Source organism: Paroedura picta, chromosome 9 (assembly GCF_049243985.1).
Source record: "Paroedura picta isolate Pp20150507F chromosome 9, Ppicta_v3.0, whole genome shotgun sequence".
NCBI lineage: Eukaryota > Metazoa > Chordata > Lepidosauria > Squamata > Gekkonidae > Paroedura > Paroedura picta.
Genome location: NC_135377.1, coordinates 45,345,665 through 45,417,753, shown reverse-complemented (window position 1 = coordinate 45,417,753; position 72,089 = coordinate 45,345,665). Strand labels below are relative to the sequence as shown.

General features: G+C 41.6%; 1 protein-coding gene across 8 annotated transcripts; it reads left to right on the top strand.

Annotated features, from left to right (window-relative positions):
• Window positions 1–21,652: 21,652 nt before the first annotated feature.
• Window positions 21,653–63,420, top strand: RBBP8 (RB binding protein 8, endonuclease). Of its 8 annotated transcripts, none has more exons than XM_077352610.1 (20): window positions 21,653–21,819; window positions 27,341–27,464; window positions 30,046–30,250; window positions 34,616–34,658; window positions 38,103–38,198; window positions 39,621–39,733; window positions 40,841–40,916; window positions 41,414–41,577; window positions 44,640–44,741; window positions 45,952–46,037; window positions 46,827–46,903; window positions 48,145–49,027; window positions 49,635–49,761; window positions 50,496–50,587; window positions 51,235–51,346; window positions 53,200–53,373; window positions 53,609–53,678; window positions 54,101–54,197; window positions 60,076–60,217; window positions 62,804–63,420. In XM_077352610.1, exons 3-20 carry the CDS (start codon window positions 30,139–30,141, stop codon window positions 62,899–62,901), a joined length of 2,664 nt encoding a protein of 887 aa, XP_077208725.1. In that variant the 5' UTR covers window positions 21,653–21,819; window positions 27,341–27,464; window positions 30,046–30,138; the 3' UTR covers window positions 62,902–63,420. The 8 variants fall into 8 exon arrangements, with proteins under 8 accessions (XP_077208725.1, XP_077208730.1, XP_077208727.1 ...); XM_077352612.1 differs by lacking the exon at window positions 21,653–21,819 and adding an exon at window positions 26,997–27,015; XM_077352615.1 differs by lacking the exon at window positions 27,341–27,464.
• The last annotated feature ends 8,669 nt before the right edge of the window (window positions 63,421–72,089 follow it).

Here is a 72,089-nt window from a genome sequence, read left to right as displayed (position 1 = left end):
TGGGTTCAAAGCCCACCTGTAAGGTTCTTAAGGGAATCTGTCAGAGTGAGCACATCAAACAAGTGTTGTTGCAATTATACCATTTTCCAATAGATTCTGGGCTGCTTTTTACCTTTAAGGTTCAGCCTGCCAAAGATTTAAGATCCATGCACGGTGCCTTCCTCTAAACACAAGCCAGATTGGTTTGGACCCACATTAGAGAAATTTTGTCTGCTGCCCTTGGTTTTCCCCAAGAGATGTAATAGATGGTATCTCTATAGACTTTCCTAGCTAGATTAAAACGTTTTCTTTTCTGGAAGACCTTCATATTGGATGAACTACTGGAGATAGCACTTGCCATTAGATCCTTACCAGTTGTGATTTTGGAGGATTCTGTGTGTATTTATATTTATGTTTATCTCTGTGCTTGCTACTTTTAGGATCCTGTAGATAGAAAGATTGCTTTAAAATTGCCTAAATAAATAAAAATGGAGGGGAATGGCCACAATAAATGGTTTTACAATAGTACTCAAGAATGGTCAGCCTTCTCTTTAGCCAGGATCCCAAAGGAAGAAAAAAGATCAAAATCTGAAGCTATTTTCCTCTACTGGAACAAAGTTGACTTCTCGATAAAAATTGTAATTATTATGGCTCATCTCTGGATCATGCCACTGTAAATATATGAGCTGGAGAGTCAAATGTGCATGATTTTAACTTTCAGCATCCCATAGCAATGATCCCAAGGCATGGAGCCTACACACAAAAGACTTTCTGGTGCTACCTGAATGCCTGAGTTTGGCTTGCTCTCCTGGGCAGAAAAAATGTGATATGATAGCTATCTTCAAGTACTTGAAGGGCTGTCAGAAAGGACGGAGCAGAGATGTTTTCTGTTGCCCCAGAGGGTAGGACCAGAACCAATAGGTTGAAATTAATTCAAAAGAATTTTTGGCTAAACATTAGGAAGAAGTTCCTGATAGAGCAGCTCCTCAGTAGAACAGGCTTCCTCTGAAGGTGGTGGGTTCTCCTTCTCTGGAAGTTTTTAATCAGAGGCTAGATAGTCATCTGACATAAATGTTGATTCTGTGAATTTAGGCAGATTCTGAGTAATTATATTAAGCAGAATATATATTATTATTATATGGGTGGGCAGAAGAAATTGTGTCGGTGTTTGGATCTTGAGGCTCTTACTTGCAAGCCCAGGGAAATGCCAATTGCCACTTTGGGGTTGGGATGGGGTTGGTTTGGTGGGGGCATCATCTGGGCATGGAATTGGAGTCACTGTGGGTGGGCATGTAGTTATGAATTTCCTGCATTCTAGACTAGATGGCCCTGGAGTCCCTCCCAACTCTATGATTCTGAAGAGTTTACATCCCTTGGCATACCTGCTTCCAAAAGAACCTGACCAATCTTGAATCTCACTTGGTAAATTGCTAGTTATCAGAGAGATAACTTTTGGGTGTATTATTTTATCTGTTCAGACCTTTTCCTGTCTGTTTACTTGGTACCAATTATGTTCCTATAACTACTGAGAATATTTTTAAATATAGCACCTTTAATAGCTGGAAATTTCCTGTGCGAGGCAAAGGGCAGCCGTTACATGTGTACAACACACATATATCTATACAGTATCACTAATGCTGAAAGGTAAGTCTGGTGGCAAGTGCCGTGACTAGTCACTGCAACCCATATTATGGCTACTGAAGAATGTTTGGACAGACTCCAAATCAGAAATAGTTACAAGTGAAGAAATTCTGAGGACACTTATTAATGGTTTCTGTGGCACTTATTGCATAGTACATTGCCTTATTCATTTTCAGAAGAAGGCTATGAGGCAGGGATCTACTTATTCTTTTATCACTAGGAAAACAACAAGGAAAGTTAACCTAGGACATCTAATGAGCTAGTGGTTGAGACCAGAACCTTGTGAGACCTATGACAGTTCCACAGGGCTTATAAGGCAGAGCTGTTTTACCAGGCCTATGATGGAGACCTAATAAGAGCTTACAGTCTCTCGGACCTCCCACCAGCACCTGCAGCTGCATCAGCCAGATGATTGACCACCAGGGAAAGTACGTAATCCCCACCCCCAATACCAGATTAGGATTTTGTGGGCAAATATTAGGGATAATTTATTCTGTAGTTGTAATGTGAATTAGAGTCTAGAGTGAACTATATATTTTAATGGGATTTTAAATATGCTGTTATCAGCCCTGAGTCACCCAATATAGGGAGGAATAGAATTTTAATAATAATAATAATAGAACAATGACTTGTTTCCACTTCTCATAGAGCTAGCTCTTCATTGCATACCTTTAAAACAAGCTTTCTCAGCCAGGGTGTCATGAAACCCTGGGGTTTCTTGATGGTCTGGAAGAGTTTTGCAAGTGGATGGGAGTTTATTTATATTTATATATATATATATAATTTGTTAAACATTTATTGGGTGATATGACCATATATGGCCATGTCAACCTCCCCTCCCCTGAAAACAGGCAATGATGGCCCTGGAGGGGGTGGGAAGGGGAGGGAACCAAGGTGGGCATGTACACAGCTCTGCTTCCCAACCATATTCTGAATGATCGCGCCACTTCTGGAGTTTCTCAAAGCCTGAAGAATGTTTCTTGCTTAGTTGATTATCCCTTTGTATCACCATGGGCAAGAAATAATTCTAGATCATAGGCATGTACAGTTGGTGTAAATTACTCATTACTCTTTACTCATTACTCTTTTATTTGTTTTATCTTAGTCTATGTATTTCTCATTAATTATTAATTAATTATTAATTATTTCTATTTGATTTAGATGCTGTCATTATATGCCATTAAAGGTTTTTGAATTTGAAGAATGTTGAGGTTTTTCAATGGCAGAAAAGTTGAAAAAGGCTGTTCTAAAATAAGGCAACACTGAAAATGCTTAAATCATAATTTATGCCCATCTGTCCACAGGTTCCTATATTTCTTCCTTACAAAGTGCAAATTATCCTGGGTGGAGTAAAATACATTACGATTATAACAGTTAAACATTACTTCAGAGCTATGTTATCCTCCCGTTTTGCCCTTAGGGACTTCATTAAACACTTGATGCCACCTCCAAGCAAGAAGTTATTAAAAGACACCTCTCTTTTAGAATTTCATTACTAATGTCTGTGTCAGTTTTCTGTTAGGAAGTTCCGCCAAAGGCTTAAGAATCTGCTACACAGTGTTCTCCACAGACCTATTTGCTTTGGAATTAAGTAGAATACCCACAATAGAATTACAGAATGGCTTCACAGTTCCATATTTATGAAGTAAAATTTTGTGTCAGCCCCTGAGAAGAATACAACAGGAACATGGTACATAAAGAATACAATACCTTCAAGTCTTATATGAACAAGAGTTTGCTGGAGCATGACTGGTGATAAAGGCAGAAATAGCCAATGAAAAACTAATGGTTGGGAGGTGGGCAGAGGTCTCTTTTTGTGCTTCCTTTCCTGGAACCCTTTGTGGGTGACTTGGATAAAAGACTACCCCCCCACACACACACACAGCTGCCACCAGCATAGTAATATGAACAATGGACAAAGAGAGTTCTTACAGATCCCAGTTTTCCACCTCACTCACATATATTACAACTGTGAATGAAGAACTCCAGAGAGGAAGCTGTGGAATGGAAGCTGTGAATGAAGAACTCCATTTCCACATTAAGAATCTGCCCCTGGACAACTTCTAGTTGCTAGTGGGTTTTAGAGCCCTCTCCACATGACATTGCCTGCATCCCGTGGCTGTCCAGGCACTGACTCAATTTTGCCCAGATTTGCCTCAGGATGAGGGAAATAGCAAAAAGTAGATTTGCCATTTTTTGTCTCACTTCCCATTGGTGAGCAACCAGTAAGCAACCAGAGGCAAGCCCGTATGGAGGGGGAAAGGCACAATAGTTTCTGTAGCATGGTCCCACCCTCACACCCGCCCTCCCTTCTCCATTTGCTGCTCCAAGTTTGTTTGTTTTTAATGGTGTAGTCCACGTTACAGCACGATTGCAAAGCTAAACTGTCAATGGTAAAATCTTTAAAGTGTCCATGGTATTTTTGCAATCAGGCAGGCAAAACACAGTCCCATTTGTGTTGTCTGGAGGTGGGGAATGAAAGAGGAAATGGGGAGGCGGGTGATCAAGCAGCCTTTTCTCGATCATCCAGGCATGCATGCTCCTCGTTTTAAAGCCTACCTTACTCTTTGAGCTCCAGTTACCATTTACAACATCTCACAAATTCACCCAGACAGAAATAGAGTCCAAAACAGCACGAATCCCAAAAAGGGGAGGGGGAATGCTGTATTGTTCTGTCGTTTCTCCATAGCAACACGGAAGTGTTACTTTTTTATTAAAAATGCATCTGTGTTGCAGCATTATCACATAGCAACGTGGAAGTGCCTTAAAAAAAAATTCCGGGGCACGGGGGGGGGGGGGAGTTTAAGTCTACAAGAGAACTGCTGTGCTGTGATTGGTGCCTTGCTGGGATTGACAAGCCAAGAAGCAGAGGGAGAAGTTTGTTTTGCTTTCCCTTGCAGCCTTGTGGGAGGCAAAAAGCCACAACGGGGCAGAGGGAAAATGCAGGAGGGGTCTCCCGTGAGGAGGGCTGAAAATGCAAGGTTTATCATCCAACATTTGCAAGCAAGAGGCCACTCATGTTTTAGCCCTCCATGCGGAAATGGTCCTTGTTTATGCATGCAAAGGAATGAAGCGATAGAAACTTGAGGTAGTAGAACAGACTGGAAGTGATGGATTCCAACTTTGAATATTCCTTTGCATAACCAACTGGTGTGAATAGAAGACCAGTGCAGCAGGGGAAGAGCTTCTGTCTTCTCTCTTTGCCTGTTAACCAGTACATTAAGGGCCAGATTGTTGTAATGATTAAGAGCATCAACCTCTAATCTGCATAACCAGGTTTGATTCTGCACTCCTCCACATGAAGCCAGCTGACTTTGGGCTAGTCACAATTCTACTAGAGCTGTTCTTGCAAAGGAGTTCTTCTAGAGCTCTCTCAGCCCCACCTATCTCACAGTGTGTTTCTTATGGGGAGAGAAAGGGGCGGTGATTATAAACCGCTTTGAGACTCCTTTGGGTAGTGAAAAGTGGGGTATAAAAGCCAACTTTTCTTTTACTCTTTTCTATTCTCAGGGAGCTTTTATCATGGGAGAGCATCGCCAAATCTACCTGTACTCCATCCTACTACCTCAGTGTTCATCCACCTCATCAGCATCTCATTCTAACACCTCAGTAGACAGGCCTATACTGCAAAAACAACTGGCCAAATGAACAAGGGATGAGGCAGGTAAGGCGTGACTAAAACAACAAACTGCATTTTATTGCCTTTTATTTACTTTTCCTGCTAAGCCATTTTTCATAGCTGCCATGAATCATAAGTAAACTTAAATCTGTTCCAGTCATATTGAGTGCTAGATCTCTAGTCCAGCCATGAGATACTTTAAACCACTGGCATCTGCAGGCAACTGGAGTACACGTCAAATCCAAAATATTTGTTATTGTGCCGAATTGTTTTTATGTACCTTTATATTTGTGACTCTGAGGCAATTGGGTAGAACTTTTGGTCATTAAATGTTTAAAGAGAGAGGGAGAGAAAGAAAGAGGAACACATACAATAGGCTAGTTTTTAATACCTACCTTAAAGGGGTTCGTGGTTTTTGTCAGGACACAATAACTGGCATGGTTTTTAGCCTCCTGCTGGCCCCTATTTGGATAAAGCATGTTATCCAGGCCTTGCTGGGCATGAGTCAGCCCAGCTATGAAAAAGGAGAGGATTTTGTTTTTATGCCAGTTAAGAAAAATGATTGCTATCAAATTAGTTTTGGCAAAGGATCATCATTCTTTTCTTGTTAAGCAAGATTAATTGTTTTGCTCTGTTGGGTGGTCTGTACTGTGTGAACGAAGGCGAAGCAAACGAGCGGCTCAAGGGAGCGCTGCTTCTCTCAGGCAGTGGCTCTGAACTTAAACTCAAGGGTCGTTTTAAAACAGATTCTGCAGCACTTGACATCTGCATGTAAACTGCAGGCCTGATTCATTTCTCAGAAAGCCTTGTCTCTTCTTGCAACACTGTGCTTCTAAAGCCCACAGAATAAGATACAGAGTTTGGAGCACTGGTGGTGACAGAGGAACGCTGCCTCCATGCTGATGGAGCTGGATCTCAACTAAACATTTGTTTGCTTGTTTATTTTTAAACATTTCCCCCACCTTTTTACTGCTGCACAAATTGGGCCCTGGCAGAAGCTTTCCTACAGAATCACTGAGGGTCAGACACGACTGAACGGATGACATCATCATCATCGCTTCTCAGTTTTGGGGACTAAAAGCTGATGTTCTGCTTCAAGTACCCATGCTGACCACATGGCAGACCTAACACCGCAGAACCGCTGTTGAGCTAAAATAAAGGAAAACACATTTAAGATACGTCACAAGACCCCTCCACCCAAGTCACTATAGGTAAAATTCAGGGGTAACTCTCAATTTGAAATAATGGTTGCTTTCTCTCTGCTAGCTCCTTCCATAGATCAACTGTACCAAGCAAGGTCACTATCTTTCTCTCACTGGAGTGAAACAAAGAATTCCAGCCAGTCACCGAGACAAGGATCATAGGAAAGCTTCTGTCCCACTTTCACAGAGGCAAACCCACCTGTGACTTTTAATTGGTCCAAAAGGGAAACAAGGTAATCAGTTTTCACTCTGATCCTAAATTGCAGGTTAACTGCCGCCAGTTCACTGGGCAAACCCAGTTTAATACCAACAAGACAAACAGATCTAATCTGGGACCAACATAAATCTTAGTGCTTCATTTCCCTTTTAACAATGGGGATCTTTCCTGCTCTTTATTTTTAATCTCCAGTAGCAGCAGCAATGAGGCAAAGTGGGGCAAATTAGTTAATTTAAGACTCAACACAAATATAAAACAAATATATTTAAAAACAAAATGTCTTTTAAGAATTCTAGAAATTCAAGTTTTGGAAAGAAAGTGTTAACATTAGGCTTCTGACTGGTCACATGCTCGATGATATGCAGGTAGACACACTTGTGCAGTTACCACAGTAGGTGTACACATGCTTGAAGCTCAAGGAACAGAATTAAATGGCAAGATCCAATTATAGCATCCTGGTCATTTGAGCAATGAAGCTTATGACTAACAATCTGGCCTTCCATTAGCACTCAGAAACTCTCAACTTTGCCCCCTTTTCTTGTTCAATCCTAGCTTGGCAAGCATCAGCACAAAATCCCCAGCAATTTTTAGGACAATTCCCATATATTTACTAATGTAGGGACACATGGGACTTTAAGTTAATTTCATCCATCCTGTACCAAAGGTTCAGTTTAACATGTAGAGACTTCAGACAATGAACACAATACAGTTAGTCGAATCTTGATTCCAAGAATAAATGCACCACATCTAGTTCTTAGACTCTTAGCTGTAAGAAAGCACAAAAGAAAAGTGTAATGATACTGGAATAATTCCATCACATTATTGACCAAGCAGTTTGGCTACCAGCAAAAAATGGGTCCCTAAGGAAATTAACATCCCTTCTCATATTTTTAGGTCTCAAGCACCACTGCCTCTTAAGGCAATTTTCAATATGGAGCTGCTCAAACTGGGTTAGAAAACAGTGAAGGATTTTGGTGATAACTTCTAACAGCCATAAGCATGGGATGCAGTCTTATGGGACCTTTTACAAGGGCCACTTCCACATAAGTTCTTGAACCTGGGTTTCTAAACCTGAGGCCTGCAGCCCTACGTAAAGTTGGGGTGGACAGAAGGTCACTGGGGAGTGACCAGTCAGTCTCTGAGCAATGACAGGTAGCTCTCTACTCTTCCTTTGATTTATATATGTGGGCTACTTGTTATATATGTGGGCATTTGGCCACTGATGCAAATGGGGGCTTCGGCCAGCCAAGGAACTAATCAATCAAAGGAACCTGATTGTTCTGCTTAGAGCCAATCGGATTGCTCTGCTTAGAGACAATCAGATTGCTCTGCTTAGAGCCAATCAGAGGCAGCAGCTGGCTGCCTGGAAGGTATAAAAGTGCATGAGTTTGCCTGTTTTTCTCTGTCCAGTAGCTGTAGTCTGTTGCTAGAGGTGCTAAATAAAAAGAGCTGTTCCAAAGAATTGGAGTCTGTGATCACAGAACCCGCAGACTTAATACTACAATTGCAGCTTCTTTTTCCCTTTTCATTTAAAGGAGAAGGTACACCAATGCACACACCTTTTGCTGTGGAAGGGACAATATGAGGGCCTGGCAATTAGGGATGGACATGAACCAGGTCACAAACTAAAGTTCACTATGAATTTTGGCCAGTTCATGATCTGCAAACTGAATTTAATGTCAGAAACCTGGCATAAACTTTAACTGAACGTTCAAGCTATTAGTTTGTGAAGGAATACATTTTCAAGCCAACTGTCTCCACTCAATCTAAACATTTACATCTTCTCTGAAAAATTCCTGAAAACGTAGTCGGTCCACACATGGCTTAAAGAACATGCTAAATTGTAGACAATATACCTTCTAATTATCATACATCCTTATCCATGGTTCCTTTATATATTTGTGAAATAGCCTTGAGGGTGGATTGTGTCCAGCTGTCCAAGTTGGAATAGGGCCAATCAGGGTACAGCCACCAAAGCTGGCTACACCCTGATTGGCCCTGCCCCTGCAGCTCCCACCCTCCATCCCTGGACTCTAGCCTCTTTGCTCTCAGATGCCTCAGTGCCTGGACCCAGCAGCAGGTAAGGGGAGAGGGCCCTGGGCAAAGGGTTGTAGTGGAGGGCCTGCTAACAAGGGCCTCCGAGCCTGCTAGGCAGGGCCTGCTAACGAGGGCCTCTTGCCCTTCTTAGGCTGGCCCTGCTAATGAAGGCCTACTGACTGCCTGCTAAGGAGCTCTGTCCCACGCCTGCTAATGAGCTGGCCAGCCCCTGCCTACCCCACTTGATTCTTAGGAACAGGCTTTGAAGCTAGTGTGAAATATTTTGAATATCTTGATCTACTAAGCAAACATTTTTCAAAATCATGACCTTGGTAAGAAACTACAATCATTCAAGAATATGAATATGGTATAGTCAGGTAATATAGTAACTTTATTCTAAACAGTATGAATCAGAAAACAAGAATTAGGCCTAAGAGAGTCCTTCACAGGAGCTTGCTTAGCTCTAGCCTGCACAGGGAGCCATGAGTAAAACCTGACTTGCAGCTGCTCCAGATTCCAGTAGCATATGACAAACTATGGAATGGACTTCTAAAGATTGAATTCTTATCATGTTTAATACCGCCTTGCATTGATCCCCTTCTTTCTAAAACATTGGAGTTGCATGTTCATTGTATGCAGTTCTTTCTACCCTTCGCTGCAATGCATTACTGATGTATCTCTGTCCATCCAGAAGGCTATCAAAGATTTACTCACCTCTGATCTCTACAGAGTGACTTTGCTGGCAGCCTATTAATACCAGAGACAAGTCTGCCATCATGTAATTTTCTCTTTCCTTTTCTTAATTCTGAAAGGGAAAAGAATGCTGTTCAAATGCATCTCTGATCTGCAGAGTAAGTAAACAGCATAAGTATTCTCCAAGGGCACATTAACGATCATGATAAGCATATAGAGCTATAGATGGCAAGCCAAAGTAATAACTGATTCAATGTAGTATCTAGTCAGCCTCTCTAAATAGCTACAGTGGTTGTGCCCTCATCATACCAAATAGGATCTGCAGCTAAGCATAAAGAAATGCATCTGATCTCAGTGTTCTTGTAAAATCTCACACTAAGTATGTCTTCTGCTTTGTCCTGGCAAGCCTGCTTTTCTTGCTGGAAAATAATGTGGCTTGCCCAGTAATTTGAGCAGTGTCACTCCAGAGAAAACAATATCAAATGATGGTTTGCAAGTTCATGAACTTACATTTAACAAAGATAAACTACTGATTCAACACTAAGTGTCAATCTTGTGCTTTTCACAAAAACCAGTGTTCCACATCCTGTGCTCACATTAGAAACACCCAGATGCACATTTTCTATCTGGTTTTATTTAATTACACTGCAGGTAAGGGAATCTAATTTCCTATGAAGCTTTATTGCTGTGTTTCCCAGCTCAAGAGCATTGCAGGTGGCTAACTGAGATGTGAAATCGGGTAGGACAATAATGGGAGATCACTAAGTCAAGGTAAGTGCCAAACAAATAATTTCATGAAACATAGGAAGGATAAAGTAGCTTTGCTATTAAACAATGCTTAAGGCTACAAAATTTCAGGCCAACAGTACTTATCACAGGAAAAAGTAAACAAAGTAGAAGAATAGATCTTAGCTCTTTATAACCATTCACCAGGAATTGTGCCAATACATGCTCCATTTACAGTATAGGAACTATTCAAGACGACAATTCATATTGTATTTATCCTTGTTTTACATCTTTGGTCACTAATAAGATACAAAGAGGCTTATCTAAGCCTAGTGGCTCTGTAAAGATTGACACAATTTTATTGCATCCTAAGCTCTCACCCACTTCTCCAGATGCAACACAGTGGTTCTTCCCTAGGCAGATCTAGAAAGTATAGGGAAGAAACCAGTAGCCATTTATAGCACGTGCTTTGGGCTCTGCAGTTCCAGGTACCCCACATGGTACCATCTCAGAACAACCTCTGAAAGGGCACTTTGGACCTTTATCTGTTTAGTAGCTATCCCCAAATTCTTCCACTTATGAATTAGAGGTCCCCTGGTAATTTGCTAACCCACTGATAAAGGCTACTTTACAATAAAACAAAAGGCAAAAAATTGTTTCTTGTTTACAAGCATAATAACTTCCACTCTCCACCCCATATCCAGTGCCTCAAAAGTAATTTCTGTGTTATGCTATCAGGAAGCATATGTGTTGTGCATTTCATTTAATTTTTTGTAAGCTGTGTGACTTGATTTTGTTGTTTATTGTAAGCTATTTAAATTCTGGAAAAGCGGTATATACAATTTTAAATAGTAAAAATAATCACCATGCTTAGCTGCCCCTTACCAAAAAATTTGCCCCTCTAACAAAGAAATTCTGAATAGGGGCATGCCCCTTCTCCATGCACAGAAGAACACATCAGGTGTGTGTGGGGGGGGGCGTTGAATGCAGGCAGGCAGTTGTACTCTACTGGGGCCCCACAAATCTTCAAACTGGCTCTGGTGTTATGGGCTCTGTGAATCCTTCTACCTGGTTTAGGAGGAACCCAGCATTGTCAAGGGTCACAAAATGCATGGGCGAAAGTATGGGGTAAACCATAATTATATAAAACTCAAATCTAATAAAGAAAAGTACAAGGCCGTTTGTTAGTTTTGCTAAACTAGTTAGCACCTGTAATAGAAGAAGAAGAAGAAGAAGAAGAAGAAGAAGAAGAAGAAGAAGAAGAAGAAGAAGAAGAATTGGTTCTTATATGCCGCTTTTCTCTACCCGAAGGAGGCTCAAAGCAGCTTACAGTCTCCTTCCCTTTCCTCTCCCCACAACAGACATCCTTGAGATAGGTGAGGCTGAGAGAGCCCTGATCTTACTACTCGGTCAGAACAGTTTTATCAGTGCCGTGGCGAGCCCAAGGTCACCCAGCTGGCTGCATGTGGGGGAGCGCAGAATCGAACCGGTATGCCAGATTAGAAGTCCGCACTCCTAACCATTACATCAAACTGGCTCTATGTTTTCCTGAGACAGCTTTTCATGGTGTGGAACCATGGTACTGCATTTGAAGCAGTGGCTACCAATCCACAAAGGTTTGTAGTAGAATAAAACATAACTAGTCTTTAAGGTACTATTAGTGTCACACATGAGACCATTTAAAAACTGAGTAGCATATTTAGGGAACACTCCAGAGCAAGCCTACTCCAAAGTAAATTCAAGGAGGCTTAATCCCATGAAATTGTAATTAGGATTGCAGCCATAGATATATACAAAACTATCCAGCTTCAGTGACTATTATAACAGGGGTATAATCCTTTAAACAATTCTTTAAAATCTTTGAAAATAAAAAAATGTTGCTCATCTTTTAAAAGTTAATCCAAAGCTATTTGTGCATGTTTACATTGCTACTTCCTATACTGAGTAGAACTAACTTATCAAAAGGTGTGGATTTAATCTGCAATAAGTCTAAAGTCCAAATTCCAGGGACATAAATAATGGGAAACAATGCATAGTGTAATCTTTAGTTTTCTTTTGGAGGCAGATCACACTGATCAAGGCTTGGTGAAATGCCTGTAAAGGGCAGCACTTATTGTTTGTTCTTCTGCTAGCTGGTTTCCTAATTTTAGGAGCTTTAATACAAACGTAGTAGGTGTGAAAAGTCAGAGCTGATCAAGACCAAGCTTGCTTCATCATAGTAACAGGAAAGAATATGGATTACCATTTCCTCATAAACCCTGACAATGCAGGTGGCTTGTCTACCACACAGTGAAGAGAATATGTAAAGGATTTCTATACTTTGAGTAGGATTTGTGCTTTCTAGTGATCCCTTTTTTCATGATACTTGAAGCATGTCATGGATCTGAACAGCTGCTACTAACCTGACAAGGACCCCTTTCTGCACAAACTGAAAGCATAGCCTGAGGGGCTCTCTACGCAGTCTAAGGCATGCCATTGCTTTTTACCAAATTTCAGTATGACTTCATACAGGGAACACTGTTGCCCAGGCAAAAAGGCAACAATAAGGAAACTTGCATGCTGCTTCAAACTTTCCTGGCACTCCTCCATCCAAGAAGAGTGCCCTGAAGGCCTCTTTGATGGCACATAGACCTTTTGAGGTGTGCTCCCACTTTGCATGCCACAAACTAGATGTTACATGCCAGGTGTGTATTACTTTTCTCCAGTATGTTTAAAAAAACAACAAAGCAGCCACTGGGCTGAAATTAAAGTGCAGAATTAGCAAGACCAGAGAAGGGATGCTTAACTCTTTCACATATAGCTGCACTTCTGTATTTCACAATAATCACCAAGCTCCTTTTTATCCCACAGGGGGAAGGATTCAGGGATCTGTATCTTTTATCCTGCTTGGTGGGCAAATTGGACCATGGGTCAACCACAAAGCCCATACTTTCCTCAATTCCAAGCAGGGGCCAGGTGTTGGGAAAGGCCTTTAAGAATGTAACCTCAGGATCTGGAAAGCCAAGGTTTTACAGGTCTTCACTGACCACCAAATCCAGGTTAGGAAATTCCAGAAGATCTGGGGGTGGAGATAAAATGCCATAGAGTCCACTTTCCAAAGCATTATTGTCTCCAGGAAAACTGGTTTCTGTAGTCAGGTGACAAGCTGTAATTTGGGGATCTCCCAGTTCTGAGCTTAGGGGGAGTAGCCAGTTCTGAATTTAGTGCTCCGATTTGGTATAATCCTAATTCATATAAAGTTCTAATATAAACATTTCATACAAACTTCTGCATTAATGTTGTGTTAGCAGGCAGGTTTTTCCTCACACTGAGGGGTAGTTTATAGGGAGCCATTTAGAAACAGCCTTCTTTAATATCTTATCAAATATTAATTTGCAACACTCAACACAGGAAGTGACGGAGCATGCTACTCCACCACCGCAACTCACCTGGCCAAAATTAATACTGCAAAAGACATCAGTTGCATTTCAAACACAAATATACACTGTCTGCTCCCAAGCAAGAATAGAAACATGGACACCAGCCGGATGTGAATCCCCAGAACCTACCCAGACACTCAGCTTATATTCTGTGGAAATGTAAGGGCTGTTTCACTAATGGGTTCCTCCCATTGCATACATTTGGGACAATAGGATCTCTAAGAACTGGTAACTAATCTTGTCAATTTCTCAATATCTCCTTCTCTTCACACCCACAGACCTCAATTAGTAATTCCCAACACGTTGTCTCACCCTGGTAGCTTCCTGTCCAGAACTGGAGAGGTTGTCATGAAAACATTAACACCATTAATTCTACTCAAGTAGAGCAATCACCGTTATTGTCTGCCTCCTGGAAACCCCACCATGGTTTCACCCGGAACATTGTCCACACCCAGATAAATCCATCACATGCCTCCTATGGTCATAATCACACTGAAGAAGTGTCATCAACACATTGTTTTAGGGACCAGCATATCAGCATAGCCTGAAGTAACATTTGGTTGAGGCTGATTGGTTCGACAACATCCACTGGATCCCCAGACACCCCTCCCCACTATCTGAACCCAGTCGGGGTTAAAATCATGGTTAGAAAGTTATTATGATTGTTGTTATTATGAATTGTGCTTAGAAATCATGGTTAGAAATGGTTAGAAAGTTATGGAATCATGGTTAGAAAGTTATTGTTATGATTGTTGTTATTATGAATTGTGCTTCACTTCATTTTATGTAAACCACCCTGACCCTCAAGAGAGAGTGTTATAGAAATCAAATATAATAAGAAAGAAAGAAAGAAAGAAAGAAAGAAAGAAAGAAAGAAAGAAAGAAAGAAAGAAAGAAAAGTGTGTGTGTGTGCGTTCTGGGACTCTCTGCAACCCCCTCTCTTGCATATGGACCTGCCTTCCTCTTCTGTGTGTGTATCCAACGTGCATATTCCTACTTGCATGCGGGTCTCAATTTGCTGCTATATCTGCAGATTTTCCTCTTCACATCATGAAAATAAATGTTGCCTCTTTTCCCAAACACTATCCCTCTTTACCTCATTTTTCTCTAACCAATCTTGTGTTTTAATTCTCTCTAACTATAAAATATAATAAAGCAAATTTAAAACTATAAAACTACTATAAAACAGAAGGTCAGTTAAACAGAGCCAGAATAAATCAAACCCTGCAGCAGAACACTTGATGTAAAATAAATAACACTCTGAAAGCAAAGAGGCATTCACTGGTTATGTAGAAGACAGTAAAAAAAATAGAAGACAGTAAAATATGAGCTACTCGCCTCAGGATCTTAAAGGCTGGGCAGAGTGAAACCACAGTTGTTCATAGGCATCAGTACAACCTCTAAAGTACTTGGAACAAGATCTTTTAAACAGATAATGGCTTGGATTCTGCCTAGAATTTCCCATGATTTTAAAAGGAGAGGTAATTTTTGTCTAGAACATCGGGGGGGGGAGAGGAATAGCTGGTAGGGAATCAGAGGTCTACTGTGGGAGGTGGAGCTTACAAAAATCACACACAGCTCTTGCTGCTGTGGAAATTCTAGGTGGAATCCAAGCCATTTAATTAAATTCTCCTCTTATAATTTAGTCCATCAATGTCCAGTTTTAGGTGAAGGGTTGGTTGTTCAAGCCCTACTAGACAAGCAAAAATAGGCTCTGTCCACTGAGAAAATATTCACCTGTTCTTTTTGTAGCCCTTTGAATACAACAGTTCATTGTTCCTTCTCTAGTAAGCTGTATTGCAAAAATAAATGTTTCGATTTTTCTTAGTCTTGGAGATTAATCAATATATTCCCCCCTAAAAGTATTGGACAGTTTTTGATGGTAACTGGAAGTGTGTTGTAAACTTTGTATAATGAGTCATTATAGCCATAATTGTGCATGCCTTCACTATGGCAGCAGGGCTGCACCTATGCCATTTGTTTCTTTTTCTTTTAGAAAGATTGTGAAATTCTAAAGCTTTTCACTGTAGACGTTTTTACATGAAATGGTTAAAAACCAGTTAAAATCAGTTTAAAAACACTGATACACATATTTTCATTGATGGATTTAACAGACATAGAAAAATAGATTGATAAACCTTTAAAAAGACACATGATATGCATTTCTGGTGGGAAAATATGAATGACATCTTGAACTACATTTGAGATACTTTACATAGAGCTGCCCCTTTCAACCATCTACTATTGTTGAGACATGCAAGATCTGTAGCGTGCACAATTCAAAAGGATTTGGAGAATATCACACGGGAGCATCGGAAATGTGTATTTAGCATAGTTAGAATAGGAATCTCCTGATTTTTCTAAACAGTCTCCTCCGGTGTCATGACCAGCATAAGAGGATGCTTCCTGCTTCTTGAACATACATCTCTTCACTTGCCTCCGGAACAAGCTGAGTGAATGCAGAGCAGAGCAGCTAGGCAGTAACAACTCTCTTTTTCCTCTTTCTATAAAAAAGTTGTTTCTCTTCTGATTTAACTATTTTATTCTTTTCAGCAGCTTGGTACCGTGCACTTCTTTGCATATTTAAACTCTGCAAACAATTATCACCATAACAAATATGCTGCCAGCTTGTTTTGGAATGAAAAGTTGTCTGCTTGGTAATCTATATCACTGGATAGATTAATCAGACAGATAAGATAATTTTGTTTTGTTTAAAGCAACTCAATCAAATTCTTTACTTATTTCTTATCCTGTGTCTTCAGGAACCTGCCTGAGATGGCTTACGAAATAAATATAATACAAACAAAATAGAATTATCACTCTCTGGTTTTTAATTTATATAACTGTTACTTAGCTAATTAGCCAAATTAATATCTCTAATCTTCAGTAGATATCTCAGTTACCTAAAAAAATTTAAACACCAAATGACTCAGTTTCTATTTTATAGCTCTCTTAAAACACACATTCCCTGACCCGCTGCCCTCCCCACCCCCAGTGCATTTCAATAAGCAAAGCGCATGAAGGGATTTTAACACTGATCTAAGCCCTGCCTGCTTTGGGTGACAACTAACGTTGATGGCAACATAAAGCTTAAGATATATCAGCTAAGTGGGAAACAAGCCAACATTTGGTAGAAACCACAAACCATTGTAGCATTGGAGGGCATTGCAAGTGTGTAGGGCTTAGCTGGTTTTCCAGCCCGACTCCACACTAGGGTTGTGTGAGGTGGCATCCGAATTGGCCATTTCAGGCCAATGTGGCCAGCGCTGCACCACAGGGGGGCGGGGAGGTGCAGGCACCAGTGCGTAACTCGACACACACACACACATTATGCTGGCAACAACCCTGGTGTCCATCTAAGCAATACAATGGTCACTCTTTCCAACCTTCAATCTGTGGCACAGCTTATGATACTAATGAAGCATTCAGCAAATCAGACCTTTCGAAAAAGAAACACATTGCACAAACAGCCAAGGAAGAGAACAAGCATTATTGTATGTTTCAAACACTGATTTGATTAGAACCCTTTTCATCTTCCGGAGATGTCTCTCCCACACAGTGCAGAGGCCTATGGGTATCATGGTCAGAGTGGCCACATTCCTTCTGGTTGTGGCACCTTTTGAAAGTAGACCTGGTTGTAGGAGGAACACTGAGCTCATGTCTGCAGAGATTCTTGGACTGTGTTCATTCCAGGGATACTAACAGTCCACCTTACAAGAACTTTGTCCCTTCTTCCACCTTGTTATGGTCTGCACATTGATAGGACTGGAGCAGGATGACACCAAAGAGCCATCCTGACATCAGCATGCACCAGTTGGCTACTTCATTCATGGTTGACCTGGCAGCACAGCCAGCCAGCCATGCCATTCAGTGACTGGTGCCCTGCAGGGGTATTGCTATTGATTCCAGTGCAATTGCTACAACTCCTGCAGCTTGGAATCAGACCATTTTGGGGTACATATTTCCTCACTGCTGAGCAAGCAGTATAGAATATCAGTTGATAGTGGTAGTGGCCAGGCCTTGGGCTGCCCAACATATAGGGGTTTTAACTTAAATTGGCATAAATTGTCTTTCTTCTCGAGAATCAGTTCCTCCACAAATCAGTCTCCTTCTTTGTGACAGATGGCATGACTGTAGTCCTACTCACTCTGTCAACAGCACCATCAAAACCATTTCCTGCAGTGCGTTTAACCAGGAATTTTCTGTTCAGATAGTGACCACGCCCAACCCTGTTTAGCTGCAGGAACCAATAGCCTGAGGTGATGCAATTACACTGTGAACATTACACATCTTTTGCACCATCTTAATCTCTCTGATTTCTACTGAGTTTGCTCCTACCTAGACAACTATTGGCAAAGTATAATCTTGCATGCTATTTTTGCACATGCATTTGAGTACATTTTAAATATTTGCAAGTTCTGGTACAGCTGGTACAGTGATGGGGCTAGGAAGCCATGTGTACATCTTCCTCATCTCCAAGGCAAGTCATTTAGCTACAGGTATCAGATTTTATATATTAACTAGAATTTAAGCTCGCTGTAGCCAAAATGCAGCAGATGATAGCAGGCAGTGGGTGAGTGCAGGAGGCCCCCCGCCCCCCCCAGTTAGGGCATCCCCCTCCTCCCAGCCCCCCAAGGCCCATGCTAAAGCCTGCCCCAGCTGCCCCCCTTCCCCACCGAGTCCCTGGGACACAGCGGGCCTGCTCCGAGTCCCGCACTGAAGCCTCCCCTGCCCGGCCACCTCCCCCGCCTGGCCGCCTCTCCCCCCCCCGAGTCCCTGGCCTCATGTTTGCGACGCGGCGGGCCTGCTCCAAGCCCCATGCTGAATCCTCCCCCCAGCTGCCCCCTCCCCCCAGAGTCCGGGATGTCTGGGACGGGCCAAGGGGCCAATTGGGAGCCGCATGCTGCATGGCTCCCGATTGGCCCCTTGGCCCCGGACTGACACTTGGAGTGGACAATTGGCCCCTTCAAGTTTTTATCCTGGACTCACCCCGCCCCTTTCTCCGCCCATTTACCCCTTACTGCTTTATTTTTACAGCTTCCATGGAGCGGTTTACAGATGCTTACAATTTGAAGCTGTAGAAATGTTCCATTTACCACCTTTTCATTTTTAATACATTGTCATCAACATTAATCAATAGAGTTTAGCTAGATTTGACAATTCCAATTTAAAAAAATTACACCATACAATATATACAATTAACCATATAATTTATAAAATAACACTCAACTTAGTATTTTCATTCTCAGTGAGATTCACAGTTGAACAATCTAATTCGGGTCATAATTCTATTACTTCAAGAAAACATAGATCCCTTTTTGCTAAGGATACACATAAGCCAGTCCTGCGTCAGCACCTGCAGTGTAATTCTCTGGTCTCATGGGGGTGAGTAGCTTGTTCTCTAATTCTCTCCTTCATGGGTGACGTGAACTTGAGCTGGAGAAAATTTTAAATCAAATAAGATTTTAAAAACTTCCATAAAGAGTAGTAGGGCGAACAAAGGTGTGCTATTGGCTACTTCTATATTTTCCCTTCTAAAGAGAAACATGAATATTCCTCTGTGAAAATCAGGAGAGCGCTCAGCTTTAAATAAGGAACAAGTTAGAACACATGAGAAATGCTCTTCCATTCTCTCCTGCTATGGGTTCTCCTTTCTCCTGCTTTGCCTTTTTCTTCTTCTTCTTTCTCTTTCAATGCAAGCGTTTTTCTCTTCGTCTAGGCTGGACTTCAAGATTGGGCTTTGGCAGGTATTTCAGATGGCTCTGCCTAAAAGCAATTTTTCCAGAAAGAGCGAACTGACAGTCTTTAATCTACTTTTCCCTAGAAGAGAAGGCAGAGGAACAGTGGGGAGAAGATGTCCCTGGTTAGTAGTTATGTTGTGGGCTTTATTGATTTCATGCCTGTGACCACCACACAGTTCTAAGCCTTGACTTGCAGCATACAAAGCTATCCACATTCTGGAGTGTCATTTGTGAAAATATATATTCTCTGTGAAAACAAAAGAAGATTGTAAAATGGCATTAGCAGGAATGGAAATGTGTGCAATATTGGCTGGGGCAGGAGATAAAACTAACTAAATAAAATTGGTCTGATAAAATGCATTTCTTTCCTCCAGGTAGTTAAAGCTGTTGCAATATTGAATTATCTGTGCAATATGGTTGCCTGAGTGTCTCAGCATATACTGAAGAGAGTGTACACATGGCTAATAACAAGTGATCCTGCTTTCTCCACACACACACACACATAAACTTTGCAATCTTTATATTCTTCCTATATCTGTTTGCAAGTCCCATTTCAGCATGCAGGTAGCACCTTGTGCTGGGAGAAAAACAAAGCTTGAATCCAGTGCCACCTTTAGATATAACCGAAGAAACATGCTTGCCCATGAAAGTTTATTGCTTGAGTAACATGTTTTTGGTCTTAAGCCTCAAACTTTGTTCTGTTGCTTCAACCAACAAAGCTATCCACCTGAATCTGTGTTACAAGAGGTTTCACTCAGGCCGATTCTGCATGGGTGGAAAAGGCTGGGAGGGCACTCATATGGAAGTGGGGCTAATCCCCATTTCCACGTGACATTGCTGCCAGGCCAGACTCCTCCCACACCTGGTGTGGATACGGGCCTTATTTGCCTCTCTTTCACCATGGGGGCCAACGGGGCCTGTCCCACAGCAGGCCCGTGTGGGCATGGAAAAGCCAGGACTACAAGGCCCAGGTTTTCCCTGTCCTACAGAAGTCCTGAGGGGACTGAAAATGCCCCACTCAGCTCCATGGCATTTCATAGCTCTGTGGGGCCAATTGGGGCTTTCTTTTCTTTTTTTGCAGAAAGGTGGGATTGTGTTCTAATGCAATCCCACCTTCCTGTGAAAAAAACCTGCACACACTCTGCAGCAGAACCTTCCCTCCAGGTCTGTGTGCATGGGAATGCAGAAATATGGGGTGGGTAGTGTCCACTGCTGAAATGTGTCCCCCATGGGGACACAGGAAGCAGCGGAGCATGTTGCTCCACCGCAACACATCAGTGGGACCCCAGAATCAGCCTCAGACAACTCAAATGACACAGAAAGAATTTTAAAAGCTTCTTTGAAGCTATTTTTGTGTATAAATAATTTAAAATGTTTGTTTGAAGGAATGTATCTGGGTAGCATATAACAAACAACAGTTGTGGTGCCTTGGTTGCTCAATAAACTGTTAATTTCAAGGGAGCAGCAGGGTGTCCCTGGGATTATTGAAAATCATGTAGCCCATTTTAAAAATTCTGATAATAGGGTATTAAGGAAATAGAGCTTAATGTGGAACTGGATCCTTACCTGCAGCTGGAATTAAAGGGGGTTCCCTATGGATTATCACTAATATCACATGCAGTACACTATAACAAATGACAAGGCAAACTGAACATTTTACAAGTACATGGTATTGTTTCAACATGTTTTGCTACTTTGTTCACAGGCACCAATCCATAAGTAAGAGATATAGATAGATAGACCTTACTTTCCTCTACAGCCTAAACCTTCTGTACCAAACCAGATAATTAGTACTGAGCACAGCTCCAGCCTGCATCTTCTTTGCTATGTAATAGAAAACTGTCTTTAGCACTGCTTTCCAGACCATTCATTACCCACAGTTTAGGATTCAGCTTCAAATGTTGCCTGTAACATTTTAAGAATGTTTAAATGTCATTTCATCACAACTTTTTCTGATTGTTTCAAAGGGCACACTTCCACATCAACCTATTTGTTAATGAAATGTTGGCATTGTCAGCTGCTCCACTTAGATATGCAATAATGAAGTTTTTGAAACAATAGGATATTGCTGTGTTTGATATGGATACAGCCCCTTGGTAAATTATTTTGCTGGAGGCTACAACATTTGATGCTGGGAGTTGGTAGAGGCATGAATAACTCTAACCACTTGTGAAGCTTCAGAGCTGAGCTGAGCCACAGCATGTCGAGTTGCCCTTTGATGCAAACTGGTTGAGCAGGTTCCTGGTCTACTGAGGAACCGGTTTGACAGGCCTGTTATGCCAACAAATTCTGGTATGATTCCATGTTCGAGAGAATGCAGAAACCTGCCCAGCCAGTTAAATGAAAGACATATTAGGTTATCCATTGCACATTGTATATATCTTAGGTGCAGCAGAGCTCCTCTGAGCATTCTCTGGTGTGGTCCACAGAGGCTTCCTCATCCTATACATGCTTGTTGTGTATAGACTTGGGGGGGGGGATCAACAAGCACTAATCACCACTGCTGATCAAGGGCAGACTAACCTTTCATACCTTATATGTAAAGGTAAGATTCTGAAGTCTCCTTTAATATATTATTTACGTTTAAGACTTTATCCCAGACTTTATCTTATCATGCATGCAGCTGTCTCCTTCTGTATTTACTGATGTGTTATCACTGCTCTACCCTATCCTACTGGTGACATCATTGGGCAGTTTCTTTGACTAACTGTTCATCGAGTGCATGGCTAGAAAGACAGCTCAAGTTGGTGTGCCTGGGTTTTAGTCTTTTTATTGTTGACTTGTTCTGTGAATTATGGAGAGTCAGATTGTGTGTGTGGAATAGGTGCTAAAGGCACTGGTCATTGTGACAAAGGAATAGGCTGTGCATAAGGAAAATGATGGGTTTGTTTGGGGTCTTTTTTGCATTGTAACCAATACTCATAAGCAATGTTGCAACATACACATTATTTAAGACAGTAGATTTCATTCACAAGTTTTGATACAGTACATCCATTATTACCATATAAGAAGATGTTAAAAGCTCAATCCATTATTTGCATTATTAAGTAATAAACAATAGTATTAATGAAGAATCCAAAAGCTTGAAGAATCCAGCAAAACTATAAAGCCCATCTTAAATGTGTGAAAAGTTACTCCTTGAGTTATGGATCTTGGTACATTTGGAAGCAGAGTGTCAACTAAGAATTAGAAAACAAAGACTGTGGAATCTGGTAACTGATTAACTACTGAAGCTGAGCAGTGTACTGGCTGAGCTGAACCGAAAGGAATGAAGACAGGTTTTGTCATGCCTGTTAGGACAAAATAACTTTTGTTTAAAATGAATATGACTCTTCGTAGCCTTTATTTAACTATATTAGAATATACATAGGATGGTGGTTTTTATTCCCCATGGAGCTAATTTTAGCAAATTTTAAGCAACCTTTTTTCAAGTCATGACTAAGTAAAATATCAGACCTAGTGAGCTATTTTTGAAACTGTTTAAGAGCTGAGTATGTTAAGTGATATCTTCATCTAATCTGAAAGATGATCTTAGTACAAATATCCAAGCTCGGGGGGGGGGGGGGGAGATTTGAAAAATGAGGCGGACAGGAATAATTCGGTTTTACTTTCTAAAGCATTACGCATACATACTATGTTGAAAGTAAATCCCATTTGAATTCAAAGATTTATTCCCACCTGCAGTCCTATCATCTAATCCCTTTTAAATTAATTCGAATGCAGTTCCAATAAAACAATGGGACTTTAGTTAATCTAACTACAACTAACTTGATCCAGTAGTTTCAACAGGATTTAGTCTCAACTAATCATTGGTAGATTTTTCTCCTATAATTGAAAAATTGGCAGATAGTTCATGAAATTGTCACATATTATTTCTAGGCACGGAGAGTAATACATTCTTGTATGTACCAACAAGTTTTGATATTGAGTTCCATACACATAAATTTTCTACATCTTACAAGGAACAAGTAGTAATAGGCAAGAATGTCAAGCTAAAATGACCCTGTTGTTGAATTGGTCCATACTGGTGCCTAGGTGCAAGCCACCCAGCATGCCATGTTATGATTCACTGTGCTCAGAGCACTATGTGCTGTTAACATGAGCTATAGCCTTAGCCCTTATCTGCAGTCCAATCTCCCCTACATATTAAATGATGACAAAGTAATGGATTTTTAATGCAACATTTAAGTAATTAGCTTTCATTAATAACTGGCCTGAAAGGAATAGTTTTCTTTGAAACAGACAGTGAAACGTTCCTTTTGGGAGGCAAATTTGGGATATTATTAAAGGACAGTGAATCATTAATGTATCTGAATGTATAGATAACAACTGAGTTGTTATTAAAATAATAAAATAGGAATAGGGGCAGGTACTCCAAACCAGAAACTGTTCCAACTGGAATTTCTGCAATCTTCCTTTGTAATGCATAGACAGAGTTGATGCTACCTAAGTCAGTCCTGATAGAACCCTAAACAGTTACACCCTTCTGAGTGCCTTGAAATCAAGGGGCTTAGATGGATTTAGCTCTGCATGGGATTGACACTGTTAATGCTTTGGATTTTGGAGGCTGGCTTAAGGAACAGCACAATGCAAGTGGCAATCATATAACTCCTCTGGTAGTTGCAAAGAACATTTCCTCCTAATATTGTGGGGTAGAGCTATAGTTACCCACTGGTGGGTGCTCTAATCTCACATACACTGTTCAACTCCCCATGAGATTTATCCAATCAAACTACCTAGAGAATCACAGTACAAGCACCTGACAAAGCTAACCTACAAAAATAGCATATTATATACTCTGAAACTGGGAACTGTTAGTTAGCCAGCCTTAGGGATGAAGGCACTTGTTCACTTAGGGTTGGAGACAGAAACATGCACAGATGCATTGTTCATAAGAGTGATGTTTAATTCAGAGTTGCCATAGCCGAGGAACTGGGGAATGCAAAATTCTAAACCGATCATATTTATCCTCTGGCAAAGAGCCACTGCTGTATTCAGCACATGGCCAAGCACGTGTCTCTTTCAAAGTGTGAGTCTCATGGGTGTCTCTTTCTGCTTAGACAGATAAGTGAATATCTTCGAGAAATAGCAATATTTATAATGGCCATCACTTAACACAAAGTTCATAACTAACTGAAGTTTTTGTGATTCCATTGTGAAAGTATTCAATTACATTTAATTATCCATTCAAAGATCTGGTTTGCTGAAGCTCTTATAAGCTATTTGTAAAGTTCAAGGCATTTGGTATTTTCTTTTAAAACCATCTGCAATCTGGGTCCAGTGTATCAAAGTCCCCCCCCCCCCCAACAAGCATTATGCTCAGCCAAGTTCAGCAGGTTCGTGATCCCAGCTTGATGGAATGAGCTCCTTAGCGAGATTCAGTCCTGCCCAAACTCCAGCAGTTCCATAGGGCAGTGATAGTCAACCTGTGGTCCTCCAGATGTCCATGGACTACAATTCCCATAAGCCCCTGCCAGCAAATGCAAATGCTGGCAGGGGCTCATGGGAATTGTAGTCCATGGACATCTGGAGGACCACAGGTTGACTACCCCTGCCATAGGTTCTGTAAAATGGTGCTCTTCCACTAAGCCTTTGGCTGAGGCTAGCACACCTGCTGCATGGTCTACCTTAGCAGACTATTGGGCCTTCCCCTATGTACACCCCACTCTCCCCTGTCCTTGCCCCCCCACCTCTCACTTGCCTGACCCTCCTCCCTGGTCCCCCCTTCTTCCCTCCCACCCCACACCCAGACTTCTTCCTCCCTCCCACTTCCCCCCACCTAGACTCACTGCCAGTGAGCGGGGGCGCAATACCTCCTTAGGCAGCTGATTACACTGCTGAATTACTCTGAGGCCAGGAGAGCACTCATATGGAAGTGGGGCTAATCCCCGCTTCCACATGACATTGCTACCAGTCTGGCCCCCTCTCGGGCCTGGTGTGCATTAGGCTGCCATTGCCCCGCTTTAAGGGAATGTGGATATTTTCCGTGTTCCCTTAAGCATTCCAAGGGCCAATGGGGCCTAGCCCGGCAGAGGCCCTTTTAAGTCTGGCTCCACCCAGTACTACAGAGGCACAAAGAGGACAAAAAAAATGCCCCACTTGGCACCACAGAGCTTTGTGGCACCAAATGGGCCATTCATTTTTGCAGCAAGGTGGGGTTATGTTCTCACGCAATCCCATTTTCCTGTAAACCACACCACCGTCCCCCAAATGACAAAACATTTCCACTGCGGCTGCATCCCCCACAGGAACATTTCAGCGGCCATCTCAGTCCACTGAGAAAATGTGTCCCCTGTGGGAACATCGGAAGCAGCACAGCAGGCTGCTTCACCACTGTAGTGCCACTGGTGCGGAACTGCTCTGACTGTGAATGATTTCCCTCCCTGATATCTAGCTGGTACCATTCTGCACATAATTTAAACCCATTACTGCAGGTCCTATCTTTTACTGCCAACAGGAACTTTTCCCAGCCCTCCTCTAAGAACCTTCCCCTGTCCCCTCTCAACCTCCTCTTCTTCAGGCTGAACATTCCCAAGTCCTTCATCCTTCCGTCATAGGGCTTGGTCCTCAGGCCCTGGATCATCCTTGGCGCTCTCCTCTGAACCTGCTCAATTTTGTCTGTATCTTTTGGAATCCGCTCACTGGCAGTGAGTCTAGGTGGGGGGAAGTGGGAGGGAGGAAGAAGTCTGGGTGTGGGGTGGGAGGGAAGAAGGGGGGACCAGGGAGGAGGGTCAGGCAAGTGAGAGGTGGGGGGGCAAGGACAGGGGAGAGTGGGGTGTACATAGGGGAAGGCCCAATAGGAGGCCTCCAGAACTGTACACAGTACTCCAGGTGCAGTCTGACCAATGCAGTATACAATGCAACTATGACATCTTGTAATTTTTATGTCATGCCTCTGTTGATACAGCCCAAGACTGCCTTCTTTTCTGCTGCATCACCCTGTCTGCTCATATTTACCTTACAGCCCACAAGTACCCAAAGATCTCGTTCACACACACTGCTACCCAGAAGTCTAGCTCCCATCCAGAATGCATGCTACTCAGTTTTGTGATCCAGATGTAAAACTCTGTACTTACCCTTGTTGAACTGTATTTTATTCTCATTTGCCCACTTTTCCAGTATGTTCAGATTTCATTGAACTATCTATCTTCTGGGGTGTTCACTACTCCTCCCAATTTGGTGTCATCTGCAAACTTTTAATGAGGAGACCCTCCACCCCATCATCCAGATCATGACAAAAATGTGGAAAAATAGCAGACCCAGTACTGAGCCCTGTGGTACCCCACTGCTCACCTGTCTTCAATCTGACAAAATACCATTAACCACCACTTTTTGGGTGTGGTTTTCTAGCTAATTACCTATCCATCTAACCTTCCAAAAATCCAGCCTATAGTCCTCCAATTTACCCATCAGAACACCATGGGGGAACATTGGAGAGCCAGTTTGGTGTAGTGGTTAGGAGTGCAGACTTCTAATCTGGCATGCCAGGTTCGATTCTGCACTCCCCCACGTGCAACCAGCTGGGTGACCTTGGGCTTGCCACGGCACTGATAAAACTGTTCTGACCGGGCAGTGATATCAGGGCTCTCTCAGCCTCACCCACCCCACAGGGTGTCTGTTGTGGTGAGAGGAATGGGAAGGCGACTGTAAGCCGCTTTGAGCCTCCTTCAAGCAGGGAAAAGCAGCATATAAGAACCAACTCTTCTCTCTTCTTCTTGTCAAAAACCTTACTGAAATCCAGGTAACATCACCTGAGTTTCCATGTTCAAGTGAAGACTGAATTTCTTATATGTAGTATGTTCAATGCAATTTAACTGTTCGTTTGATGTAATAATTAGTACTGAAATAAATATCTTCAAACTCTGTTACTTCAAATTTTGTATTGTGAAGATTATAAGAAAAGGTATGAGAAGCAATATCTAAATCCTGTGTATTATTTAATTAAACAACTGACATCCCTGCTCATTATTTAGCAGTCATATATTACATACTGCATTAAAATAGAGCTCTGAGTTCATAGTTTGAGACAGACTTCAAGTGCAATAATGCAATAACCTTTCCCACAGGTTTATTGTCTAGGTGTGGATGTTTACTACTTCTGGAAAAGTGACATATGCAGCAGTAAATTTCACTGTCACCGCTGAACACATTCAGAACAGTCTTCCCAATAATTTTATCAGCTCCAGTTAGGTAAGTAATAAGTTGTTATGGTCAAACTAACATGTTTCATCTCCCCCCCAGAAGATAAGTGATTCCTTGGCACAATGATTCTTAATGATGGCAATTTACAAATTGCGGAAATTCAGAACTTGGGTGCCAGGCCCAACTCAGGAAATAACTGGAAATTTGGGAGATGGTGCTTAGCAAGGATATAACATTGTGACTCCATGTTCTGTGATGTCAATTTCAAGTCAAAGATCAAGTGATGTATAGCATGATGTCATTTCTGGGTCATACACTCCACATTGCCACTTCTCATGATGTCACTTCCACATTATAGCCAAACTCCACCCCTCCTTTGAGGTCACTTCCTGCTTTCAAAATTTAAATCCCATGTCTTGCGCTGTTTTCTATTCCCCTACTTTTTTTTTCTCACCATACATTATTTGTAGGTTTCTTCTCCAGGCTTAGCTCCCTTATTGTCAAAGGATTTGTACCTGATTTTCCCTGTCCATTTTTGTGCTGAGTGGATGCTTATTGCTCTGGAAAACATATGACCCACCCACAGGTTTGCTCAGTCTGGAGAGTTCTGGGATTATGCCTCATGAAGCCATCCAGTTGCCAAGCTGTCAGGATGCACATGCAGTGTACCCACGGAAAGTGAAGCCAGGGCTCTCTGTTTCTAGGGGCCTATCTATGTGTGGATGGAAACCAATTCTCCCAATATGTATGCATATATGACCCGTGCAGTGAGAGCTGGCCACGAGATTCCCTGGCATGCAGGGAGGGCTGAAGGAGGAGAAATTGCCAGGTCTGAAGGCTCCCTCATTTCAAGGAATGCCCAACAAGCAAAGAGAGTAGGCCAGGCAAGATCCATTCTCCCTCCAAGCCCACCGGACTAGTAACAAACACATCGAGCGTCTAAATACAGGCTGACATTCATTCAGCAATAGCAGCAAGACAGGACGCTGAAGAGGAAGGAAGACGACGCCAGACTCGCCTCTCCGGGCCAGAGAGAGAGAGAGAGAGAGAGAGAGAGAGGTTCCGGCTCTCAGAGGCGGGTCGGCCCGGCCTCCGGCCACCAGGGGCTGCTCGGCGCCACGCTCTCCGCCCCCAGGCGGGCCGCTGGGAAAGCGAACTTGCCGGGCGGGAGAAAATGAACGGCGCTCTTCGCCCGCTTTCTCTTCGCCGCCGCGTAACGGGGGCGGACAGCAGCGGATCTTTCGCCAGGTAGTGCCGGCTCCGGCTGAGGTGCGCCTCCCCTCTGGCAGCCGGGCCGAGTCGTCGCCGCCGCCGCCGCCGCCGCCTTTCGCCCGGGGTAGGGGCCCGCCGCAAGCGGAGTCTCCGCCGGCAGCCGTGGGGGAGAGGGCTGCTGCTGCTGCTGCTGCTCCTGCCGCGGGCTCGGGTTCGGGGCCGGCCGTTCCCCTGGGCGACAGGCAAGGAGCTGGGCTCTGCGACGCCTCCCTCCCTCGCTCGGGTTTGAAAGAGCCGCCCTTTCCCCGCTCCCCGGCGAGGCTCCCGGCGTGGGGAGGTGTGTCTCCGGCCGGCCTCCTCAGCCGCCAGCAGCTTCTCCTGTGGAAATTGTGCCTCCCGAGGCAGCCACGCGGCCGGACGAAAGGAGCCCATTGCAGCCCCTGTAATCGGGCTCACCGCCCTTAACGGGGGAGGGAGGGGTGGGAAACCGGCGCTACGGTGCTGCCCCTGTGGGCCTCGGGAATGTAAATCTTCCCGCTGGAAGGAAACCTCCTGAAGGTGCAAAACCCAAGCAGCCACTCCTGTTCGCGTACTCCAAGGCTCTTAATGCTTTAGATGTGCATAGAGTGTCTCTGAGCCTTTGAGGATGCCAGCACGTAAGATTGACGTGTGGATTCTGCCTTGGCCTCTCGAACTGTGTGCCATGTAATTGCACTGTATAAGGAAATGGTCAAAGGTAATTATCATGTATTAGAAACAGTCTTTCAGCTGTCTTGATAATTCACCTCTATCTAATCCCCTGTGTCCTGTACAATGACATACTGGAATTGGGGGGGGGGGGGAGTAAGTTTGTGCAATTTAGTTCAGGTTCTTTTGTTTTGAAAAGAAGAACAGCTCGGAAAAGGGTTAAGCACCTCTGCCATCTTCTAAGATGGATTTTTTTCAATCATTTTTTCATGAAACCCTGGGGTTTCTTGATGGTCCTGGAAGGGTTTATAATCCTGGGTGTGAGATATATAGATATAGATATATATGGTCATGTTGACTCGGCCCCCCTCAAAATGGCCAATGATGGGCCGGGGGGGGGGGGTTGGAAGGGGAGGGGCCTGGGTGGGTGTGCTTCCCAACTGTATTCTGCCTGCGATCGCACCACTTCTCGGGTTTCTTAAAGCCTGAAGAATATTTCAAGGGTTTCTCAGTGGCAAAAAAAAAAAAAAAAGCTGACAAAGGCTGTTCTAAGACGTACCTTTCATCAAATACACAAAAATCATGTAGGAAGAGAATTGCACAGGACTTTGTATAATGTGTACATTTGACCTGTAAATCCTGGCAGTAGCATGGGAAGAAGTATGAATTTCATCCACTGCTGTAAGTCATACTTTGATAAACTGTAAACCTTGTGCACCTGTCATTGCAGGAATCCAGTCGTCTAGGGGAAAGCCTTATAACTATGTGATATAAATTGAAAAGGGAGCCCAACAGCAAGCAGCACAGACAAGTGCAAGACAAGATGAATACTTCTGGAGGTAGCTGCGGTAGTCCCAGCTCTGTAGAACCTGCTGCAGACTGCTTCAAGGAACTGTGGTCTAAACTGAAAGAATGTCACGATAAGGAAGTGAAAGGTAATACTAGGGTTGTTGATCTGTACATGTGTCAGTTGACAGGATCAAGCCAAGAACCATGGATTATTCTTGAATCAACCTCTTTAGAGGCTATGCATATTTTCATTCTGTAATCCTATAACGGACCAAGAGTGTTTGCTCCTTTTCTCGTGCTACTGTATTATTTGAGATACAGTAACTGGATTGTGCACAAATGTGACCACACCATAGATCTCAGCAAGGGCATTATGCTACTGGCTGGCTGTTTTCAGCCTATTTCCTAATAATTAATATAGAATTTGCCTTTTGCATGCACTAAATCCACAGTTTAAGAGACCCTTCTTACTTACATGAGAGCCCAGAATATTATTGTAGTGTAATAGGCCAAATAAACACATCAAGGCTTGGACTGTGTCAACTGATTGTGTGTGCATGTGCCTTGCATGTTCAACTAGTCAGGGAGATCAAAGCAAGGTGGCAATCAGGTGATGGACAACCATGATTAATTTAGACTTCCTCCAGGTGCCTAATCTGATTTGAATAGACATAATTGTTTCAGTTGTTAATCACTTAAACTTCAATGTTTTTCAGGCATGTAAATGTATTCAGCAAATTGTCAGAGCTTTTTAGATAAACTAGAAGGGGTTAATCATGTAATTTCCTTCTTAGAATTGTTTCCACTTTATCCAGCAGAATTGGAAGCAGAGATTAATAGGTGCAGTAGGAATGAAATAGCTCCCTCTTGATTGCTTGCTTCATTTATACTCTGTCCTTCTTCATACTGGGGAGTGGCCTACATCATTCTGCCCTCTTCCTTTTTATACTCACAGTTACCTTATGAGGTGGTTTAAGCTGAGTGTGTGTGATTGGTGTAAGGTTACCGAGCAAGCTTCCATGGCCGAATGGGGATTCAAACCGGTCTCCCAGGTCCTAGTCTCTCACTTTTAAGCCCTGTGCCGTGCCAGCTCTTGCCAGATTAAACAATACCAGGTTTTCAGGGGTTCTGAGGTTAACTAGTGGATGTGTATAAGAAGTGTAAATGAGCTTTCCTAATGACCCTTTCTTGCATGCGTTCACATGTGAAATGTAGAAATAAGAGTGTCAATAAAACTCTTTTAATACAGTCCCCAGTGGAGGCACTCTCAAGCAGGCACTTAATTGAGAAATGCAATACTGAAGCAATAGCTTGGAGTGTTGATACAGTTGCATTACTGAACCCAGAGAGAACTTCTGTTGCCCTGCCCACATCTAAGGAATACCAGCTGTACTCAGACACAATAATAGGATGCAGTGGGCAGGAAGAGAACCAGAAGCCAATTTCCTCAGGTTTACTTTTATAGGTTGAGTTATTTGGAAGCTGTAAAAGGAGCCCTGAGGAACAAGTGCAGCCAGATATCAGGAGTTTCCGTTACCTTTGTATTTACTGCAGAAGCTGCTGTGTAACCTGGCAGGGGCAAGGCACAACAACAAATGAAGCAACCCAAAGGAACTCTACCTACAATATTTTTTGCCATCCTCCCTGGTTATTTTATTTCACTATCAAAATTCTGATAAAGTTCCTGAGAATAGTAGGTGTAATAATTTTTGAAAACAAAACTGGTTTGCTTTAGATTATAATTTTTATTCTTCTTGGCTTGGTTCATTTGTCAATTGAGTTTTTATAGCGATTGGGCCAAGCACGTGCTCAGGCACCTTCACAACAGAGCTTTGGAGTCTAATAAGTGTCTTTTATGGAGCTAAAATAATTAAACCAAATAACTAAAAGTTTGAAGAAAAAAGCTTTGAAATGTGGCTTTGGATTGTTCTACACAACCTTTTGAAATTCTGCAGAAATTCTGCAGAACTCTGAAAAATAAAAACTTTTAGGGAACTTTCAAGATAGATTAGGCCTACAATTGTATATTCTGAAGTAAATCCTGCTGGAGTCAATGAAATTTACTTCTAACTAAACATCGTTTGGATTGGCCAAAGGTGTGTTAATATACAGCTGCCACAGGCCTATTATTTCATGCCTAAACATTTGTTACTATGACCCACACAATTCTTGATACAATTAGGTCCTGTATGTTTACATCAAAGATGTGCCTCAAGGATAGCTAATTTTCACTAAAGGTGGGGATCCTTCAGTAGAACCTCATATGATAGTTAAGACACATCAGATGGGAACTTGCCTAAACTTTGCATGTTTCTGAAGTCTGTAAATAAGAATTAAAACTGACTCATGAATGTTTAATTTTAGGTGTCAGCAAAGTATATCTTGTATAGGCAATGGTGAAGAAAATAAGGTGTCCATTTTTTTGTTACGCTGTGCATTCTTTTCTGTGTCTACCCATCATCCAAATGTTGCAGTGGAAAAGATTACTGTATTTTAGTAAAAAAAAAATTGTAAAGGTTTAACAGGATATGGCTGAGGGAAATAGGTATAAAAAGTAGAGAATATTCTTTGTTGCTGCCTGTCCTGATTTCTAATTGAAGTATCATTTTCCAGCTTCATAGTGGCATGATCTTTTGCATTCCTACACACCTTAGAAGGCAGCTTATAATAAATACATTGAATGGTGGTTGAAGAAATAAGTATAATTAAAATAGCATAGTGCATTAAAAGCATTTCTGATACACAAAGAAAAGTTGTTTACATTTTTCTTGACTATAATCCCATTGAAAACTGGTTGTACAGTGAACTTGCACAATGCTTCAATGGAATTGTTGCCTGTAACCCATGTTTTTTAATGGCTGTGTCCTCCAGAAAACTCTAAATTAGTCCTAATGGAGTGATAAAGACAAGTATGTCATCACTTGATGATGCTCTGTACTGAAGGAGAACAATGGAAGAAAGATAAAAGATTCTATTCCTTTGGAAAGGATTTTTTTTGGTAACATTAGCTAACTTGCTTTCTTGAATTATGTATGAGAAAGTGGAAACCACCACTTTCATTTTTGAGGCATAAGCCTTACTTCTTCCTGAATTTAGGAATTGTTACTTATAGCTCAGCCTCTTAAGCACTCTCTCCATTAGTGGCTCAGTTTGCTAGCATTACATGATCAAATACTTTGCCAAACAGATGACTTCTTTCTTACAGGAGCGTCTTTGTTATGTAGCCTCATTCCTTCTCATGGGTGTGGAGTAGGATTAAAGTGGGGCACTTCATAGGGGTCTTAATTGCAGACATCTAATTGACCTGTCGAATAGCAAGCATTTTTAAAGAAAATTTATTTCTTAGCTGATTTGCTTGGCCGAGTGCTAGTGAGGGAAGAATCATCTAATGTCTCAAAAGCTTCCTTTTGAAGTAGTTTTCTTGTGCTTTCTATTTTAACGTAGTCTTTCAAGGGTTCCCTAACTTTTTTCTTTAATATGACTGTTGCTTAATAAATCAATGTGTTAATTAAAATGCATTTATTTAAAGAAAGCCATCAGATACTCATGAATGATATTCGGTCTTCTGGCATTCAGGACTGAACCTGCCCTGGTCATCCTGGCTGAATACCTTACCAGGACATAAATGGATGACTTTGACACTGTTGGTTCTTCCAGCTTTCAGTGCTGAAGACCATGGTATCCTGTACCAGAATGCTTCTGATCTTCCAGTGTGAATTGTCCTGCAGGGATCTCTCTTATCTCCCAACTACTTGAAACCTCAGTGTCTAGAGGTTTGGAATATCATCAGTACTGTGATGGAGCTGGCTTCTTTCTACTTTCCTCTGAACCAAGGATAGTAATCACAGCTTTCAATGATCGCCTGGAACTAGGCAGTATGAGGGTGAAGAAACAAACTCAAAGTAGAGCTTGTTTATCTTTTGGTCTGGAAAAATGTCCTGGATGGGGCTGCCAAATTTGTTCACATTTAGAGACAGGTATACTGTTGCAATCCGTAACATTCTCCTGGCTTCCTGGGCCCCTGGACTCTTGTATAGCTTGTCCTGTCCCCTCTCCCATCCAAAAAGCAGCTGAGAAAACCTTTGTGAAACCCCCTCTTCACAGGTAGAATAGTGGAATAGGTAATTTCCTGAAGACAGCTCATCTGTAGAACTCTTTCTGGTCAAAATGTACTATCATGTCTGTCTGCTCTTAGTCTACTATTGAAACTGGGGAGTGTTATGATTTTACAGGATTTTTCCGTGCCTATTTCCCCCAATCTCAATATTTAACATTTTCAGTTTATTGCAATTAATTGTTTTACTTTTTGTTACTTTCTTCGAGAAGGTAAAGAATTAAAAGTGAGTACCAACTCTTAAATGAAGAAAGGTATAATTCAGCACTTCAGATATTTATGGGCAAGGACTAATAGGAAGTCTAAATTTCCAAGTCTCCATCAAAAGAAATACTTCATAAATTTTAATTTGTCAAGGAAAATGACTGACACTTGACTTTGTCTTTTTTCCGTATAGAATTACAGTTAAAGATTTCCAAACTGAAAAAGGAAAGGTGTTTGTAAGTATCTACTCATATGTGACAATGTTTTTATTAGAAAGTATTTGCATATATATTACTAATACCTAAATATTTATGTGTGTCTTTGTGTGAGTCATACTATGTAAGCACAATACTATATCTGATCGATAAATAAATAATAGTGGTCCTAAGCAAGGGCTGACTATATTTTCCCCCACTACTGAGAAATTACAGAGCATTCCCACCAGTCACAGGAGATAAGGGACTTCCAGACTGGTGGTGGTAGAAAGCACAGTCAAGTCACAGCCAGATTCGAAGTCGGCACTCCTAACCACTACACCAAGCTGGCTCTCCAGCTTTATGGCGAGCCCATGGGGTTTTCAAGGCAAGGGAAGTTCAGAGGTGGCCTCTGTGTAATGACCCTGGACTTCCTTGGTGGTCCCCCACCCAGGAACAAACAAGGGCTGATTCTGCTTAGCTTCTGAGATCTGATCCGATCAAGCTAGACTGGACTTTCCAGGCCAGGCTGTAACAGATTTCATGGTGCTTTTCCAGACAGAGCACTAATGTCTTCCTAAAAATTAAGCAGTGTACTGTGGGTAAATGCAGGCAATTTCAACTTTTTAATAAGACTCTTAAAATTTTAAGCAGTTTCTTGCTGTGTCTAATTTTTGGTTACATTAAAACTGCATTTTTAGATATAGTTGCTTTGGAATGAGTGCCATTAAATTCAGCAGAATTTACTTTTAAGTAAACATGCATAGGTTTGTCTTGCTACTTTTTACTGGAAACAAAATGCTCATTTCTGGAAAAAAAATTCTCATAACTTTCGTTTAAACTTATAGGGTTGTCTGATACCTGTTATGATTTATGAGCAACAAGCAAGCATATATTTCAAGTCCATGTTTACATAGCTTCCCTCCATAGTTAGCACAGAGTCCGTGGGAGATAGGTATTATTGATGACATTCTGTTGTGACTCAATACATACCAAGCTAAATGGCTTAATTATTATTTGCTGGAATTATCCTACAAGTGCTGTATTGTAGATACAATAGTCTTCTATAGGAGTTCTTGTTCTCCCTCACTCTTCTTGAATACCTGAGGTTTAATATTTCAGAGCTGATAACCAGCCAGACAATGAACTCCTTATGCTGCGCCCTTGTTCAGTGCTGAAGCTAATGGTCTTGTAAATGCAGGGTCAGGGACCATTCATTAGGAAGACTATTTTCATAGCCAAAAAAACAGCCAGTTTTGTAAAGCAACATCAGGACATTAACAAACCTTTCTTCTTTTCTCATTTCTTATTCTATACTTAGAATATGAATGTACTTTCAGCATGTTCATAACTTTGTCTGCTACTTCTTCCTAGTGTTTAAGATGGCAGCCATATGCACTCTGATATTCCTGCATATTTACTCAAGAGTAAATACCACTGAATTTACCCCCTTTGGGGGTCCACAGGGCCTATGAAGGGGGTCCAGAGGAGCTCTGAAGTGACATGATAATGGAGTGGGTCCAGGCTGCCTTCTCTTCTTTCCAGCCTGCATGAGGCAGAGCTGCCATGGCAGTAGTAAAGGTGGGGGAAGGGAGGGAGAAAAAAGGAAGGCTAAGGGTCAGGTAATGATGCCACTTCCATGGGTGCTGCCAGCTGATATCACCTCCAGGAATCCTTGAAGTCTGAAAAATTATTTCAGGGGCTTCCTCCATGGTCAAAAGGTTGAAAAAGGCTGTATTACAGTAATATTTCAGGCCTCTTTTTTTAAAATAGGGGGGTACTCTAGCTCCACTTATAACGATACCAATGACCACATCACCCTCTCTTGAAAATCCTTAAAATAATAAACAAACTTCACAACTGTAAAAATGCCCAGGGGAATTCTGTTCAAAATGTTTCCAGTGCTTGCTGATCGACTCCTAAGCAGTTCAGAAGTATGTCACTCAAGCAGGAGGAAAAGGTCTTAGTTTAATATCACTTTCACTGCCACATAGCTTTGATAGTCTTGAATGTTGTGTATTTATTTTCTCTTGTGTGATTGATCGCAAATTATTCAGGACTGTACAATGTAGCCCACCATTGTGATATATCAGGAGCTGGATCCTACCCTCCTTGCAGTTCTAAATAGACAGCAGTAACAGGAGACATGCAGAGCATCTGCCATGCTTTTATACAGAGCAGATTCAGTTGAGTGGTCCCAACTAAATGCTGGGGTGACCACCTTTATTTCTGCTCTTGCTCCTATGCTTCTAAGAGAAGTCTGTGACACAGAAATTTGGGACCTAGCCTTCTCTAGTAGTAATCCTGTGTGCCAGAAATTCAAGAGAATAGCCCTATTCCATATTCTGCGGAATGTTACTTGTACAAAACTCTAGTAGTGCGTCACTTCTGGAAAGTAACCAATATCACTATTCGATGATTATATATAACTGATGAAAACTGATGAGAAATAATAGCTTGCCTGAGGCCAAGGAATAATGGAAGAAGCACATAGATAAAGAGTAATCTATAGATCACCTTTCTCTCCCCAAGAACCTTTTTGTTTTGCAAGGTCTGATGCTTTCACCTTAGCTGAATGAGAGATCAGTGGAGAGATCATTTACAGCAAATGCAGTGAGCACAGACAAAACTTCCCCTCCCCTCCTGTGACCTTCTTGCTCATTAAGGTGTTCCACACTCTCCATTCTATTTATGTGATTATAGTAGCTTTGTTTTTTTAAAGCTACACAGACCTTCTTCTGTCCCATCTACTTTGGAATTGACAATGTTATTTTTCCCCTTCTGTTTTGCTCTCCATACTCTGCACAAGCCGTTCTCCTTCAGGGTTCCTTGTTTTCCATCTCTTATTCTTGCAATTGTTCCTGTGTGGCTAAAAAAGCTTTCCCATTCACATTCATGAAGCTGACAGTACTCTTACTGAATCCCCCTGCTTCTAATGTGAAGTCCTGTTTAACAGACATAAGAATACTTTTAAGAAAGCCCATTGAAAGCAGGAATACAGTGGGCACTTGGACCCAGGGGATACCGGGTGGTGCAGGTCTCTCTCCGTGTCTCTCTCCCTCTCTCTCGCTGCATGTCTCTCTCTTGGTATGCCTCGCAGCAGGAGCATTAGGAGGGAATGAGGGCTCGAGTTCGGTCTGGCAGGGCTCTGTGTGTCTCTCTCTGTCTCTAGTGTGTCTGAGAGGAAGGTGTCTAGCGTTGCTGGCTGCACCCTGATTGGCCCTATTCCAGCTCGGACAGCCGGACACGTTCCACCCCACAGGCTGTTTCACAAATATATACGGGAACCATGGATAAGGATAGATAAGATGCTAATTAAGGGGGGGGAAGCTACATTTTTTAAGTTCCTATGTCACTGGAAATCAACTACTAACTTTTAAAATGTACCCATTTTTTTACCTTTGAGTCAATGTAATTTCAGAGTAATGAAAATACAGCTGTTGCATGTACACTTTCTCTGTGTAAAGAATTTCTTCTTATGTTCAGGGATGCGGAGAGGCTTGAAGAGTTTTACACCAAAAACCAGCAGCTTAGAGAACAACAGAAATCTTTGTATGACACTATTACAGTTTTAGAAGATCGGTAAGTAGCCCTTTTTGTTTGGAAGGTGTAATTTTCGTTACAGAATGCTCTTCCATGGGAAATTCAAGGATTTTGGATTCATTAATTTATCTATTGTGTCTAGTCCCAGTAAAACCTGAAAACTGACCACCCCATCCTAAGCTTGCAGGATCCTACATCTTTTTGATGTGTTCAGAGGCCATAGCCCTTAGTGTAAGTTTCAGCAGCAGGGAGACACCCTCTCTCCCCTCTTTGTGGACTTTCTAAGACATCCAGCTGCCTTCTGTGTGCTGAATTAGCTAACCCATTTGCCTAATCTAACACAGCTGCCCTTACATTGCTCTTGCTTCAATATTTACTGCTTGTATGAAGACTCAGTAGTGATGCAAGGTCCCAAAGGGCCCCGATCTTTTCAGGTAGAGTGTTCCACTAGGCCCAAAAATATCCTGGTCCTGGTTGAAGCCAGTTTGATCTCTTTGGGTCTGGGGACCGTAAGCAGATTCTGACTGCCAGATCTTAATGTTCTTGGGGGAAATATATTGGGCAGACCCTCCAGCACCACCCACTCAAAGGGGACAGCTTGGGCCATGATGGCATGCATGTGCCTTCAAGTCTCCACAGTTGGTAGCCTTGGTGTCCCCTCCCCATCTGTGCAGGCTGTTCTGCTGGCCATGCCCTGGTGAGGAGCAATTCCATGCAGTGCTAAGGCACTGGAGGTACTCTGGCACAGTGGCTAGTCAGCTCCCTGAGCACTCTGCCCCCACCCTGTGGATTGTGCTGTAAATTGCAAAATTGTATATGACTTCTTGAATACTCTCATTTGCAGTGACTTGTGCAGCTGTTTCTTTCCAAATAGGTATTTGTAATTTTTACTGGAAGAACGGAGGGTCCCTGAGATAAGGATGTGTATTAGGGAAAGACACTGTCGTGCCACAAATGTGGTTTTAGTCGGAAGCTTGAATTGGCTAAAATGTTTGACAAGCAAAGCATTTGGACTTACAGACATGAAATAATTAGAAGAATGACAAATGCTAATCTGAAATTTTTATCGTAAACTATGTTGTCTAGGATTTCTAAGTACTTTACTATTTATTAAAGGTAAAGATAAAGGTATCCCCTGTGTAAGCACTGGGTCATGTCTGACCCTTGGGGTGACGCCCTCTAGCGTTTTCATGGCAGACTCAATACGGGGTGGTTTGCCAGTGCCTTCCCCTGTCATTACTGTTTACCCCTCAGCAAGCTGGGTACTCATTTTACCAACCTCGGAAGGATGGAAGGCTGAGTCAACCTTGAGCTGGCTGCTGGGATTGAACTCCCAGCCTCATGAGCAGAGCTTTCAGACTGCATGTCTGCTGCCTTACCACTCTGTGCCACAAGAGGCTCTTTACTATTTATCAAGCTGATTTAATAACAGATGGCTAATATATCTTTCGACTTCCCTAGTTTAAGGGCTGGATTATGTGATCGTTGTGCAGTAACTGAAGAGCATATGAAGAAGAAACAGCAGGAATTTGAAAATATCCGGCAACAGAATCTTAAACTGATCACTGAACTGAGTGAGTTTTCTCTTCCTCATCTGCAGGCCATGAATTCCTTGTATGTGCTTTGTCATGACATTCTGTCAGGTCACTGGTAGCTTAATCCCCTAAGTAAGCTGAGCCTGTTGAATTTCAAAGTAACGATGTTGTTTTCAAAATTGTTAATAATATAACACAGGATTTTTTTTCCTGTTCATGTGAGCTGACATGCAAGGGCACAAATTCAGTTAATATTTGAGTGATGTTGAATTGTTCTCTTAAAATATTTCATTTTAATTTATACATAGCATTTAATTATCACATATGTGTAAAAATCTGATCTCATACCTAGGTTAGGCTTCCTGTTCATAATCATGGGTTGTAGGGCAGAGAAAACAGATGGGTGATTGTTCTGTGTTGGATTAGACCTGTAGTGGTCATACTGAATACCATTGTATAGCTTCTCTGTGCTTCCATTTTGCTCTGTGTTCTTTTTGAGTTCTAATAGGAGGGGATGTCAGCTAGGGCCTTACTATGTGTCTTTTGGATTCACCAAAACTCTAGGATTTTGCTGTTCTTGCACTCCAGTAAAGAGGTGATTGGTTACCTTAATGCCTTTGATCATCAGTGAGGCAAGAACATCCAAATCAGTAGCCTTCATAGTTGAATAAAAAGTTCCCCAAATTAATTGATAATTGTATACTTGAGAATGGATTACAGCTCAAAAAAAAAAAACCAGCAATAAAGATGACGTCAAGTGTTCCATTTGAACCATCCTTCCATCAGGAAGGATTGAGAAGCCCACCTTGCACATGTCATATGGGACAATCCATGAGACAAATGCACGTTTTTTCTCTCTCCCCCTCCCCTTTATGACATCTATTTTTATACTGTTTCTGAAAGGTTATTCTCATGTGATGCAAAAATAAATTAGTAAGTTGTTGCTTAATGGATATTATTAGTTTGGTATAATTAAGGCAGGAATTGCTTTCTGAAACAACCCTCTTGGCTGACTAGAATACTTTTGTTTAGATTGAAAAGTAAAGAGATGGGAATGCAGGTTCATGCAGGCTTGATGCTTATTTCATTTCACAACAAAATACAACTGGAAACGACTTCATATTTCCATTGTGTTATATATTTCAGTGAATGAAAGAAACAACTTACAAGATGAAAATAAGAAAATTTCTGAACAACTTCAGCAGATGCAGCAAAAGATAGAGTAACTATTTTTCATTGCTCCTGTGCCTCTCCACTGGCTTAGCTGCATCCTGTGTTTTTCCAGCCATGCTGCTCTTTAGTTTATCAACCTACCTCTTCTGTCCAGCTTTCTCAGACATTTCTCATTGGCTTCAGACCCTTCCACCTTTTCTATTTCCAGCTCTACGACCATCGTCTCAAAGATCTTTCTCTTCATTCGTTCCACGTGTGTCATGGTGACGCTAACATCCTGTCTCTTTTCAAAATTTTCTTTCTTCTTACCATGTTATTTTCTTATCTCTGCTTGTTATCATTTACTAAATATTTACTTTTTACCACCATTTAGTAAAATTTCAGCATTCTTTTTCCCTTGGTTCCTTTGCCGTATATGTAGAAGAATAAACATACAAATCTTGAGACACCACATTGATTTGGATTCAGGGCCCCTGAACTCTGTAGGATAAAACCTACTTGAAATGCAAATTTCACATGAGATCTTATGTCTTTTTCTCTTCTTAGAGAGCAAGATGAAGACATGAAAGGGTTTATACCAGGCTCACCATCACCAGTTCAGACGCTTTCACTTTCAGTGGTAAATCGAATGCGCCGAAAAAGAGAGAATAGGCATGTACGATACACAGAACATAAGTGTACAGAATTAGAACAGAAAAGACGAACTAATGGTAAGCTGTTTAAAAGACACTTTTTTCCCCTTAAGTAGCATTGAGTGATAATTTAAAATAAAACTGGAAGTAATGCCTAATAGCTAGGCTGTAGGCCAGGGGTAGTCAAACTGCGGCCCTCCAGATGTCCATGGACTACAATTCCCAGGAGCCCCCTGCCAGCGAATGCTGGCAGGGGGCTCCTGGGAATTGTAGTCCATGGACATCTGGAGGGCCGCAGTTTGACTACCCCTGCTGTAGGCAATTCTAAACGTCAGCCTTTTAAGTTGAATATATAAAAAGCGTTGGCCAAGTTGTATTGTTGTTTGGCTAACAATCTGCATATTTTCTTAGGATATGAAAAACCACTCTTTGAAAATCCTTTCTCTTAGGAAATAGGTTTGAAATTTTTATTCAGGCACTTCCTTGTCTGAATAGTCTCATATCACCACCTAGTGGGCAATGGGAAGATTTCAAGCCCTGACTAATCCACATTTGTAAAGAAATTCTATCAAAATTCATAAAATCTTTTACTTCTTGACTTTTTGCAAAGACAGTATTTTTAATTTTTAAATCTTAACACAAGGTATTGAATATAACTTTAGAAAAGGGCATAGAAATACAAGTACATCCAATAGAAAACTATTATAAACAAGTGTGGGTCTGCAAGACTCTTGTGGGGGATCCCATTTCCCACCAAAGTTTTCTGCTACAGCCACTGTGCCCATGGCTTTTTTCACGATTTCAGATTTTTCTTCATCCTCGGATGTCACCAAAGTCTGTAGAAAGATGTTTTAGCTAAGTGTGGCCTGCTGGTATCCACAGATGGAAGCCCCGCATGAAAAACTGAAGAAAGTTGCATCTAAAACAACAGAAATATTTGCTAATAAGAAGCTGAGCTAAAAAAAAGAAAGCTTTTAGCTGTCCAGTAAAATTGGGCTAGCTTCATAATTATGGACCATGTGGTGGCTCCTACCCCTATCCTGCCACTTCACTGACTAAAGTTTGGTAGCTTTGATATTGGCCCGTAGGCCCAGACGGGCTTTGCCGAATACACCTGTGCACTGTGGCATGTCAGCCATTATTAACAAGAAGAAATACATGCACATCCCATGTGCAGATCCAGCCGTCCTTTCCAGCCCACCACTCCTCAGCAAGTACAAGTTTATTCTGGGAAAGTCAGGAGAAGATGAAGGAGAAGCTAAGCATTTGTCTATGGAAGCTGTATAATAACAACACTGTGGTGCCCCCATTTTTGTCCGTGGCTAGTGGGGACGCAGGAAGACCCCTCCATTACGTTCTGATCCTCTCCAAAGATACAGCTGTGTCCTCAAAGATGAATTGTATCCCATATTTTAGAAACTTCACTCAACTATGTTGCATTCGCCCAGCTGTGGTATTAGGGGAAGTTGATTAATATAGGTGAAATATTTTGCCGTTTGTTCTAAGTACAGAATGAATGTAAACAAAGTACCTCTAAATAGATTTTCATTTTAGTACCTGGTTACTAGATGGATATTTTCATCTACCCAAACAGCAGTGTTTTCCTGATTCTCTCTCAAAATGTTACTTACGTAAAAATAGAACCCTGACATAAGTTCTTTGGACACTTGGAGCCTATATGGTAGAAAAACACAAGGAAATGCTTCTCTACTGAGTGACTAGTTAAATTGTGGGATTCACTGCCAGTGGAGGTAGTGATCACTGCTAGTGTAGATTCATGGAGAACGTAGGTCCATCAACTGCTACTCGCCAGGGTGAGTATGGGAGTTGCCATATTCAGAGGATGTAAACCAGGGGTAGTCAAACTGCGGCCCTCCAGATGTCCATGGACAACAATTCCCATGAGCCCCTATTAGCGTTAGCTGATAGGGGCTCATGGGAATTGTAGTCCATGGACATCTGGAGGGCCACAGTTTGACTACCGCTAGGAGCAACAAAGGCCTGGCCTTTGTCCCTCCATAGCAACTGGTTGGTTGCTGTGGGAAACAGGATACTAGACTAGAGGGACCGCTGGTCTGACGCAGCAGGACTCTTTTTATGTTCTTCAGTGGTTAATTTTGTATCAGCACTTCAAAAAAAATATATGCCTAGGGCTAAATAAATGCCCCTGTCCTAAATCCTGAGAGTTGTCTACAGCTTTCCGGCTTATGCTACACATAATAAAACTGAGAGCCAGTTTGGTGTAGTGGTTAGGAGTACGGACTTGTAATCTGGCATGCCAGGTTCGATTCTGCGCTCCCCCACATGCAGCCAGCTGGGTGACCTTGGGCTCGCCACGGCACTGATAAAACTGTTCTGACCGAGCAGTCATATCAGGGCTCTCTCAGCCTCACCTACCCCACAGGGTGTCTGTTGTGGGGAGAGGAATGGGAAGGCAACTGTAAGCCGCTTTGAGCCTCCTTCGGGTAGGGGAAAGCGGCATATAAGAACCAACTCTTCTTCTTCTTCTATTTTGGTGGTTCCAACTTAGAATATTTAGTCTTAATTTTTGTTACTACCCCTCCCCATTCGCTCTGTTTGGAGCAGGTAACACAGTATGATGAGCTAGGCCAATTGGGCAATTACAGTAGAAGTCCAACTCTAGCTGGGTAAGCAGTTGAAAGGTTAATTGTAATCTGTTTTCCATATTAAAGTTACACCTCTCAATTGCTCACAGTGGCAACTAAGAGCCAGCCAGAATCAGAGATTCACTCCAAGGGGGGCAGAGTTTCAGTGTTAAAAGATAAACTGAAGACAGTGATGTAGTGCCTCCCTATCATCAGCAACCCCAGCAACAGTCCTGTAAGACCAGCAAGAGTTCAGCATTACTGTAGAGACAATAATGACTTGTCTATCTAATCTAAAGGGTATAATAAGTTGGTAACTAAGAGGAGGTTTGAACCAGTCGCTTTTTAGCTTGTAAGAGAATAATGCACTGCACCATTCATCATGAGTACAGGGAGTAATCAAATCCCATGGAAGCAATCAGGAATACATGTGCAGAGAGCAGTAAACTCCTTAGGATCAGAGTGTCAAGAAGTGCAAAACCTGCGTCAAAATAGTTATATTAAAAATGAAGCACCTCTTTTTTTTCTTCTTAGACCTTGGGAAGGTTGCTTTGTTATCAGCTGAGAGCAATGTTCATTCCCGTGAAGAAATACTGGTGGCAGATACCTGCAATCAACAGTGTTCACCAGAATCAAGTAAATATCATCTGCTTTACCATGATTCATTTAATTGACTAATAGTGGAAAGGAGCAAAGTGAATTATGCCTAGCATTTGTTTTTCCATTTGTGTTTGTGACTAGAGGAAAAGGATAATCCATTGTTGAATTGCTTCTAGGATACAGAAAGAAACTTTAGGATTTTAAATTGAGTTTTCCAGCTGCAAAATACATGACATTTACATATATTCCTGCACAACTGTTTAACACCTGTTCTAAAGGAGGTTGCCCATATCTCAATACTATATAATAAAAATAAAGTGAGTGCTTCATAGTTGACTGAACTATAGATCTCAAGTGAGTCAAAAGTGAGTCAAAATAACTTACCATCATGTGGAGTCGTGTGACTCTTGCCCATGAGAGCCAGAATGGTATAGTGGTTAAGAGTGGCGGACCCAACTCTAGAGAACTGGATTTGATTCCAGTCTCCTTCACATGAAGCCAGCTGGGTGACCTTGGGCCAGTCACAGTTCTCCTAGGCCTGTACTCAAAGAGCAGTTCTGGTAGAGCTCTCTCAACCCTAACCCCCTCACAATGCGTCTGTTGTTTGGAGAATAAGGGAAAGGTGTTTGCAAACGGCTTTGAGACTCTTTCAGGTAGTAAAAATCAGGATATAAAACCCCAGCTGTTCTTAATTTCATGTCAGACTCCCTTCATAAAACTTGGAAAGTGGTTATTTGCTAGGAAGTTTCACAGGAAACTTGTCATCGTATATGGCAGTGCGCGGCCCAGTGCAGCCCTGCGGAGGCCCTGGTTGGGGACCACCAGTAGAAGGTATCATAAGAAGCCGGCTAGGCAATTCTATTAGTTTTTCATTCATTCTTAGCTTTTCATTTTAAAATTTCTATTCAAATGCTATATGTTTGTCTAAAATGTTACCCAGCCTAAAAAATTCTGTACAGTGTAGAAAATCTGAAGGTTCCAAGTTTTATCAAATGCATTCTGTATGTTGGTTTTAGAAGTTAAAAGGGTATGCATACATTTCCTCAATACTTTCATCTTTATAAACAAGAATTCAAAATTAACTCCTCCAAAAATCATATACTTCAAAAGGAAATCATTCTTCCATAATTTCACAGCTGTCAGTTAATGAGTCCCTTTCAGTTTTAATTCAGTCTGTACAATGTACCAACAACTCTAGGATAAGTATTGCCATGCATGGTACTGACTGTGTTTTCAATCTGCGCAGATGAAAAAGGGAGAGGAGACCCTGCCACCACCCCACCTTTTGACTTGGCTGCAGTTGTTGTAGAAACATTTGGACTTGAGAATCCTGTAAGTGCAGAGTTTCCCTGTCTTCTAAGGAAGTCCATTCTGGTGCAGGAAGACTAATACTCTTAGGAAACATAGCCTTATCGTTCTTGTATCCTCTTTGGTACAGCATAAAAGTACTTCCAACTGTTAACAGCTGCATGTAAAGAAGCTACCTTTTTATAACACACTGGATAATAACTGTTTATGAGCTCTTGTCTCAGAAATTAAATGAGATTATGAAACATTCCTCTTGAGGTTATTTGTTATGTGAAATAAAATCCGGATTAAAAATGATGCCCTATTTGCATAATAAATCGTGTTTTAGGGAAAACAAATCAGAAGGGAGAGTCTGATTGACTTACTGGAGACCATATTCCTCAGAGGCAATTTTATTTGGATCCTTTGATTATAGGTTTATAAAACAATTAGCAACAAAGCCCAGCCAAATGAGCAACACTGGAAAACTCTCATTAAAAATTCTCTATTTCTACATGCTCCAAATTCCTCCATGACCTGGCGGTTTCATGATCCTCCTACCACAACGTGAGCCCTAACTGCTGACAAAGGCAGCAGTGACTGTAAGTGGGGGAAAGGAAGAGTCTGTTATTCTGCCTTGGCTTGTCTCTTCTCCCCATGTAGTGTATGCCACTCAGGTCGTATTCAGAGCACCAGGAGCCCTGAGAAGTGTAGTGCCCTGGGGCATGTTGGGTGGAATCTTCGCTCACTCCACTGAACCAGATATAAAAAAGAATTAAGTGCCAAATGCAGCATAAAACCATTCCTTTCTGATGAAGTATTTTTGTGCCATAGATTGTTCAGAACAAACAGGAGGATTCCAGAAAGCAGATGGCTCCTGGAGTACCAAGAAGCAATGGTAACAATAGGGGGTGAGTCTTGGATTTTTAAAAAATAAATGAAGGGTTTGAATAGAAAGTTGAGTAAACACATATATATAGCATAAAAGAGAAAGTGGAAGCCTAGAGGGTTTGCAAAAGCCGAAAGCTACCTCTAAGGACTTCCAAGCATATTTTGACTACAACCCTGCCATGGAGAGGTGGCGGGATAAAAATCTAACAGTAAATAAAATAAATAAATACATTCGCTGTATTTTGTTCCTTCTGATGTCGATAGTGCAGAGTAAAGAACTGAGAAACTGGCTTAACTCTGGGGATTAGGTTCTTTCCCTGTTGGTCAATGAGTCAGAGGAAAAGTTTTGTAAAACCTACACTTTCCCCACTTTGTGTCAGCAGGAACAGCTTAGAACCAACCTTGACTGCTGTTCTCTTTCTCCCCAACATCCAATCTGCTAGTGACTTAGGTTTTTGACAGTTTTGCTAAACAAGTGGGGGAGGAACGGAGAAACTAGCACACCAGTGTCTTCCCTGAGCCACTATAGAGATGGAATTTTGATGTAGAGTTGGAGACATGTTGGGGTCTGCTCATCATGCCTTGAGAATTTCAAGATGGGGAGGATTTCATTTCTCAGTCTTTCCCCACTTCCAAAACTCTTCTCTTCCCCTAGTCGTTTTTGATAGGTGCATCTTCTGAATGCAAACAATCATTAGCAATTTGCTTGATACCATCTTAAGGGCCAGTTCTGAACTTATTGTTCAGGTAATGGCCAGAGATAGGAATCTGTCCTCACTTCCTGTAAGAAGAAAAGGAATACATTTCTGTGGTGTGTATATAAAGGCATCATGATGCATTTCATTGTTACTAAAATTAGCTATTGCTACATACAGATGAAGTTTTTATCAAGAGTGTTGTTTCATGCAGTATAAAAAAGTCAGTGTAAGTATATCAAAAAGGCTAAAATATGCTACTGTCATCTGCTAAGGCCTCAGAAATGCCCACCTAAAATTCCCTGCCTACCTGGTCCAGCAGAGCTCCCTGTTCATCAGCATTGCTCCTGAGCCTTATCCCGAATGGCCCACCTTGCGCCATCACTCTAACCCTTGCTATGGTCTATGGCCATTCAGTAAACTGATGATTGCCCACTACTGAATTGTTCTTCATATTTAGTACTTTATGCTTGTGGTAGCTTTTCTCAGCAGAGTGATCCTTTGATGTTTCCAATTTTCATAACAGATACGCTCTTTAAAAAAAAAACACTTCTATTTGTGGTCAGGTTTTCAGATCCACTGGAAAACACTCCTCCACCTACAGATTGGGATTCCAAGCCCCTCTCTCCCGTTTTGGGGGCTTCTGCATCGGCTTGCGTGAAGAAGAGCCTGGGCCTGAGTACAAGTCTTTCCCCTTCTGTGTTAGCGATGGGACAGAAGTCAAACCTGAAAGTCAGCTCCATCAGCAGTTCTTCTTATTCCAGACCTGAGAAAGTAAGGTCAAAATCGGAAGATGTTGCTTTTGTTGCGCCGCTCAATCTTGGAACTGAATTGGCCTCTGTGATCAGTCAGGCTCCAACCAGCCAGCAAGGGGCGGAGACACAGAACTCAGACGAGCCCATTACGTGTGTCACTAACACGCATTCAGATAAAGACGAAAATGCCAAGAGTGATTTCCTTCTTGCACCACAGAAACTACTAATCAGCAGAAGTACTAAAAGGAAGAAATCTGAGGAGAAAAGTGGGCATTTAATTGGCTGTGGAAAAGAAAATGCCCTCCCAGCCCAAATAGACACTCCTGCTGCTGCCACCAGAGATAATGCAGCTGACAAGCCCCTAGATCTGTCTGATCGTTTTGCTTGTTTTCAGCCTCAAGAAAAAAGCCATGCATCTTCTGAGCTCTCCAAAGCCAGGCTGAGGCAGGCAACCCTCCATGATGTCTTTCAACCACTAGGAAAAGAGGCTTCCTCCTTCAAAGGCATCAGTGTTAACTACACAGCAAACAGGGATTTGGAAGAGGACCCCTGTGTACAGGAAGTGATCCTGAAATCTCTGCATAAAGCACCTCCAGAGAGTAAACCTCAAGGGCCCATTAAAAAAGACATCCTTGCCTTTTGTAATGTACAGCCAAATGAAGCCCTTGATTCAGAACTCTCTGAAGACATAACAGTAAGTTGGCCTGGCAGAGCTTCCCATCCCCACCCTCTGTATTCCTGGGGGGCGGCTAGCATTTGCAAGGGTCTTTTCTCATGTGAAGAACATACCTCATACATATAAGGTGCTTTCCTGTAGCTTATTTGTGTACTAGGGGCCAAGCCCATTGCATTCAGGAATACAACGAGCACTAGATTAGTGGGTGGAGTGGACGAACTCTGCAGATGGCCTCCCCCTCCCTCTCAGGACCTGGAAAGGCTGCAGGCAGCTGTTAGGGAACTCACTGGCACAGGCAGCTCTCATGCAGCAAGGATCTGAAGGCTACAAGCCTCACAGGGAAGTGGAAGGAGGAGAGGGTGGTCAGGGGTGGGGGACACAAGACGATTGGCTGGCTGCTGGACAGACAGGCAAGCTGATTGGAAGAGGAGGCACCCCTGAGTGGGTGTTAAGCACTGAGTGGCACTTAAGCTATGAGACACGCTCCTCCAAGGCCTTACCAGAAATATTAAGTGGAACAGATATAAGCTAGGAGGGTCCATGCAAGTGTCTAAAGTGAATTTTCAATAGGTTAGAAATAAAATTTGACAATTAGTCCTGTACTTATTTAAACCATGGTTTTTAGGTTGCTCAAGTCTGTGAACCAACTAGTAAGAAAATAAGGACACGGCTTGGAGTGGGTGAACCAGCATCGGTGCTACAACCAAATCCTTGCAGAATAACAAAAGCTGCACAACAACACAATCAGCAAGGTATCTGTTAAAATCACCGCATTGTATAATGTTTTCTGTCTTCAGCCTCTCATATATTGGTTGTGGAAAGTGCCGGCAGGTCAACTCTGACTTTAGACAACCTTGTAGGGGGCCGCAGCCTGGTGCCGGGCCGTGGCTCCCTTTCCCCGCCCCCCCCCCCGCAGTGAGAAACTTCCCAAAGTGGCCGATTAGCTTGCGGCCCAGCAAGCTTCTTTATGCGGGGGGGGGGGGTGGAAGAGGGAGGCGCGGTCGCCGGCGCAAACGCACATGCGCAGCAGGTCCTCGCATGTGCGTTTGCGCCATGTGTGGCCGTAAACTCGCATGCATGGCAGTTTCATGCATGCACAGCAGGTCCGTGCGTGCGTGTTTGCAGCCGCGCATGGCACAAACGTGCATGCGTGAACCTGCCACGCATGCGCGGCGCCCGGATCGCCCTCCCTCCCCACCAGTCCACAGCCTGAAAAAGATTGCAGGCCACTGTTGTAGGGTTTTCAAGGAAAGAGACATTCAGAGGTGGTTTGCCTTGGCCTGCTTTTGCAGAGCGATCCTGGGTTTCCTTGGGGGTCTCCCATCCAAGTACTCATCAGGACTGAGCCTCCTTGCATCTTTCATATATCCTTTTAAAATGTGCCTGTATACAACATCCACTATTACTGTGTGTGTGCCTTCAGAATGCTATCCTTGCTAAAACATAAAATTAATTACTTTTACCATTGAATCTTTTTCTTTTGAAGAGAAGCCAACCTTGGAAAGCGTGCAGTGGAGTATAGATCCAGGAGCAGACCTTTCCCAGTATAAAATGGATATAACTCTAATAGACACAAAAGTAAGCAGTGCTTTGTTGTCTTATTCAGCGTGCAAAAAAAGTTATTGCTATTTATTAAATGGGTTTGTTCAAGATCAAGAAATCTACACTTTAAAAAGAATTGCTGTTTCAAGTCTGTATAAATAAATCAAAGCTTAGAAAACAAGATAATTTGAAGTAGTCTTGCAGTTCAAAGATACAGTTGCTGACTCGTGAGAGTTTTCTTGGGTGTCTGTATACAGATGGTGAACTTTGTGAGGACCAGGTTGTGTGAAAATGCCACCACATCTACATTTCTCCAGCTATGGGAAATTAATATGTCAGAGAGCCATTAACAGGAATGTAACTTCCTTTTGAGTATACTTTAATACATGAAGACAAAGGTGCCATCCTGTTTCCAGGTCCTAAAAATCATGTAAAGCTGAGCTCTAAGAGGTTCCATTGCTTATGTGAGTGAAGGAAGCAACCCAACATAATGTATGAACCATCTGTGAATTGTTTAGGATTTGAATAGAACCCTGTAGGTTTCAAAGGGCAGGTGCAACATGTGACCAACAGTCTAAAGATTTTAAAGTGATTATACACATGGTAGAAGCTAAGCAGTTATGCACTTACTCTTTTTTAAGTGTAGTTCCTATAATTGTTTTATAACTTGTGTTGCCTAAAAGGAAAGTACCCAAGCAAGAATTGGAGCAGAGACAGTAGATATGGAACATACATATGTCAGTGAAAGTATTCTGTTGAGACTGAAAAATCAGGAACAGAAAGCAAGCAGTCCACGTAAGTTGTTTTTAATGCCATAACAGTGTGTGAACTTTAGTTCTCTTGATAACAACCAATAACTTGTATGCATTCAGCTCTGCAGGTAGATTATCAAGTACTTAGCAAGGAGTCATAGTGTGAACAGCCCACGAGGTTTGAAACCATCAGAACCTGGGGATCACAGTAGATATAATGAGAAAAGTCAGCAGGTTACAATACGTTTAGAGACTGAAGAACAAAGGAAGTATCCTTGGAGCATTTTGTCAAATGCTTAACACTTTTTGTCAAATGCTTTTTGTCAACATTTTGTCAAATGCTTAACCTCAACACTTAGGTTGTCTTCAGAGACTCTGGTTCAGGTGCCCTGACCCATCTGAAAAGGCCTTCTCAGTTGGGGCTGTGAAACTCTGGGACTCCCTTGGCAGGGATATTCATCTGTCTCCCTCTCTAACTACTTTCTACCAGTGTGTAAAGGCTTTGGCGGTCGGGGTTGGTGTTCCCATGCTTTTATTAGCTCTCCTCCCTGTTTGTGTGTTTGTTTTATTTATATATATCTGCTGGCAGGGGCTCATGGGAATTGTAGTCCATGGACATCTGGAGGGACCACAGGTTGACTACCCCTGATCTAGGTGACAGCCATAGCTGGGGTTTTATGTTTCAGCATTGGCTTATTTATCAGATACATGTATTTATAGATAAAACTGATCTGACCCCCATTATCTTACATTCCCTAGTAACTGGTTCACTGGGCAATTATAGTCCATGACGGGTTGCTCTGGAAAGTACTTCAGCTCATCCAGGACAAGACCTCTCTTCTACCATCTAGAGCAGGGGTCGTCAAACTGCGGCCCTCCAGATGTCCATGGACTACAATTCCCAGGAGCCCCTACCAGCAAATGCTGGCAGGGGCTCCTGGGAATTGTAGTGCATGGACATCTGGAGGGCCGCAGTTTGACAACCCCTGATCTAGAGCTGGTTGCTGGACACACATAACCCTATCAGAAACCTTGACGGGGAAACAGCTGACTCAAAGGGCTTGTCTCAAACTGTGGGGATCTATGATACTTTAGGGAGCACCTCTCCCATATACACCTACCCAGGAAATTGGATATTGATTGTTTGGTTACCACCATTGTCAGCCACAAAACATTTTCTGCTGGTTATAATACTTTTCAATGATGCCACCCGTGTTTTTGAATGCTCCCCCAATCCAATAAGCTACTCAATTGGCATCTATGAATGGTTACTGAAAACCTTTTCCACTAGGCTTTGTATGCTGGTGATTTCAATCACCCTATTGTCCTTTAATTTTATGGATTATAAAACTGTACTTGATCATTTATATTTTGATTTTGTACTTTTATGCTTTATTGTAGCAGGTATTATGGACTCTGGGCCAAACATTTCTAAATTTAAGTCTGTGGCACTTATATGTAGGCTAAAGAAAGTAAAATTGTCCATGTCCCATCCTGAACATGTGTACTAAATCTGCATATTGTGGTACCCTTTCCTATTATTAGATAAAGATAAAGAAACCTATTCTTTATCCTTATCTAATCATTCATGTTTTATGTTCATTACCTTCTAGTTTTTTCCTTATTAAGTAAGGTTCATGAATGAGAAAAGCCCTTCTTTTGACACGTGTTGAGCTATAGATTTTATCACTATCCTGAATTAGTTACAGGAAATACCTACATAATTACATTTTAATTAATGGATACATGCTATCGCATACTAACAACAAATCCAGGAATACATACACACAGGATTGATTGCAGATTAATAAAGCAAATATTTGATATAACCATGCTGATTTAGTAACCTGAACTGTCAAAATGATGCTTATAATTCCTGTATGTTTTTGTTTGTAGAACATGAAAGAAGAAAGAATGGTGACTTTACAGAAATATTTGATCAGACATCGTATGAAGAATACAACTCCTATTCAGAAAAAGATAATCTTCCGGAATGTAATAATAAAGAGGTGCATCAAGAGCAAGAGGAAGAAAATAAGACAATATCAACAGTAAAAGAAAACCAACAGAGTACTTAATTTTATTTTGTAGCCTACCCTATATAAACGGGAAGAGGGTACAGTTTTTATTTTGAATGCATGAAGATGATCCTTAATATTTTGTTTTTATGATTCCATGATTTTAGTCATGGAAAAGTTCATACATCTTGCACGGATAAACTGATAGTAAACTATAATCAAATACCTTCCAAGAAATGTTAATGTAAGCAGTATTTCACTTTGTGGCATATTTTATGTATTTTTAGGATATGAAGACAAAAAAGATAAAACCAAACAGAAAGCTTTTGTTGAGCCCTATTTGAAAACTGGTGAAAGGTAAATATATATATCTATATCTATATTTATGTAGTTTCTGCACTATAAAAATTATTTATTTTCTCTGCAAGGTAATACATTGCAAATCTGGAAGTCTGTTCCTGAGAAAGATTTACAAAGAAATTAAATAATCTGGCATCTGTTGTGAAATTGTCACCTTGAAGTCACCAGTTTGGATAATAGTATTCTTCTTTCTTATTAGTCTTACAGAATAACCATAAGCAAAGTTCAGAAGAACAGTGCTTGAGCTACTGTCATGATTTTTTCTCTGATATTATAATAATAAAGCAATAGTTAAATCAAATTGCTGATACTGGTAGAGTTCCTTTAATGTTGCATCATTAACCAAGTATGGCTTCAAAATGAATAAATATTTGCATCATCAAGTTCCAATCCTTGCAATGTTTCTTCTTACTTCCCAGAAAGAACTCTGTATTAGATTTTCCTCACGTTGAGGTTGTTCGTAAGAAAGATGAGAGAAGAAAATTACCTGGCCATACTTGTAAGGAATGTGAAATAGTAAGTAAATTATTTCTCTTGCTTCTATGAGTTTGAATACTGTTTTTTCAGAAGAACTTTTAACCTGCTGTCCATATGTCCTGCATATGGAGCATTATCTACAGTTCTTGCATGAATCAAAATGTGGAGAAGGCTGTAACCAAATGGAACCATGGCGACCCAAAGTATGGGGAAAGTATTCAGGGTAGGGTTGGAGAGACCATTATGCTTGCTAAACCAATACCTGTATAGTCGGATTAGTGCCTGGAAGGACACTTAAGAACCTATGCAAGTTGACTGTCATAGGAAGAAAGCTTCAGAAGCCCTGATGTGTATGCCCTGACACAAGCTGCATGATCCTTTTGGATCTCACTTTTGCAAAGATTTGTATCTCTATTTTGTTTGCTATATTTGCATATTGAAACTGGCAAATGCATTGCATGACAATTATAATTCTTCATTTGGGTACTAAGTTGTATGAGTAATGTATTAGCAAATACATTCCTAATTTTAGCATACTTTTTCTTGTCTCTATTGCACTCTTCAGATAACTTGATATAAAATGCATCCAATAATAGTATGAAAGCGATTGGTGTAGATCAGTCTTCTATCACAGTCTTTCAGAGAAGCATTAATACTTACTGTTTAATTTTCCATTTTTAATCATTTTTTCTTTTTCAATGTCTTTATGTTTAACGAGCACATTAATGTCTCTCTGAAATGGAACATTAAAAGCTTAATAAAATCTCAGCTGGAATATTTTTATATTGCACACAGCTTAATTTACAGCTCACTGTGGAATTAAATTCTCTGTTCCAAAATATGTGAAACTTAGAAGCCTTGAATAAAAACAGGACATAAAAGCAGCAGTGTGTCTTGTGCCAAGAGTTGTGTGTGAACAATTTTAATTTCCTGTCTGTGTACAGTGCAGGGCTTTTCCTCTCCAGCAACTTGGTTCTTGTTACATTTTGGCAACTGTGAGGTCAAAAACATTTTGAGACTTTTTTTGTAATAAGGAAAAGTTTCAAAAGAGACAGAATTTTTGAGCATTTATGAAAAGTGATTCCTGTATAAACTATCCAAGAAGAATGTTTCGCAAGAATATTTGGAATGTCAGTAAAAAAGGTGTTTTTACCAAAACAGTGGTATGAGACACAGAAGACTTCTAAATCAGGATCCAGCCAGATGGGAAAGTTAAGCTAGAATGAAAATGTTTTGATTAACACTTGGAGCTCCGAATACAAAGCATGAGGAAGCATCTGGGGAAATAGATAGAAGTGATAAGCTATATTGCACCATCAAAAACCTATCTTGCTGAATCAGGCACCATCTATCTAGCCTCGCATCCTGTTTCCAGCAGTGGCCATCTAGCAGCCTCTGGGAAGCTTGCAAGCAGAGAATCAAGCAACCGTCCCCTGTTTGGCTTCAGCATCTGTTATTAAGAACTACTCCCTCCATTTTACTACTGCAGTTAAATCGTCGTTGATAGACAGCTACTTAGTCTACTGATCTTCTAAAGTCATTTAAACCAGTGGTTGTCATAATACACTTGGGGTACTAAATTCTGTAAATTAATGTTACATTTTGTGAAAGGTTACTTTCATTTGTATGCCACACCCCAGTACTTATCAGGTTCATTGGTGACCCGTTAAAGGCGATTGTGTAATTTCAAGTTTAACTCCTATATGTTCCATATTGTCACTGGCCAGTTATAGCATTCTGGTTATGTAGGTCAATGTTTGCTTCATCTTGTATGTTTGGATATAGTGAGTTGTGCTTTGCTTGTGTTTGATTGTTCTGTTCCAGGAATAGAGAGGCCAATCTCTGAGATGTCCAGCACCACCTTGTGGCTGGAAAGCAGAGATCTGAAGGTCCAAGGGGAAAAATTGAACATTCGGGGGTGTATTGGAAAAAAAATTCTCCTTTAGAATGAGCAAAATGCTTTTAAGAACAAGATGGGCATGCAGTTCTTAATTCCAAGCTGCATTTCTGCTCCTAGAAGGATATCTAATCTTTATGAGGGAAGCATGCTTGGCTGTCCTTGTATTTCACCTGTTGCATACCTTCTGTTTTCTTTTTTGACCTGACTTCTGGTTGACCTTTTTATTTCTCTGTCTAACCACTGTAGCACATATCCCCACAGATTTGATAAAAAGTAGTTTATTGTCCTGCCTTGCAGGAGGGGGAAAAAACATCAAAAGAAGATAGAGCCAGAAACTGCACCAAATCTCAGAGAAAAGCTGAAAGTTTTGTTAAACACTTAGCTCTCTGACCAGGTGATAAAAACTAAGGTACACATGCTAATGCAGCGTAGGGTCCATCAGTTTGTAGTTTTCAAGTATTGGGCACATTTGCAGCTTTGTTTGTACAAAAGCATTTATTTTAAATTTCATAAACATGTCAAATGTAAAATATTATAATTTTATATGCTAAAGGAAGTTATAAATTATCCATTTTATGTTGCTACTACAGTAAAATTAGTTTAGGGATGAGCACACTGGATATTCTTGAGAGGACAACTGATAATGAAAAAGGCAGAGATTCTCCCCATGTCCTTCTGACTGCCTTCCATGGGCAGGAGAGAGAAGGAAGCTTCTGTTAGAAGAAGAGGTGGCTTTTATTCCAGCATTTTATCTACCCGAAGGAGTTTCCAAGCGCCCTACAATGGCTTCCCCTCCTCTCCCCACAACAGACACCCTGTGAGGTAGGTGGGGCTGAGAAACTTCTGACTGTCCCAAGGTCACCCAGCTGTGGGAAAGGAATGGGAAATCAAACCCAGTTTCCCAGAGTAGAGCCCCCCCCTTAACCACTACATCATAAACCAGTTTTCTTCTTTGAGCATAAAGGCCAACCTATATTTGGGTTCGTCTGCATTCACAGCCACATTTTGAGGAGATCATTAGGCGGACAGTGGGTTTCATCCATTTTTAGTTTGCAATAGATGACTAGTTTCCCCTGGGTCTGTCTGTACCTTTTTCAGTTGCTGTGCTTTGCCCTGATGGAGCCTGCGTTACCAGGTCTGGTCTCAGAAAGCAAAGAAGCACCATTGACTGGCTCACTCAGGCAGCTGGATACAGGGTCAGGGTCTGGGACTGCTGCCAAAGCAACCCACTGCCCCGTGCCAGGCCTCCTGGCGAGGCCAGACGTGTATTTCTAACTGGGAGGAGGTGCCAGCCTGGATGTGTAGATACTGGCTTCCGTAGTCACAGAACAGCAGAAATTTCCCTTCATTCTCTTTTGTCAGCAGTTTTATATTGACGGCATCATAGTAACAGAGAAGCACCAGTTAAAGGCCAGTTGACATGTCTTCATAGAGCCAAAAGTATGAATAGACTCTATGGAAAAGGCCTATGTTAGGAGTGATGTGAACATTTTGTTTCTGGTGTGTGTTCTCTTTGTGGTCATTTGCTTAGCTGCCTCCCATTGGGAACCTGGATTTCTGCATTGGTGCTCTGAATGCCCTCGCCTTCATCAGAAATCATATTGCGCTCTCTCAGTGGCACCTAGAATAGTTAACCCACAGGGGACTACGATATTCACTTGGTGCCCATTTGTTCAGTTTAGTGCTAACTGGTTTCGGAGGGTCCTTCTGGTGTTGCTTATGTGGCAGCTGTCTGCTGAATTTAAAATAATGCCTGGTATGTCTTTTTTAAAAATCTGAAGAGTATTTTAGATATTATATGCCATTTGAGCTGTACTGTGAAAATGTAGGATATAACTATAACTATGGATAAATAAAATTCACATGTGCCTTGATACTGCAGTCACCACATGAAGAACTTGCACATATAAATTTAGCCCTAACCACTCCCATGCTGTTCTAACTTTGCTTCTACTGTGATTCTATTCCAGACTCGCTCTCCCAGCTTCTGGCATTATTTATTAGCTGTTCTTTGAGATAAATCAGTGTATGCAGCTTGCGGTACTGTCAAGTTTCCAGTCGAACTAAAACATGAATGTACCCTTGAGAAAGAGATTTCTTGTTGCATAAATATTATGGTACTGTAGAATGTCTGCAGCTTGCACTTCTGGTAGAGACTATGACTTGAACCACAGCATTTTATGCAGTAGATGTCAGTAAAGAGGATTAAAATTCTTTCTTTAATGTACTCTGAGGCCTCTGTAGTAAGCTGGGTTTGGGGGGGGGGCATGCTTTTATCCAGGTCTGTGAGAAGGTACGTATTTGAGGACTTCACAAATGCTGCTGCAAAGTCATCTAGCCCCGTAATATTTTGTTCCAAAGATTTCATATGCAGGAAACCTGAGTTGGATGAATCAGATCATTCTGTAAAGGATTGTAAGCACTTTGCCTATTTGGAGACATGAATCATAAGAGAGGGAACATGGATTGTGAGGGCCAGTGCATATGTTAGCTGTAGGAATACCAAGTAGGTACCAGCAAAAGGGCAACCTTCCTTCTTTCTGTATCTTCTTTAAAAGGGTAGCTCATGAACTAATTCTAGGAGTCTGCGTGTATATTTTACCCTTCCTTCCCACAACAGGCACCCTCTGAAGTAGAGAGCTCTGACAGGACTGCTCTGTTAGAACAGCTCTAATAGGACTGTGACTGGCCCAAGCTCCCCCAGCTGGCTACATATAGAGGAGCATGAAATCCAGTCTAGATTGCCAGATTAGAACCTGCTGCTCTTAACCTCTACAACAAGCTCTCTCTCTCTCATAGCATGAACTAGTATTTTCTGTACCATGAGCCACCTTCTGTAGAAGTTGTTTTTCACTTGGTAAAATGGTCTTCATGTGAAAGGAGATGTGATGTTTGTCTCCTTCAAGTTTCCCCAATGAGTTATAATCTGAAGTTTGTACATTACTCATGGGAGACTTCAGCAGGTAGTAAGTCCATAAAATGATTTAATAGAACATCTGAAAGCTTTCACATTTAACTTTGTTATATGCCTGTATAGATGTTATTGACAAACTTCTCGGGTGCGCGTTTGAGCCATGCATGGCCGTTTTGCGCATGTGCTGCCATAAAAAGTAAACATCCAACATTAAAACCCACAATAATTCGGCAGCGAACTAAAAACCCACTCCCACCTGCTCCATGGCCTTCACCCCAGTGTCCCAAGAGTCTGGGGAGACCCACTGTTGAATGAAGAGGGGCCCTAGATCTTCCTTGCTCCAGCCTTAACCAAAGACCTGGCAGAAGAGCTCTGTCTTGCAGGCCCTGCAGAACCGAGAAAGCTCCTGCTGCAGGGCCCTCAGCTCGGCCAGGATCTCATTCCACCAGATTGGGGCCAGGACTAAAAAGGCCATGGTCCCATGGTCCACGAGCCACCAACCAATTTGTGCCCAGAGAGTGCAAGGCCCTATGGGGAGCATAAGGCAATAAGCTTAAATTGTCTAAACATTTGTGTTGTTTCATCTTTGCTGCTCAGCATGTTTTTAATGTTTAAATCCTTTTTTGGAGTTATTTATAAATATGCTTATTTTATCAATATTTTACATTTATATTCCTGTGAATGGTTGTGTAGGTAGGGCCCCAGTGCACTGCTTTGCCCGGGGGCAGGCTGAAGCAGATTGTAGACACTGTATAGATCCAGCAGTGTGATATGATGTATGGGGAGGGTGCATGCAAGTTTTTGACATGCTCCAAATCCTAGTCCTGGTAAAGAGATCCAGAATGATACAGGTGCACTAGCACTGCATGAATTTCAAATATTCTTCTTACCACTTTGAAATATGTTCCAATGCATACATGTGCACAGGATTCATTCTGCACCTGAAATCTCAGCCAGAAGGCAAAGACCTAGAGGTTTGCAGGGGCAGTTCAGCACTTGTGATGATTTGTACATTGCTGTATGTTCTTGATAGAAGCAGTGTATTGAACTGAATCCCGCTTTGTATGCATTTATTGATACGGAGATTCTCCAATGTTCCTTAGTATTATGCAGATTTTCCAGAAGGGGAGAAAGAGAAGAAGTTATCTGCCTGCTCAAGGCATCGATCTCGCTACATTCCCCCTGACACACCAGAGAACTTCTGGGAGGTTGGATTTCCTTCCACCCAAATGTGTGTTGAAAGAGGTAGGGGCATGTTTATATACGCTTTTTAAAAGCATAAAAGTGAAATGGGGAACTAGCAGATCCAGAACTCTGTTTGGTTTGCTGCTTGTTGTCTGACTGTAACTGATGCAGGTATGTGAAATGCTAAACTATCTGCTACTAAGTGGAGGGAAAAACCTATTGTTTCACAGTTTTAAGTGGGAGCAACTGAAAGGGTCATGTATTTCAAAGATGCAACTAAAGCTTCCTAAGTTTAACTAATAGGAAATAGAATCAGTGTGAGATTTATTGGTAACTTGCGTGAAAGGGTTGTAAAGCATATGAGAGTACCCAAAGAGAATGCTACCTGTTGAAAGCATTGGAGTAATATAAAGCTTGAACCTGCATGCTGTCCTTAACTCATTAAGAACCTGCTGCCCAACATATATAGTTGAAGTTATATATAGTGTGCAGTTCTGGAGGCCTCACTTCAAGAAGGACGTAGATAAAATTGAAAGGGTACAGAGGAGAGCGACGAAGATGATCTGGAGCCAAGGGACCAAGCCCTATGAAGATAGGTTGAGGGACTTGGGAATGTTCAGCCTGGAGAAAAGGAGGCTGAGAGGGGACATGATAGCCCTCTTTAAGTATTTGAAAGGTTGTCACTTGGAGGAGGGCAGGATGCTGTTTCTGTTGGCTGCAGAGGAGAGGATACGCAGTAATGGGTTTAAACTTCAAGTACAACGATATAGGCTAGATATCAGGGGAAAAAATTTCACAGTCAGAGTAGTTCAGCAGTGGAATAGGCTGCCTAAGGAGGTGGTGAGCTCCCCCTCACTGGCAGTCTTCAAGCAAAGGTTGGATACACACTTTTCTTGGATGCTTTAGGATGCTTAGGGCTGATCCTGCGTTGAGCAGGGGGTTGGACTAGATGGCCCCTTCCAACTCTATGATTCTATGATTCTATATAAACTGATGACTTCTATGTATGCAGTCCAGGTGCAGAATGAGCTTCCAGCAGATCAGGACTATATTGCATTTGTTTGCTTATTAATAGTATCATGGGAGCCTCTTCTTCCCGATGCAATACCTTTTAGTTTGAAGGTTTCATGAAGGATGCTCCCGACAGTAAATGCCTAATTAAGCCAGAAGCAAGAGTAGATAATAATATAAACAGAGTGTCATTCTGTTACTTTCAAAATATTGTCATTCTATTTTTAAATCAAAATGGGCTACTTATCAGAAGATACAGAAGAGGAAGCAGTCAGGTTTGTCTGGGTAGGAAGATATTCTTTCTTACCTGGCAATCTTAATCTGAAGCAGTCTTAATGTTTATCATTTTTCCTAACTCTAAAAGTGCTTTACAAACAGTGAAATAATTACAGCAGCTCCATTAGGTGGGATGGTATTAATATCTTGGCAGAGGTGAAATAAGAACTCCAACCCTCATTGCTGAGGCAAGAAATAAAGCAGCAACTTGTAATTTACTAGCAATTTTCACCAAAATGTCGGAAATTTTGAGACAGGGTAATATACAAATGTTTTTCTATATGAATATAATACATTTTCTTTATTTTTATCACTATATAAGCCACTCCACAACAGCTGATAAGAACGTTAATCTAATAAATCAGTAATCTAATAAATCAGTATCACAAAGAGCATGATGCAATAGTTCCTTATGCACGCACTTCTTATTCACTCATGACTTTCAGAATACTTTTTACATTATTTTAGAATATTGGATCAGAAGATTATTTTAAGTGCAAAGTTTTAAAAATAAATCATTTAGGTTTATAATCAAAATGCTTGCACAAGTTGCAAATAGTTTCATAAATTTAACCTAAACTGTTTGTTGGTTCAACCCAAATATCAAATCATGTGTTAGTGTAGGGGTGGCCAAACTGGCCCCTGCCAGCAGCATTCTCATGGAAAATGTAGTCCATGGACATCTGGAGAGCCACAGTTTGGCCAGCCCTGTGCTAGTGCTACATGAACAACTCCTGTGCCACCCATTTTTCTGTGCATGAAATCCATCTGTAACTTTCAGATTAACTTGAGTCAGAGATAACTTTCACCCCATCCCAACCACTTTCCTTGATTTTGAACTGAAGCAGGTTTGAAATCCTGGCATGAATGAAAGCCATCGTTGGCAGCTGGGATGCAACAGAAATCAAAGTTAAAATTTGTTCATCATACAATCCTAAACAGCATTGGCCATTCTAAGCGCACTGGTAGGACACTGCTTAGGACCGTATTATAAGTGATTTTTGGTGTGTGAAGGAAGGATGGAGCAGGCAGCCTTAGAGAGCTTGCTCATGTGGTGGCTTAGCACTAGGTCTGAACCAGCCAATGTGCTTAATTTCTGTGTGGGTCAGCCCTTAACTCATAATCAAAATTGTTGTAAAAGCAGTCTTCAGCTTATTCTGTTTCCATGGGCGGGACTGTAATAAAGCAGTGCAGTTAACACTCTGCTTCTTGTATAAAGGCTCCTTATGGTCTCTAAGCCGCAAACCACATGGGCCTGCTTTATTTTAAAATAACAACTTCTGGAATGCTGTGCTAAAAAAAATTCTATTGCATACAAGCCATGTGATAAAAATTTTCATCTTGTTTTATTTTTTAAAGGTTACATAAAAGAAGACTTCGCTCCTTGCCCCCGTCCTAAAAGAAGACAACCTTATAATGTGACCTTTTCTCCAAAAGGAAAAGAACAAAAAACATAACTGAAGTGTAAAACTGAAAAATGTAGATGCGGGACTTTTGCTTCAGTTGGTATTTATAACCAGTGGAAAAAATTAGATGAATATTGTTTGTGGACTATTTCTCCCTCAAGACAAATTATTTTGGGAAATGAGGAAACTACTTCGCTTTGAATTATCATTTGACTACTCTGGCTACAAATAAAGTATTTAATGTATATAGATATATTGTTTTTAATATGTATATTTCATTGTGCCAGTCTTGATTTTGCACCTTTTAGTTGGGAGAGCCCGTAGCCGTTTCACGGGGAGCTGCAGTCCAGCTTCCATGCTCACTGTCCTCAGACTTGGTGTAAATTGGTCTTAACAGCTTTTGGGCCAAGCAGAATTGTAGCTACTTAATTCAGCTCTAGAAGATTCCTGCGAGGTATAGGCAGAATCTTAAGAGGGTGCTTCCATTTTGCACTGGATAACTTAAAAGAATTTTTAACCAATTCTGTTTTGTAATAATTGAGGAGGAGGGAATAAAATTGATTTTCTTAATGACTCTTCACACTGGTTCTTTCTATGAAGGTGCCCTGGCCTCACAGTTTTTTAGCATTCATAAACTGTCTGCATTACTTTTGTAGCATGATTCCCAAGAGTTCATGTAGACATTATTGTAATGCTGTACCATCATTTCCTTGCTCTTCTAACTTATGGTACAGATGTCTCAAATACACTTAAGTGTGGATAAATTAGCATAAACAGAAGAAACTATAAGGAACTTGAACTGAATCTGTAGAATAAAGATTAGAGAGGTTGTGCTATTCAAAGTATTAAATCCAGTCTTTGTATTCCGAACACAGGTGCCCAAATAAACAATCATCAGCCTACTAATGTAATTCTTTAATCACCATCATGGTGATTGCCATTGGCAAAGGGGGCCACAGATGATCCACTTCTGGAGCCTGCTGGCAGCTAGCCCCAGTGCCATCTTTTACCCCTCATGTGACCCATAGGGGGCATTCTTTGGCTATTTCTTCTACACACTGGGGGCCAGGCATCCCCCCGCGGAACATCCAGCAGCATTCAGGTGCAGGCAGCTGCCGCTTCAGGGGGCAATGCCAGCAATCTCCAGCTATACTGGTCACTGGGTGACCCTGGGGCCTTTGCCAGACATGCAGCTTGGTTCATGTGGTTCCCCTTCCCCCATCAAACAATCCAGCAGCCTTCGGCCTGGGACAGCAGCTGTGGTGGGGGTGGCACAGCTTGCTGACAATTCTTGGCTTGAACCTCAAATATCACCCTGCCATGGATTGCCTGGCAGCCTTGGCTGGAGGTGGCTGCTGCTGCATGGGCATCTCCAGCTTACTGTGGCCTGGGTCCCGCTGTACATGTGGCCTCATACCTGGGACAGCTGTGAAAGCTGGGGGAGTTAGTTCGATTTGTCTTACTGGTCCCCTTCCACGGCGCTCAGGGACAGGGAAGAGTGCACAACATCAAGCTGCTTCAGGTTTTTACCCTGGGGCCCAAGCAGCCCAGGCTCACAGTACTGGTGGCAGGACTGGGCCAGGGAAGGGGTTTCCCTTTCCCCCCCCCCCAAGCAGCACAGGGGCAACTGGCCAGCACCACTGACTCTGCAGCCTGCCCCTGCAGGATTTCCTCTGCATATTCTCCACCAGTCTATGGGGCCTTGCAGTGAGAACACACCAACTCAAAGCTTAGCAGCCCCTATATCCTTTATAAAATTTAATCTCCAGTAACCTGGTATTACATTTTATGGCACACATGGCCCGGCCTGACAAAATGACACTTATGTAATAAATTAGTTAAAGGTGAGAAGAATCAAGGAAAATGAGGGGAGATTATCAAAAGTAAATGGGGTTCACTATGTGCGGTGAACCTTGGAGAGGTGTGCACATTTCCTTCCAATGGAAACTATGGTGTCTGGATGACCAGTTAAAATAAGTCTTACTTAACGGCAGGATTCCTTGTGGCTGTGGTGTCTGACTCCTAGGGTTGTATTGCAGGTGTCAACTGCCCGTTCCAGCATGTGGCTTAGAAGAGTTCATGCCAGTGCAGTTAAAGACAACCCTGAAATTGGGAATGGGTTTATGACAATAGGTGGCCAACCCAATGGACTTGTTCACCAGCTGAATAAAATGTTAGCATTAACATCTTGCAGAATTTGGTGCTTGCTAATTTTAGCATTTGGACGGTATAATGTCAAAAGCAAGAGCTTTCTCAAGCTGATAAACTTTTAATACCAAGAAACGGTACAGTCAGGTACTTATATTGATGCCTCATACTCTGGAAACCTGTAAATAATGAAGGGGCAGGAACTGTTCTTGGTCAGCAACATGTTGCAAAGTAAAAATAAAAGCCAATAAAGCAGGATTTCTCATACATGCCAGCCCAACACTACAGAAACTTTCTACCATGAATAAACTAAGGAGATTATGGTTTTCCTTCAACTCTGTAGCATTTTAGCCAAGGGAAATTACTTATGCTTTCAGCCTGGTTGTGGTATGCCTTTTAATGGGCTAACTGTTAAATTCCATTCCTTTGCATCACAGAAAATTGCGCCTTGTCATATAATCTATGGTGCTTGAGATGCCTTGTTTGAAGAGCTGAGAATGAAAAGTTTGCTTCTCTGTGTTTTCCTCACCCAAAATAATGGTTTTCACTAGATGCTGTACAACTTTTACAAAGATCAGAAGTACTGATGTTTATTGCTGGAAAATTATTGTGCTCATTCAAGGGAACAGGAGTGCAGTGACTAAAGCAAGGGTAACTGTGGAAATTATGGTAAAAATGAATGTAACTGGCTTATGCATTGTTCTCACAAAGGTGTGGATTTTTAATTATGGTATTTTACAAGTGCACAGAGTTGCTAGTCACATATAAACTCCTGAACATGTGTTAAACATCATTTAAAAACTTATAATGGTCATTATGAAAGCAAAGACAAGTTTGCCAAGACTTACCTGTGCCATTGTTTGCAGGTCAGGAGAGGGGGAGGCTGGAAGGAGAGCAGTTTGCCTGCCTCGTGGTGTCTTCAAACTAAGCAGGGTTCAGACCAGCTGCTTCCTCTTCAGCCAGCCACATCAACTCTGTCAGCCTCAGGAAGGGGGGCAGAATACCCTAGTGTAGGCTTTCTCAACCAGGGTTTCATAAAATCCTGGGGTTTCACAACAGCTCCAGAAGAGTTTCAGCAATTGGGTGGGGGTTAATTATATATTTGTTACATTTTAATTATCAGGTAATATGACCACATATGGTCATTCAATACAATACAAAAACCTTTAATGGCATCGAAAATATAAAACAGTATACAAATTGGTTCTGTAATACAGATCTATAAAGCTGTAAAAAATTATAGCAGACAAGGGAGCAGCAAATACATAAACATAAAGCCAGTGACGTTTACTGCTTTACCCTGTGGGTCATAACAATAGATAAAAACTTGGCTACCCATTCATTGATCTAGGAGCAATTATCAGTAAGCAGGAATTCAAGAGACCTGGCATCTGTGACATTAGGAAAAGATAAAAGTGGTGAGATCAGATCAGAACATTGGTTATACATCTCACATCGCAAAATAATATGGCAAATTGAGTCTGGTTCTGTATGGCAATACCTGCAAAGTTTTCATTGCGGAGAGTTCTACACTTGCCTTCAACCCCTGCAGAGGGAAATACATTTAGTCATGGTATTTTCCCATGAAATGTTACACCAATTGTTGCTCTGACACAAACTGACACATGTACTTGATCAATATGCCCGAGTCTGGGCTGTGCTGGCATGTTAACTGAGCATGTGTGACTACAACACGCTTTAAATTACATGCTGCACCCATGCCAAGGTGCCTGGAGTAGCTCTTTGCATCACCTTTAAATGGGCCCTCAGTGACATCAGCTAAAGGATGGTGTCGCTGATAGTGAGTGTTCAAGAACTTTCCAGTATCCCTGTCCTGCAGGAGGCCAAGGAGGCAGTAATAAACACTAACCTAAGAATTACTTTACACTTGGTCCTGAACCAGACCGCTAAATTATTTAGACCATTGTCCAAGTAATACGAACTAGAGTACTGACACTGAGGATTACATTAAATTCTGAAAAGAAAGATACCCAGTGGGCTGGCTGAAAGTGTGGCCTGACCTGAAGCCCTTTGGCAAGGTTTATAGGGAATTTACTGGAAAGCTTACCTAAGGTCGGATGGGGAAAGCAGGAAATTTGTGCTAGTGCTGCTGTAGAGCTACAGTTGCCCCTTTTGGGAGGAAAGGATTCCGTACCTTTAAGCACTACTTGTCAGGAAGAAATCACAGTGTGAAACTTTCCATGGTGATTGGGAAAACTGTCTCTCAACATTGCGTTATGCAAGTCTCAGAAGCACTGTTAAGAGAAGGGCAAAGTAGAACATTGTGCCAAATAACTGGAATGAACAAAATTATTTTCCTAATTAAAGACACAGAGGAGTTTGCAAACCTGAGTAGGTCAAGCAACCCTGGTCACAACAAATATATGGCTGGCTGTGACAATCACAGGGGCAACTAGTGAATCACTAGAGACTTTCAGTACACTGGAGATGACATCTCACTCAGAAGACAAAGTATAGTCAGGGAATAAAACCCTTACTGATTTTGTCTGGCATGGCATTTCTGAGCACTTTACTCCATTACCAGATGACTACATTTCATCACTCTCCCCTTCAAAGACAGCAGAAACAGTGACGTCACATTAAAGCTGCCTTGTTAATTTGGCTGTGGCACTCAGGCAGTGTCAGTTCCTTTGAGTGCCATAAATTAGGTAGCATTCTTATTACACAGTGCTTTTTTGTCACTGAAGATGAGATACACACACAAAATGCTGTTCAAATCTATAATCCTCATTTTATAAACAATATAGGGAGGTTGCTTTGTAAATGAACATATTTACTGAAACACTTATCTGGATGCTTATGAGCACTAGCAGTTGAGCCCTGGGCTTGTTCTCCTTTTCCTTTATTATTAAGCTCATATGACCAAAGGTCTTGAGCATAAAACCACTGAATCACAGCAGGATAAGACAAGCGTTACAACATATGCCAGAGCAGACAAGAAGAAAACACAGAACAATAAAAGGACATATCTCTTAGAAGTCTAAAAACACACTGGATAAAAAATATGAGTGGACATTTACAGTTCTTATTTTAGCAACATTTTAACAAGACCATAATTGTTAGGTTTTTAACAACAGATTGAGTTATTTCTGGATCAAAATCTACTAACAATTAGTAGCAGCTTAGTAAACGGTGTGCAATATGATCAGTCTTTTGGGTTCAGTTGTAGTTCACAAAAACATTGGAGAAAAAAAAATGTCAAGGTTAGCACAGCCAGCTTGGTGTAGTGGCTAGGAGTGCAGACTTCTAATCTGCTGAACTGAGTTTGATTCTGCGCTCCCCCACATGCAGCCAGCTGGGTGACCTTGGGCTCCCCACAGCACTGATAAAGCTGTTCTGACCGAGCAGTAATATCAATGCTCTCTCAGCCTCACCCACCTCACAGGGTGTCTGTTGTGGGGAGAGGAAAGGGAAGGTGACTGTAAGCTGCTTTGAGCCTCCTTTGGGTAGAGAAAAGCAGCATACAAGAACCAACTCCTCTGGCAGACACTTTCCCAGTTGTGAAAAGAAATAATTAAAAGAGACTAGCTGCTTGCCTCAACTAGACTTTTTAATTATTTCTTTTCACAACTGCATAATTTGGGATGTTATGACACAATTTACTAATTTGCTACCAATTTACTTTATCTGTACTCTTATGATCCTTGTTCTATTGTCTGAGGAAGAGTGAATGCACTCGAAAGCACCCGCCTTGAATATATCTTCATTGATCTTAAGGTGCCCCTGGATTCAAATTTTGTTGTGCTACTTCAGACCAACACGACTACCCACTTGAATCTATTATAATGTAGTAATTACACTGAACACTGGGTTACCAGGATTAAATTTAGTATGTAATGATATTTTGTATGTATGTTTATTATCTCCATCTGAAGTTCAGGGTTAAACGTGACTACTGTACCATTTTCAAGAAGTTCCAGGAAAATATGTAAAATATATTATAATGTGGTAGCTTTGACATAATATCTACAAAACATTTCCTGCATAGGGATGCCAGCCTCCAGGTGGGATCTGGGAATCCTCCAGATTACAGAAATTAGTTCCCTTGGAGAAAATGGATGCTTTGGAGGGTGGACTCTATGGTATTGTACTCCACTGAGGTTCTTGTCCCTTCCCAGGTCCCACTCCCGAATCTCCAGGAATTTCCCATCCTAAACCAGCAACCCTATCCCCCCCAACCCCCACTGATGATCTGTCTGCTTGATCTGAAACAGTGAGGAGGGTACTAATGGAATGCATGGTCTCTGCTCACTCCCAGGCATCAACTGGGCTCTCGCTGGTGGCTTGGGACAAGGTTGCCAGCCCAGCTTGACAATGAGACTGGAGAAAGACGGGACATGTGGAACTATTGGCAATGGTGTGAGCATTAACCTGGAGGTGACAGCATGCTCTTTAAAAATACCAAACATTCCAGGTTAAAACCGTAGAGTTTATGGTGATTCCTGAAGAAGACTGATGTCAATTTTGTGTTTTCTTGGAAGTGATGTTAACTCCTCTGTAGGAATTGCCAATTTCTAGAGAGGTGTGGCATTAAGTCTGGTTTTCCTCTGAAGAATTGTCAGACCATTAGCCCAACAATTAACTTTTAAACATTTTTCTCCTGCACCAACCCTTACATGGGACCAGTAGGTTATGGGTGTCAACATGTTTGGAGTGATACCTGTCCTGGAACTGACCACACCTGTTAATCGGTTGCCAAACTTAGGTAGCATCTGACGATCTGCCACTATTACAGTTGATCTCCAAATGACCAAGCTCAGTTCCCATGGAGAAAATAGCGGGAAGGTGGACTCTATGGCATTATACCCTGCCAAGATCTTCCCCTCTCCAAATGCTGTCCTGCTCAGGCTCCACCCCAAATATCTCATGACTGCAGTAGGGAGTCCAAGGACAACTGACTGGCAACTTATGAGTAATGTCTAACCCATTCTGATTACCTCCAGCTGCATCCACTTTATTTAGGCGAGCTGGAATAATGAAGAATCACTTCCCTGCTGGCAGGCTCCCTTCTGATTGAGAAATGAAAGCTGTCCCTCGAGAATTTTGCATCATGACAGAAGCCTCTGGGGAGAAATTTCATTTCCTAGAGGAAGAGGAACTTGCTGGGTTCTTCATCCTAGTTTAGCACTAGTGAAATGTAATGCAATTACGGTCATTTGCACATGCAGTTATACTTGGGGTTCCCAGTAGCATTGTCGTCAATCTACAGTTCTGTGGCTTTTTCCCAGTCATGTTCCTGTTTTCATCTTGGAAGTGTTTTGGTGTGCTGTGTAGAAAATCTTTGTGCTGCTATTTTGTCATCTTCTCAGGAGGACATGCTTCAGTGTTCCAGAAGATAGTTGCGATTGTTAACTTGTGATCTTGTTGTGATTGCCATTAAAAAAACCCTTTTTGGTACAGCTGTTGTTAAACCATTACATCATTCTGAGGTGCTCCTATTTCTGTATTAGGAGATATTCCTCTTTTTTAAAACTCTGGTGAGGAGAGCACTGCACAAGGCATGTCCTAGTAACTCAAGGTGGTTTTTGGATCTCCTTGACATTTGGGGAGATGAGGAAATTGAGCAGTGAAGTAATGATATGCTGTCATAGTGTAAGAAAATTAAATCTGCTCCAACAACAAAAAGAATCATATTCATGATGATACATAACAAAAACATCCCACATAGATGGAACAACAGAGAAAGTTAATTATTTCAACAACACAATATCCACAGATGTGGATCCTCCTTTCTAATTCTGGATGCAGTTAATGGATTGCAGAAAATATCTCTGTTTATAACCCCTCCTCACCCTGACTTCTACTGTAAACTTGCTTGAAGAGGAGTTCTGATCATTGAACATATTCAATGAAAAGAATCCATGCTTACCTCATGATGAGAAAAATTGGACATTGTGAAGAAACTTCATTGAGACTTCTGTATCTTTGATTTCATAATTGTGCATTGTTTGAAATATCCACAGGTGTTTTGAATTATCATGTTCTCTCATCATCATTATTCATTGGATTTATTTTTTTTAATTTGTACCCCACCCCTCCCAGCATGCCAGCTTATAAACCATTTCTCATTATATAGGCTCAGGGCAGCATACAACATGCTAAAATGCTCTATAAATATTAATCCTAATAAAATCATAAAACAGTAAAACTATCAAATTATGATCCTGAGTGCCTCATTTTTTACCTCTTGGCCGTGTTGTTATATCTGTATCATTAGGCCATCTATGCTGGTATACTCTGAAGGGCTATACTTCTTCTGTTCACACACACACACATATATTTATTGCCATAACAACTTGTAAGTATTAACATGAAGCATATCCCTTTTATGACACACAATCCTAAATAGCTCTGCTGTAAATAGCTCTGCTGAAGTACTAATTAAAAGATACAGGAAATAATTAACTAATTATGGTACCTAATGTGTAAAATAGAGGTAACCAGATGTTAATGCTGACAGGCTGTAAGTGCTTTAAAACAACAACAGCCAGTATAATGTAGGAGGACTATTTCAACATTAATTAAGAAAGTTCCTTATGGAAAAGATTAGTTGACTCTCTGGATATTGAAGTATAGTCCTGATACAGCACATGCCATTTTGTCAAATATTGTCTGTCTCTTTAGGACACTGGACGGGAGGGGAGGGGTTTCAACCTCACCCTAATCCTCTACCTACCCTGGAAGGACTGGCTTCTGCCAACTATGCTCCAGACACAACACAACCCCTCTCCCAGTGTTTCCTCCACAGCCAGGACATGCTGGGGTTCAAATAGCCCAGGACTGCCTGACTTGGCTCTTCCCCCTTCTTTTCAGCTGTGACCATTTATAAGACCTTCCAAGGTCCTCTCCCCATGCTGAGCCATGATGGTACCCTGGAACACAATCTCCTGGGGACTCAGGGCTGCCCTGTCCAGCCCTCTGCTCAACTGTGGGGGATGCAACAAGAAGTTTAAAATGTTCCCATACTGTTTTCTGAGTGCTGCAGTTTTTTGTGTCCATTTAGTCCAATATGCAGGGACTGACATGTTTGTCCAGTGTCAAACAGAGCTGCAGATGAAACCGTAAGAGCT

What these genes read in the sequence shown, in the direction of transcription:
- RBBP8 (XM_077352615.1), top strand. Translation starts at nt 30,139, where the DNA reads ATGAATACTTCTGGAGGTAGCTGCGGTAGTCCCAGCTCTGTAGAACCT. An exon ending in ACAGTGTTCACCAGAATCAA is followed by an intron (nt 44,742 to 45,951) that starts GTAAATATCATC and finishes CAATCTGCGCAG; the next exon opens with ATGAAAAAGGGAGAGGAGAC. An exon ending in AGCAATGGTAACAATAGGGG is followed by an intron (nt 46,904 to 48,144) that starts GTGAGTCTTGGA and finishes ATTTGTGGTCAG; the next exon opens with GTTTTCAGATCCACTGGAAA.